Raw genomic sequence first — 71,076 nt, 5'->3', positions numbered from 1 at the left:
TTCACCGGGGGGGTGTATAAGCCAGGAAAGTTCCCCACAATAGCAGGACCATTCCCCTGCTTACATTTAGTTAGAGATTGATCTTACTCTTGAGCAGAAGGGTTTAAATCCCTTCCCAAACTCTTAGTTATTTTTCAGACGTCCTCATTAGCCCAACGCTGGATGTTCTTATTATCGCTATCAATGACTAGGTGTGACATTATTGATATAATCTGGGACCATATAGAACATGGTTGCAACCAAAGTCCTGTAGTGGCACCAAATCTTGTAAAAAGGGGATGAAATGAGGTGTCTAAGACACGGTTATGGTTTGCTGGTTATGATTATGCTGTCTGTATGTCTGTATCAATTTTGTAGTTGAAGTTATGAGTATTGGCTCTATACTATCTTTATTTCAAACTTATACTATGCTTCTGAGAGACATCCCAGACAAGCTGGTGTTAGCTCTGCCTAGCCTGCTTGATGGCCCATTAAGGACCATCAGCTACACAACTGACCCATGGAGAGAAGGCAGATATGCCTTGTCACTCAGCAAAGTATGCAGGGACTTGCCCATGTGACTCCAGACTCCATTTTGCTCCAATTTTCCACAGTAAGAACAAAGAAGTGTTCTTACACCTGGAAAAGACTATAAAAGGCTGATGCCTCATCTCCATCTTGTCTTCAATCCTGCTTCATACCTCTGGAGGGACTTTGCTACAAACTGAAGCTCTGAACAAAGGACTTAATGACCCATCCCAGCAAGGGACGTGCTCCAGAGACTTGATTTTAAACCTGCAGTTTATTCCATCACTGCTACAAACCTGAACCAAGAACTTTGTCATCACTGTATGTAATTGATTCCATTTAACCAATTCTAGCTCTCATCTCGATCTTTTTCCTTTTATGAATAAATCTTTAGATTTTAGATTCTAAAGGATTGGCAACAGCGTGATTTGTGCAGTAGTGTAGCTGGCGGGGTTCAGTGGAAGCAACCGCTTCCCCTCAGGCCAGAAGGCCCAGAAGCGGTGCCTGCCAGCTGGCGCTGCCAACCACAGGGCCGGAGGAGCTGCAGGGCGGCAGCGGAAGCCTGGCGTGGCAGAGGCGCCTGCCAACCGGTGCTGCCACCCATACAGCCAGAGGAGCTGGGGGGCTGCAGGCCAGCACGGAAGCAGTGCCTGCCAACCTGTGCAGCCGAGCGCTGGGACAGGAGCAGGGGACAGGCGGTAGCGCAGGAGGGAAGGTGAGCCGGGGGAGGAAGCCGGTCTGGGGGCGTGGCCAGAGGAGGAGCCAAGGTGGGGCACCTTTTTGATGTTTTTTGCTCCCCCTACACTGAAAAACTGACTACGCCACTCAGAGGCAGCTCTAGACATTACACCGCCTCAGGCACGGCAGCATGCCACGGGGGGCGCTCTGCCGGTCGCCGGTTCCGCGGCTCCAGTGGACCTCCCGCAGGCGTGCCGCCAAAGGCTGCCCACCTGCCACCCTCCCGGTGACCGGCAGAGGGCCCCCCGCGGCATGCTGCCCCAAGCACACGCTTGGCGTGCTGGGGCCTGGAGCCGCCCCTGACGCCACTGGATTTGTGGGTAAGATCTGATTTGTATATTGACCTGGGTCTGGGGCTTGGTCCTTTGGGATCAAGAGAACCTTTTTTCTTTTAATGGGGTATTGGTTTTCATAACCATTTGTCCCTGCAAGAAGGGGTGCTGGTGGTGATACTGGGAAACTGGAGTGTGTAAGGGAATTGCTTGTATGGCTTGTGGTTAGCTAGTGGGGTGAGACCGAAGTCCTCTTTGTCTGGCTGGTTTCGTGTGCCTTAGAGGTGGAAAAACCCCAGCCAAGGGCTGGAACTGTCCTGTTTTAAGCGATTTGTGCTGAATTGGCACTCTCAGTTGTGTCCTGTCAGAACTGCATCATTACACTAGGGCACCTCTCTGCAGCCTGTGGCAGTGAGCCTCCCAGCTAGGGTTGCCAACCCTCCAAGATTGTCCGGGAGTCTCCAGGAATTAAAGATTCATCTTTAATTAACGATTATGTGACGTGGTGAAACCTCCAGGAATATGTCCCACCAAAATTGGCAGCTCTGCTCCCAGCCCGGGCCGACAGATGTGGGCTTGCAGCCTCGCACTACTGTTCTAGGAATAGCTGTGTGCGGATCAGGAGGGAGCTCGGGCTCTGAACCCACCTCTCTCACCAGCCCTCAGAGCCCAAACTCCAGCCGGAGCTGCAGTCTCAGAGCTTCGTTTACACGGCTGTTTTCAGAGTGCCAGCCCCACAACCCCAAGTCTGCCGACCCTGGCTGGGAGCCTCGCTTCCACGGGCTGTGCAGATGAGAGACTTAGGGCCCAGATCCTCAGAGGTAGCTAGGTTGGGTGCTGGGAGTCCAGGCCCCATTTTCTAAAGTGAATTAGCCACTTAAGAGCCTGCCTGTTACTGAGCCAAAGGCCATTAGGCTCCTAGGGGGGCAGAGGGGCCAGCTATCCCATGACAGAAGGTGGCTGTAAATGAGCTTCCTAAAATGCAGGTACCCAAAATGACTCATCTCTCTGGAAATGTCTGACCTGTTTCTTTGTTGTAAAAAGGCCACTTTAAACACCCTGGCTGTGTAAATAGACCTTGATGTGGGTGTAAATCACAGTTACATGGAGCATCACTGACCATTAGTGCTGAAGGCTCCTCTCTTTATTGGCTTCCCACAAAACAGTTTGAATTATAACCCTAACACCCAACACTGTCTGTCGCGTGATCTCAGCATGTGCCTTCAAAGGAATGTAAGGCTGAATTTGTCCCACAGCATCCAATGCTGCATCGTTAGAGCCAGGCCCACCGATAGCAATTCCGGGCCCCAGGGCAGAACAGTGAATGGGCATCTTCCGGCACGGCCAGGGCTTCCACATGCCCTCCCAGCTGCCTTCACCACCGTGGGTACCACCCCACACGCGCCTAGGAGCCCTGTGGCCCACTCGGGTGATTTAAAAGCCTGGGGCTCCCGGCCACTGCCATTGCTACTGTGGCAGCGGTTGAGGTCCCCCAAATCCTTTTAAATCGCCCAGGCCTGTGGGCAATTGCCTCCTCCCCCCCCCACCCTGTCGGCGGGCCTGGTTAGAGTCGAAAACTATATCGGCAACCCTGAGCCCTGCAGATTAATATTGCCTCCTAACGGGTGCTGTAATTACTGTCCATTCTATGCATCTGAAGAAGTGGGCTGTAGCTCACGAAAGCTTATGCTCAAATAAATTTGTTAGTCTCTAAGGTGCCACAAGTCCTCCTGTTCTTGTTGCGGATACAGACTAACATGGCTGCTACTCCGAAACCTTTCAATATTGCTGTCTCTGTAGATAGGCACAACCACAAGGAGGACTTCTGCTAGGAAGCATTCTCTAGACTGCCTCTAATCCAGTGGCTCTGACCTTTTCCAGAAGACTGTACCCCTTCCAGGAGTCAGATTTGTCCTGTGTATCCCCAAGTTTCACCTCACTCAGAAACGACTTGCTTACAAAATCAGACATAAAAATACAAAAGTGTCACAGGGACTAGTACTGAAAAATTGCTGATGTTCTCATATTTACCAGATACACCTCTACCCCGATATAACGCTGTCCTCGGGAGCCAAAAGAATCTTACCGCTTTATAGATGAAACCGCGTTATAGCGAACTTGCTTTGATCTGCTGGAGTGCGCAGCCTCCCCCCCCGAGCACTGCTTTACCGCGTTATATCCGAATTCATGTTATCTCAGGTCGCATTATATCAGGGTAGAGGTGTAATTATAAAATAAATCATTTGGAATATAACTATTGTACTTACATTTCAGTGTATAGAATATAGAGCAGTATAAACAAGTCATTGCCTGTATGACATTTTAGTTTGTACTGACTTTGCTAGTGCTTTTTGTGTAGACGGTTGTAAAACCAGGCAAATATCTAGATGAGTGGATGCACCCCCAGGAAGATCTCTGTGTACCCCCAGGGGTACCCATAGGCTGGTTGAGAATCACTGCGCTAATCACCGTTCACACAGCATGGTTCACTGACCCCTTCTGGTGGCTGGACCACATAGTGCTTATGAGTCTGCTTTGAGCTGAGAGAGCTGCTGGGTTCTTTACCCCGTGCAGTAGAGACTCATTCTTTTATCTGCTTGGGTACCTTGTAATGGGACATCCTTGGGCGGGTCATTACCAGTGGGGATTGGATTTTAACAAAATACATTGCATCAGTCTGAAATGAAAACACATTTAAATGGAATTCAAGTTGAATTCATCTGGCAGCTAATGAAAACCCTCTGAAGACCGTTGGTGGCTGTAAGGTATATACTGCCTGAGCGAAAAGAGTCATAGCTGTTAAATAAAAGTCAGTAACCAATTAATAAATGTTGGTGCTGCCTCGTCTCTTGGAGGCACAAATTCACGCCTCATAAGTGTGATCTGAATCACATCTGCATTTTCTTTGGACTTTATGGTGGACCTCAGCTTTTCTGGCAAAATTTTGTTCCCAGGCACTCCCCACCTCAATCACCTCTCAGTTGGACACAGACCCATCTCTTGAGGAAGGCTGCAGGGACAGAGTCCTGCGGGAGAAGGGATTCCTGTACCAGGAATGGGCTCTCCCAGGGGAAGTAGAACTGGGGGGAATCGGGAGGCAGCTGGTGGTGCCCCAGAAGTATCTCCACAGGCTATTGTACCTGGCCCATGATGTCCCTCTCTCGGGACACCAGGGGAGTCAGTGCCCCAGGCAGCAGCTGCTGCAGAACTTTGACTGGCCCGGAGTCTGTGACGCCGTCCAGCAGTACTGCAGGCCCTGTGGCCCTTGCCAGAGGGTGGGCAAGGCCCAGGATAAGGGTGACACTACCTTGAGACCCCTTTACATCATCAAGGAACCTTTTCAGAAGGTAGCTATGAACATAGTGGGGCCCCTCAGCAAAGCGACCCGGTCGGGAAAGAACTACATCCTGGTGGTGATGGATTTCGTCACTCGCTACCCAGAGTCAGTGGCTCTGTCCTCCACCCGAGGCAGACACCATGGCAGATGTGCTGCTGACCATCTTCAGCAGACTGGGTGTCCCAAGCGAGATCCTTACAGACCAGGGGTCCAATTTCATGTCTAAGCCCTTCTTTGGGGCTTGTGGGAGAAATGTGGGGTCAGGCCCACCTGGGCCTCTGCATATCACCCTCAGTCCAACAGGCTGGTGGAGAGATTTTGTGGGACCCTGAGGATGATGCTGAGGACTTTTATGAATCAGCATCCGCAGGACTGAGACAAGTACCTGCCCCACCTGTCGTACAGGGAAGTGCCCCAGGAATCCACAGGGTTCTTCCCTTTCAAGCTACTGTATGGGAAGAGAGTGAGGGGACCCCTGCCCCTGGAATAGGGATGACTGGGAGGAGAAAGGGGAAGACCCCCAGTGGATCTCTTCCCATCAGGTGTCCCTCATTCAGAGTCACTGGGAAAACAGCATAGATCCTGGAGAGAGAGGTAAGGACATGCTGGCTTTAGAGGTGATCCAGCCGTTCAGCAGCCCATGGGCCTCACCTGTGGGGCTGGTCCCCAGGAAAGACAGGTTGATCTGGTTCTGTGGGGACTATGGGAAGCTTAATGCCATCATCATGTCAGATGCCTAGGCCTGGTGAGATCCTAGATAAGCTGGGGGTCGGGGGAGGCTCATTACCTCTCTACTATGGATCTCACCAAGGGCGACTGGTAGGTGCCTTTGGACCCAGATACCAGGTTTAAATCTGCCTTCACCACCCCTTTGGGGCTCTTTGAGTTCCTGGTCCTGCCTTTCGACCTCAAGGGGTGGTCAGCCACCTCCCAGCGCTGGACGGGTGAGTTACTGAGGGGGCTGGAGAACTTGGCCCTGGCGTGCATTGATGATATCTGTGTCTTTAGCCAGACGTGGGAGAAACACGTGTCCCAGGTGAAGAGGGTGCTGGGCTGCCTCAAGGAGGCAGGACTGCTGGTAAAAGCTGGAAAGTGTAAGGTGGGGATGGCAGAGGTGTCGTACCTGGGCCACAAGGTGGAGAGCGGCTGCCCAAACCCAGAGCTGGCCAAGGTGGAGGCGATCAGAGATTGGCCTGTTCCCCGGACTAAGAAACAGGTCTTTATTGGGATGGTGGGGTACTACCAGGGATTTGTACCTCACCCTAGCTGCCCCCATCACCGAGCTATGTACGAAGGGGAAGCCGGACGAGGTGGTCTGGGCCGAGCAGTGCCAGAGGGCTCTCCCTGCACTGACAGAGGCTCTAATCCAGGGCCCGATAAATCTGGTAAACCCAGACTTTGCCAAGCCCTTTTCAGTGTTCACTGACACCTCAGGCACAGGGCTGGGCGTGGTGCCGATGCTATGGGGGGGGAGACACCCCATCGGGTACCTGAGCAGGAAGCTGCTGCCCCGGGAGCAAATCTATGTGGCCACAGAGGAGAAATGCCTGGCCATGGTGTAGGCCCTGAAAAAGCTGTGGCCCGTATCTCTTTGGGTGGCGCTTTACTGAGTACATTGACCACTCTTCTCTGACGTGGCTGCATCAAATGCAAGGGGCTGATGCTGAGCTGCGGGTGACACAGACACCTGGTCAGACGGTGGCCAAGGTCAAGATGGGGGCTCTTAACCAAGAGAGCCAGAATCACAGCCCTCCAGATGGGAGCGCTGGGAGAAGACCCGATCTCAGTTTCAACCCCAGGGTTTCTGGGGTGGCAAAGGGCCACGGGCTGCATAAATCTTCCCTCATGCAGCCTGTGAGTGCCATCAAGCACACCCGACCTAAGGGAGGACATAAAACTGGAAGGGCCAGGTGTATCTCCCACCAAGGAATGGGAGAGATGCTGGGGCATCCATGGAAACATTGGCGGGTTCGAACTTCCCCAGGTCACTGATGAAAGTTACCCTGCTCAGTTCAGTCTCGAAAGGGGGACAGATGTGACAAAGTGGGAATGTTCTTAATGTTTTATCTGACTACTATGTGTGTGCCTCAGTTTCCCTTTTGCATTTCTTAAGTATCTAGGTGGTGGGGTAAGGATGTGTGATTGTTGCAGAGCCCTAGAGGCCAGTGTGATGGCCAACACCCTGTCTCCTGGCAACAGATGGCCTGGGCCCCTCCCTTGCAAGGTGCCAGCTGAAGGTGTTGGAGAACAAAGAGATAAGGTGGCCTCCTGGCCAGAAGAGGGGCTGGAGGGGGTGTCAGTTTGGAGCTGGCTGGGGAGACAGGGGAAGTCCCAGAACCGGTGTCTGAGCTCCCCACCCCGCAAGATGGACCTGACTGAGGGGTTCGGTTCCCTGTACCTACAAGCTCTGTTTTAAACTGTGTTCCTGTCATCTAATAACTCTTCTGTTTTACCAGACAACTGAGAGTCATGGTGAATCGCGGGAAGTGAAAAGGGTGCAGGGCCCTGATTCCCCCACACTCCGTAACATCAACTACCCCAATCACCCCTCACTGAGACACAGACCCCCCCAGCCACCCCCACCCCAGTCACCCCTCACTGAGACACAGACCCCCCCAGCCACCCCCACCCCAGTCACCCCTCACTGAGACACAGACCCCCCCAGCCACCCCCACCCCAGTCACCCCTCACTGAGACACAGACCCCCCCAGCCACCCCCACCCCAGTCACCCCTCGCTGAGACACAGAACCCCCAGCAACCTCCATCCCATCTGTCACGGAGTGTGGGGAGTCCGGCCCTGCACCCCTCTTCCTGGGACCACAGTGACTCTCGGCCAGCCAGTAAAACAGAAGGTTTATTGGACAACAGGAACACCGGTTACAGCAGAGCTTGCAGGCACAGTCAGGACCCCTCCACCGAGTCCTTCTGGGCTTTCCGGGTGCTTGGATCCTAGCTAGGATACCCTGAATTCCGCCCACACAGCCCCAAGCCCAAACTCAAACTGCTTCCCTCCTGCCACTCCCTTCCTTTGTCCCCTTCCCGGGCAAAGGTATTGACCTTTCCCCTCCCTTACCTAGCTCAGGTTACAGGCCCTGGCATCGACCATCCCCTAAAGTCCTCCCCTGCTCTCCCACTCCCCACACAGACACTCCCTACTGCATCACACCCTCACACCCCTCACTGAGACACAGACTCCCCCAGCTACCCCCATTCGATCATCCTTCACTAAGAAGCAGACCCTCCCCGGCAACACCCATCCCATCATCCCTCACTAGACACAGACCCCCCCAGCCACCCCAACCACCCTTCACTGGGACACCGACTTCCCCAGCCACCCCAATCACCCCTCACTTTGCTACAGATCCCCCCAAACACCAAAACCCCCCATCACCTTCATTGAGAAACAAACCCCCCCAGCAACGCACACCCCAATCACCCCTCATTGAGACACAGACCCCACATTTCACCACCCACCTCAATCACTCCTCATTGAGACACAGACCTCCCCAGATACCCCCCTCACTCCAGTCACCCCTCACTGAGACACAGACTCCCCCAGCCACACCCATTCGATCATCCTTCACTAAGAAGCAGACCCTCCCTGGCAACACCCATCCCATCATCCCTCACTAGACACAGACCCCCCCAGCCACCCCAACCACCCTTCACTGGGACACCGACTTCCCCAGCCACCCCAATCACCCCTCACTTTGCTACAGATCCCCCCAAACACCAAACCCCCCCATCACCTTTATTGAGAAACAGACCCCCCCCAGCAACGCACACCCCAGTCACCCCTCATTGAGACACAGACCCCACATTTCACCACCCACCTCAATCACTACTCATTGAGACACAGACCTCCCCAGGTACCCCCCTCACCCCAGTCACCCCTCACTGAGACACGGACCCTCCAGCAACCTCCATCCCATCACTCTTCATTGAGACACAGACTCCCCTAGACACTCCCACCCCAGTCACCCCTCAATTGGACACAGACCCCCCAGCCACTGTGACCCCAGTCACCCCTCACTGAGACACAACCTACTCCAGCCACCACCCACCCCAACCACTCCTCACTGTGACACAGACCCCCCCAGCAACCCACCCCCCAATAACCCCTCGCTGACACACAGACCCCCTCAGGGACCTCCCAACCACAGTCACCCCTCAGTGAGACAAAGACCCCTCCAGACACCCACCACCCAATCACCTGTGAATTGGACACAGACCCCCCCCAGCCGCCTGCACCCCAATCACCCCTTACTGAGGCACACACTCCCTCGAGCTGCTCCCAGTCTGAATCACCCCTCACTGAGACACAGACCCCGCAGCAACCTGCCACCCCAATAACCCCTCACTGACACACAGACCCCCTCAGGGACCTCCCAGCCACAGTCACCCCTCACTGAGACACAGACCCTCCAGCAACCTCCCTCCCATCACTGTTCATTGAGACACAGATCCCCCCAGCCACCCCCACCCCAATAACCCCTCACTGAGACACAGACCCCGCAGCAACCCGCCACCCCAATGACCCCTCACTGAGAGGCAGACTCCCCAAACCATCCTCACCCCAGTGAGACAGAGGTTACCCTGCTTCCTTTCCCCTGCCTTTTTCATTAATAATTAGATGCAGATTCGACTTGAAAATTGTGTTTATTGTTGCAAAGCAGCAGGAGAAGCTGGGGCAGGGTCTGTGTCAGGCAGCTGGCTGGGGAGGCCCAGATGGACAGGGAGTCACTGTCCTGGCTCCTCTGGGGTGTCTGTACCCCCTTGGTGACAAACGGTGGGGAGATGGGCTCTCGCCCATGGGCTCTGACTGCATGTCATCGGCGTTGCCTTTCCCTGGGGCCGCAAAGGCAGGGATCTCAGTGCCGCAGTGGTGAGGGGCTCCCGCTCCATGGGTCAGCTCTGGGGTGCTGAGTCCAGCGGGCCGGGGACAGTGGCTGGGACAGGTTCTTTCCTCCTCCCATCGTCTCAGCTGGGTTGATTCTGCTCCTGTCACTGAAGGGGTCAGCGCTCATGGTGTGCTCAGGGAGGGGTCTCAGGGTCAGGCAGGGTCTGCAATCAGCGCCCATCATCACCAGGGCAGGGAGTGAATCCTCTTCTAGGGACCAGGTGGGGACCTGGAGCCATTCCTCTGTGTGCAGAGAAGAGGAGCGTTCTCACCCGTTTTCATTGCTACACCATGTCCCTGGCAGTCTTCAGTGATTTGCCAAGGAGGTTAACTTCACAGCACTGAAATTCTGCACCTCATCTCCGTTCAGCAGGATCCTCTTCTCTCCTATGTAGTTTTCACCATCAAAGAAGACCACAGCTCCCTCAGCAACTTTGAGAGAAAAATACCTGCCCTGTAGGTGAGGTGTCTGACTTTGAAATGACTCCGCTCTGCCCTGAGCAAATGGGACCCTGCTCACCCCTTCTGCACCCTCAGCAGATGCCCAGGAGAAGGGGCTCTGGTACAGTCCAGGCCCTGGGGGCTGCTCTGTCCCATGGACCCGTGGTGCCTCCCAGGTCATGGGAGATGAAGGCTCCGAGTCACAGGCCAGGCCCTGCTTGATTTGAAAGGGGGACTCAGGCAGTGCAGCTGAGCCCTTCTCCTGGCCCCTTGGTGGAATGGCTCCAGTGCGGCTCGACTCCCTTCGATCCCCTTACACCTGCTCTCACCCCCCTGAACCCGGCCCATGGGCGCTGAGTGACTCCGCTGCCTGCTGTGGTGCTGGCCGATGGAGCAGGAGCAGGGTGTCTGTACAGCGCCTGGCACAACCCTGATTTCAGTAGGGCAGGGTCTGTTTTTCACTGTGTGATTGCTGCGCCTGGGACAACAGTTCCCTGATCTTTGAGGCCTCTGTGTCCTGTTCAATCCAGCTCATAACACAACCCATTGGTCTGAGCTGTGGGAGCCCAGTGTGTGAGGAGGAGAGGGGTCATGGCTTCCTAAGAAAGAGGAGGGACCGGGTGCCTTCACGCTCTGGAGATTTTTGATCATCACAAGTCATGTCCTTGTACAAACAAACCCGTCCCCGAACTCTCCTCAGGAGGGGGCAGATTTGGGTTCTGTCTGAGCAGCGACCCTGCCAGAGCAGCTGTGTGGCATTGCAGAGAACCACGCCAGGGCGATGCCCCGAGGAATTCTCTAAAACTACCACCCGCCGAGCACCCAGGATCAATCCATTCAGCTCCAGGGATTCCTTCTGCTGCCAGGTGGGTACTACAGGACATCCTGAAATACTGAACTTCACACCATTGTGGATGGAGCACACGCTGGGCTCCCACAGCTCAGACCAAAGGGTTGTGTTGTGAGTTGGATTGGACAGGACACAGAGGGTGCTGAAGGGACGAGCAGGGTCACATTCGCTCAGGAAGTGTCCATGGGAGGCTGTGAAATCCTTGGTGTGAAGGGGGCAGAACGTGTGCCACTCACAGGCTGCGTGCGGATCTGGGTGCCCTTTATGGCCGGGTCACCTGCTGAGCCACCTGCCGAGTTCCCTGGAACTGAGCGAGAGGGAGGGACAGAACCGAGGTGTGTAACAGGCCAAGGGATTTCGCTCCCACCCCCGCCCCCCTGAGAGCTCTGAGGAACTGCACAAGGACACACTGAACAAACCGCTCCCTTTAGGGGAATGCGGAACATTACGCCTTAGGCCCCTCCACCTCCTGGAACCGCAACACTCTGAGCCTTAGCACGCCTGTCTCTCGCCATGGGCCCCCTGAGGGAGTCCCCTCGCTCTGGTCCCTGGGGCCTCCGCTCCCAGAGGGAATAATGCCTCCCTGTTCTCTAGCCCGGAGCGACTCTCAGCCAGCGTAAAACAGGAGGGTTTATTGAGGGTCTAAACACTGTACAGGAAACTCTCAGGGCCTCAGGCCTGGCCTCCCTCAGCACCATACATCTAGGTTTGTCCCACCTCCAGGTGGGCTCTGGCTGTGGTCTCCTCCTAGCCTAGAAAACCTCCTCCCTCCAGCTGGGCAGCCACTATCACCTTCCCCAACCCCCGCCTCTGTCCTTTGTCTTCTGTCCGACATAAACAGGCCACCTGGGCCTCCTTTCCTCTCCTCCATCCTTTGTTCCTCACCGGGGTCTTCTCTCCGCAGCCCATTGTCCTCCCACTGGCCAAAACCAGCTCTGACTCTGGAGCTGGGCCTCCCAGTTACCAGGTCACAAGTCACTTTTATGTCCATTCTCCAGGCCCTTGGTTGGCCCTCTGTAACAACAAACCCTCTTCCACCATCTCGTTAAACCAGTAGCACACAGGGATACTGAGTCCCACCCCTCTGCATACAAACTATTGGAATCAACAAGAAACCCCCCTGCATCATCACACAGCCCCTGAGTCACAGACCGCAGGGCATGCAGGGTCTGGGCTCTAGGGCAGCCCAGAGTCATGGACCACAGGGCATGTAGGGTATGGGCTCAAGGGCAGCTCCAGAGTCAGGGGATTCAGGGCACACAGGGTCTGGGTTTAAGGGGAGCCCAAAAGTCACATACCCCAGGGCACGCAGGTTTGGGATTCTAGGCCAGCTCCAGAGTCACAGACCGCAGGGCATGCAGGGTCTGGGCTCTAGGGCAGCCCCAGAGTCATGGACCCCACAACCTTCCCCCTCATGGCAAATTTCAGCAATTTCAGGTTCTTCCCCAAATGGGAACCCAGCCGGGTTTAGCGCTAGGGACTCCTCCCAGCAGTGGAATCACCGTTCCCCACACAGCTCTGGCAGCCGGGCCTGCTCCTGTTCACAGCTGGGGTGAGACACCGGGAAAGTCAGGCACTGGCAGTGCCAGGGATACGTTTGGACCCCGCAGTGCTGGCAGGGGGCTGGGCTGGCGCCTGGCATTGGCAGTGCTAAGGAAGAGCATTAGGGCAAGAGCAAGAGGCACCGTGAGCACCTGGCCCTGGCACCACCATTGAGCAATGGCTAGACCCAGTCTCCAGAACCTCATCCTGGATTCTAATGACCTGGCCCCTGCAGCCTGGTCTGTGCCGGCCTCTCTTGGGCTGGAGGGCTGAAAGCTGCAGCTCGCTGGCTCTGGCAAGCTCCAGCCTCTGCTGCCCTTCACCCTGTCTGTCTGACCTCACACCTGGGCAGGGCAGGGAGATCGCACTGACCTCGCTGATCACAGAGCTCCTGGCGATGAGCAGAGAGCGGGTGTCTGCCCTCAGCCCACGGAGGAGCCCCTCACTCTCACACACCCCATCTGCCTTGGACCTGGGCAGCCTGGGGAAGGGAACCCGGGTACCTGAGGCTGGCACTGAGTCTGCTACCACTTGCATAACGTTAGTGACAAGAGGAGAGAGGGTTTCTGTGTCTGGGGGGGAGCGGGAATTCTCTGCAATGTTTTTCTGGATGAGATGCCTGGCAGGGACTGACTTGTCTAGGAGTTGATACCCAGCGGGTGCCAAAGAGTTAAACAGCTGGCTATGGGCAGAGCAGGAGACTCAGGGGTTTGTGTTACTGTCTGGGGTGGGAGGACGGGATGTTAAAGGGCTGGCAGAAACCTCAGCCAACCACCCATCCCACTTACCTCCTCAATGATACAGAGACCCCCCCAGCCACCGCACCCCAATCACCCCTCACTGACAGAGACACAGAACCCACCAGCCACCATCAACCTCAATCACCCTGTAACTGGAAAACAGATTTTCCCATTCACCAACCCCTCTGAGAAATATACACTGCCACCCGCCCTCGCTCCCCGCCCCCACAACTGGGCCCTGCCTCATCACACAGTGAGAGACAGTCCCTGCCCATCTGACATCAGGCCCCGTTGTGCCAGGTGCTGTACAGACTCTCCCCAGATCTCTCCTCCCACATACAGCTCCTCCTCCTCACCCCACCTCTGTCTGTTATGGCCCCTGGGCTCCCAGAGTTGCTAGCTCAGGCGATGGCAGCTCTCGCTCCCCCAGACAGCCTCTCTCGGGGTGACACAGGCAGCGGGACTGGGGCTGCTGGGCCCTGTAACATGCCTCGCTGGGTGTCTGGGCAGGGACGGGAGCTGGGGGCTCGGGGTGACGGAGCAGCAGGAGGCTGCATGGCCTGAGCTGATGGAGCAGGCGTGAGGCCTGCAGCAGGAGCTGGCTCCAGTCTCCCGCCATGATGCAGCCCCAGGGGGGCAGCGCCGAGCCGGGTGCTCTGGGGACGAGAGCTCTCAGTGCGTGTGGGGACAGGACAGCGAGGGCAGAGGAGACGTTCAGTGTCGGGCATAAAACCAGCCAGCTTGGGTCAGCGTCACGACGGGCACATCTGCTCCTGCTCCATCGGCCAGCGCCACAGCAGGCAGCGGAGTCACTTAGCGCCCGTGGGCCGGGTTCAGGGGGTGAGAGCAGGTGTAAGGGGATTGGAGGGAGTCAAGTCACACCAGAGCCGTTCCACCAAGGGGCTGGAAAAAGGGCTCAGCTGCACCCCCTGAATCCCCCTGTCACATCATGCAGGCCCTGGCCTGTGACTTGGGACCTGCCCCTCCCATGACCCATGACCTGGGAGACACCACGAGTCCATGGGGCAGAGTAGCCCCCAGGGCTTGGACTGTACCAGAGCCCCTTGCCCCTGGGCCTCTGCTGAGGGTGCAGACGGGGTGAGCAGGGTCCCATTCGCTCAGGATGTGTCCATGGGAGGCTGTGAAATCCTCAGCGTGAAGGGGGCAGAACGTGCGTCACCCACAGGCTGCGTGCAGATCTGGGTTCCCTTCATGGCCGGGTCAGCTGCTGAGCCACCTGCCGAGTTCCCTGGAACTGAGCGAGAATGAGGGACAGAACCGAGCTGTGTAACAGGCCAAGGGATTTCAATCCCACCCCTGCCCCCCTGAGAGCTCTGAGGAACTGCATCCAGACACTTTGCACCGTCTGTGCCCAGGCAAGTATCCAACCGCTCCCTTCTGGGGAATGCCGGGCATTGCGCTTGGAAAGGAGTCGGTCTCACTGCCCCCAGCCATAGGTGATGTTTCCAGGGTGCTGCAGCTCCCAGGGTGCGAGATACCCCTTCCCTCTCTGCTGCTGTGCAGTGGGGCAGGTATAAACTGGGGATTCTCTCACCAGCCCGCCAGGGCCCCAAACCCCTCAACGTGCCCAGAATCCCCCTGGCAGCACTGGCTGTGATATTCCTAGGCTTGCAGTCCTACAGCACCCTGAGCCCACAGGCTCTGGCCTCCAGGGCAGTGGGACAGGTGGGCAGCCCCAGAGTCATGGACCCCACGACCTTCTCCCCATGGCAAATTTCAGCATTTCTGGTTCTGCCCCAAATGGGAACCAAGCTGGGTTTTGAGCTAGCGACTCCTCCCGGCAGTGGAATCACCGTTCCCCACACAGCTCTGGTAGCTGGGCCTGCTCCTGATCACAGCTGGGGTCAGACACCAGGAGAGTCAGACCCTGGCAGTGCCAGGGATACGTTGGACCCTGCAGTGCTGACAGAGGGCTGGGCTGGCACCCAGCATTGGCAGTGCTAAGGGGAAGAGTAAGAGGCATGATGAACACCTGGCACCAGGACTGGCTGTATGCACTGTGGGGCCCAATTCGAAAACCCGGTGGCAGTCAGGGGCTTTGGCAACACTTTGGCAGCGGGGGGTCTACTCCGGGTCTTCCGTGGCACTGAAGGACCTCGCCTCATCCCCGCCGAAATGCTCCCAAAGACCAGGAGAGGACCACCGCTGAGTCAGTAAAAAAATTAAAAAGGCGTGGGATTCTCTTAGTCGCGGGGCCCAGTTCCGGGGAATCAGGGAATCAGCCTAAAGCCGGCCACCATTGAGCAATGGCTAGACCCAGTCTCCAGAACCTCATCCTGGATTCCAATGACCTGGTCCCTGCAGCCCAGTCTGTGACGGCCTCTCTTGGGTGGGGGGCTGAAGGCTGCAGCTCGCTGGCTCTGGCAAGCTCCAGCCTCTGCTGCCCTTCGCCCCGTCCGTCTGACCTCACACCTGGGCAGGGCAGGGAGATCGCACTGACCTCGCCGATCACAGAGCTTCTGGCGATGAGCAGAGAACAGGCATCTGCCCTCAGCCCACGGAGGAGCCCCTCACTTTCAGAGACTGCCTCTGCCTCGGACCTGGACAGCCTGGGGAGAGGAACTCAGGTGTCTGAGTCTGGGGCTGAGTCTGCTCCCACTTGTGTACTGTTAGTGACAAGAGGAGAGAGGGTTTCTGTGTCTGGGGGGGAGCGGGAATTCTCTGCAATGTTTTTCTGGATGAGATGCCTGGCAGGGACTGACTTGTCTAGGAGTTGCTACCCAGCGGGTGCCAAAGGGTTAAACAGCTGCTTCTGGGGAGAGCAGGAGACTGAGGGGTTTGTGTCAGGGTCTAGGATGGGAAGACGGGTTGTTAAAGGACTGGCAGAAACCTCAGCCCCCTCCCTTCCCACTAACCTCCTCAATAATACACAGATCCCCCCAGCGACCCCCACCCCAATCACCCCTCACTGAGACACAAACGCCCAAGCACCTGTACCCGAATTACCCTTTTACTGCAAAACAGATCACCCCATTCACCAGCCCTCCAGTGGAGCTATTGCTGCAGGCTGGTCGCAGATGGAGGCCTCAGTTCATGCTCTGTTCACACTTTCGAGGTTCTCTCAGCAGCCCTGAGGGCAGGCAGGAGGGTTACAATCCCCTGGTGGGGTTCCAGGTTGGGACTCTGTGAGCCAGCCCAGCAGGTCCTACCTCCCTAGGCTGACACACAACGAGATTAGTGCAGAAATGTTGTGAGGCCACATGTTACCCATTCCCTGGCTCAGACCCATCTCCCATCCAGCTCTCCCTGGACTCCCACAGTTCCCCCGGGCAGCAATCAACGGGTCATCCCAACTCCCCACTGCCCTTCCCTGCCATGCAGCAGGCAGCCAGCAAGGGCAGGGGCAGGGACAGCTTGGGGGCTGCAGAGGAGGCAGCAGGAGCAGTGGGCTGGTGGTGCCGAGTGCCTCAGTGTGGATCTGGGACAATGACCCCAGAGACACCACAAGTCTATGGGGCAGAGTAGCCCCTAGGGCCTGGACTGTACCAGAGTCCCTTGCCCCTGGGTATCTACTGAGGGTGCTGAAGGGACGAGCAGGGTCACATTCGCTCAGGATGTGTCCATGGGAGGCTGTGAAATCCTTGGTGTGAAGGGGGCAGAACGTGTGTCACCCACAGGCTGTGTGCGGAACTGGGTTCCCTTAATGGCCGGGTCACCTGCTGAGCCACCTGCCGAGTTCCCTGGAACTGAGCGAGAGGGAGGGACAGAACCGAGCTGTGTAACATGCCAAGGGATTTCGTTCCCACCCCCGCCCCCCTGAGAGCTCTGAGGAACTGCACAAGGACACACTAAACAAACCGCTCCCTTTAGGGGAATGCGGAACATTGTGCTTGGAAAGGAGACGGCCTCATTGCTGCCACAGATGATGTTTCTGGGCTGCTGCAGCTCCCAGGATGCAAGATGCCCCTTCTCGCTCTGCTGCTGTGCCACAGGCGAGGTATAAACTGGGGAAGTCTCTCCCTATCCTCAAAGGGCCCCAAACCCCTCAACGTGCCCAGAATCCCCCTGGCAGCACTGGCTGTGATGTTCCTAGGCTCGCAGCTCCTCAGCACCCTGGGCCCACAGGCTCTGGCCTCCAGAGCAGCAGGACAGGTGGGCAGCCCGAGAGTCATGGACCCCCGGGCAGGTAGGGTCTAGACTCTAGAGCAGCCTGTCACGGACTCGCAGTTCCTGCCCATTTTTGGCTCAGTGTGGTGCCTGGGGGGAACCCCCTTCAGTGCAACAGCCCTCCTCGGGTGTCCACTCTATTTCAGGGGTTACGCCTTAGGCCCCTCCACCTCCTGGAACCGCAACACTCTGAGCCTTAGCACGCCTGTCTCGCGCCATGGGCCCCCTGAGGGAGTCCCCTCGCTCTGGTCCCTGGGGCCTCCGCTCCCAGAGGGAATAATGCCTCCCTGTCCTCTAGCCCGGAGCGACTCTCAGCCAGCGTAAAACAGGAGGGTTTATTGAGGGTCTAAACACTGTACAGGAAACTCTCAGGGCCTCAGGCCTGGCCTCCCTCAGTACTGTACAGCTAGGTTTGTCCCACCTCCAGGTGGGCTCTGTCTGCTCTCTCTTTCTAGCCCAGAAAACCTCCTTCCAGCTGGGCATCTGATATCACCTCCCTCAACTCCCGCCTCTCTCCTTTGTCTTCTGTCCCAGGCAGACAAGGTTGCCTGGGCCTCCTCTCCTCCCAGCCTCTCCTCTCATCCGTCCTTTGTTCTCCACTGGTTGGAAACAGCTGGTCAGGTCACCGGGGTCCTCTCTCTGTAGCCCATTTTCCTCTCACTGGCCAGAACCAGCTGTGACTCACTAGCTGGGCCTCCAGGTCACCAGTCACTGGGGTATCCATTCTCCAGGCCCCCCCAGTCACCTTCCATCCCAACCACACTCAATGAGACACAAACCCTCCCAGACACCCTCAACACCAGTCAACTCTCACCTGGGCACAGAGGTCCCCGAGCCACCCCCATCACAATCTCCCCTCACTGAAATTCAAATCATCCAGCAACCCCCACCCCAATCACTTCTCACTGAGACACAGAAACCCCCCAGCTACCTCTCAACCACAATCACCCCTCAATGACACAAGACCCCCCCCATTCACCACCCATTCCAATCACTCCTCAATGATACACAGACCTCCCCAGACACTACCCACCAAATCACCTCTCAATTGGACGCAACCCCCACCCCCAGCCACCCCACCGCAATTGTTATGCTAATAAGAAGCTCACAGGATCTTTTTTTAGGGGAAAAAGCAATACTCCACATTTATTGAAGATATAACAATTAGAATATGGATTTAATTACACCACACACACACACTGTCCCGCCAGTCAATGTTATAGTTACCAGTTTAGAGTCTGGATTGATTTAGTGGCCAGCCAGGTTGATCACAACTAGGTAGGAACTGGGTTCTGTCGGTCACGACACGGTGCTCTGGGGAAGTCTTGGCAGGACGAACCCAAAGATTCATAGCAAAGCACCCTGTTTATATAGTGATTTTTAAATTGGGATTAATGAGTTTTGCACCATTATGCTGTAATTTATTGTTGATGGATGAGGGCTTGCTTTTTTATTTATTTTTTATTTTGTATTTTTATTAAGCTTTAAGGGAGTTGTTTTATGCAGGTTTTGATTATAGTTATTTCAATTTTATTGACAGGTGTCTGTTTTATTTTTAGAGTTGTTAATTTGCCTTTTTTTGACATTTTAATAGGGGTGTGTTGCAGCCTCCTCGCGCCTTTGCGTTTGTCTCCAGTTCCTCTCCAGAACATGTGGTTCAGCGATGGCCTTTACACTTATTTTTTAACACACATTCCTCAGTCACACACAAAACAGAATCAATTTACACCGAATATTTTGAACAGGAACATCAGGTTGCAATGCAGAAGGAAAACACTCCTGGCATTCTTTTACTTACTTTAAAATGCTAAACCTACAGCAAAGTGGTGACAATCAAAGGTCTGTTCCTGCCTTAAAATGAGCTCAAATACAGAATTATACAAAATACAAACATAAAATCCTTCTACTACACAATCGCCCCTCACTGAGACACAGACCCCCTCCCACTACCCCCCACCACAATCACCCCTCACTTAGATTCAGATCCTCCAGCAACTCCCACCCTCTGGGCAGCAAGCAACGGTCACCACAACTCCCCACTGCCCTTCCCTGTCATGCAGTGGGCAGCCAGCAGGGACAGGGGCAGGGACAGCCCTGATCAGAGCACATCTAAATCAGAGGCTGCAGAGAAGGCAGCAGGAGCCCCCAGGTACAGAAGTCCCCTGCCCCTGGGCATCTGCAGAGGGTGCAGAAGGGGCGAGAAGGGTCCTGTTCTTTCAGGATGTGTCCATGAAATCCTCGGTGTGAAGGGGGCAGAACATGTATCACCCACAGGCTGTGTGCGGATCTGGGTTTTCTTCATGGCCTGGTCACCTGCAGAGTCTACCCAATGGTTCCCTGGAACTGAGCAGGAGGACAGGAAAGAATCAAACTGTGTAATATGCAAAGCTGTGTAATCGCCCCTGAGAGCTCTGAGGAACTGTACCCGGCCACTCTGCACCGTCTGTGTCCAGGCAGTTATCAAACCGCTCTCTTCTGTGGAATGCGGGCGTCATGGAGTCCCCCGGCGATGCTCTGGAACTGTTCCCCACAAAGCCAGTCAGGACTTTGGGGAGCCTCCTCTCCCTTGGAACAGACTTTTTCAGGGCAAGAAGCTCACATGTCTTCACCTCCTGGGTCTCTCCTTGGAGCATTCAGCATCCTCTGCCCCTCCGCGTGCTTCCCACAGCGAATCAGCCCCAGCAAAGTCCTGGGGAAGCCACAGGGTCCTGCACCCCCACTTCACAGTCAGACATGACTCTCAGCCAGCCGTAAAACAGAGGTTTATTCAATAACAGGAACACAGTCTAAAACAGAGCTTCCAGGTACCGCAAACCGGACCCCTTGGCCGGGTCCATTCTGGGGAGCAGTGAGGCAGACCCCACGTCTGCACTTCACTCCACGTTCCCAACCGATTCCAGACTCCAGCCCCTCCTCTCTGGGCTTTGTCTCTTTCCCGGGCCAGGAGGCCACCTGACCTCTTTGTTCTCCCCCACCTTTAGCATCCCCTTGCAAGGGTGGTGGGGAAGGGCCTGGCCATTAGTTGCCAGGCGACAGCTAGTAGGCCAGGAACTGAGGCCCCCCCACAGTATTTAGAGGAATATTAAGAATAGCCCCATTTTGTCACAGCGGGACATTGCTCCAGGGCAGTGGTTCCCAAACTTTAACAACCTGTGAACCCCTTTCACTAAAATTTCAACTCTCGTGAACCCCCTCCTAAAAATAAATATTTCCAGGGATTTTCTCCTTTACCCGAGTAGAAATGATAAAAGCCGTGATCTTGGAAATATAACATTTGTTTTTATGACATACTTCTTACACACTATTTATTATTAATTATTATTTATCATTACAGTATGTTTATTACATTATGAAAATGGCACCACTCTTCCAAGATCTCACTTTCGTAGCTTGTATCACATTGAAGAAACCTGTTATAAGACAAGGCTCCTATGGTTCATCAAGGAGTATCAGATGTCAAACAGCAGGAAGGTATTTAAGAAGCCAACTCGAAGAGTTCCTCCTACACGAGCATTCAGGGCTTGAGCAGTCCAGGCAAACAACAAACGTTACAAAAAAGCTTAAACTTGTTCTTCATAATAATTTTAAAACGATACTGGCTGCCTATTTTATTTTAAAAACAGCAAAAAATAGCCACCTCCCTTTCCATTTCTTGAAGTTTAATCCTTCTCAGTGTGATAGAGATGCTTGCTTTGATCTGCTTAGCTCTTGGAAGTCCAGGGGATCCAGGCTGCTGATCCTGTGCTTCTCAGGGTCTCTAGGGACAGCTCTGTCCCCCATTAGCCCCAAGAACCCCCTATAACATTTCGTGACCCCAGTTTGGGAACCACTGCTTTAGGGGCACAGGTGCCCTCCCCGGGCCCTACATGCTCCCATACACGTTGTTTCCTGGCTGCTGCAGCTCCCAGGGTGGGAGATGCCCCTTTCTGCTCTGCTGTTGTGCAGTGGGGGAGGTATAAACTAGGGAAGTCTCTTCCAAGCCTGCCAGGGCCCCAAATCCCTCGATGTGCCTAGAATGCCCCCGGCAGCACTGGCTGTGATGTTCCTAGGCTTGCAGCCCTACAGCACCCTGGGCCTACAGGATCTGGACTCCAGGGCAACGTGACAGGTGGACAGCCCCAGAGTCACAGACCGCAGGGCAGGCAGGGTCTGGGCTCTAGGGCAGCTCCAGAGTCACGGATCCCACAACCTTCCCCCTCGTGGCAAATTTCAGCATTTCAGCTTCTGCCCCAAATGGGAACCCAGACGAGTTTTGAGCTAGTGACTCCTTCCGGCAGTGGAGGAGTCGCACAAAATTGCCATCCCACAAAATCTCATATAAAGAGTTTGAATTGTAACACTGTCACCCAACGCTGTCTGTCGCGTGTTCTCAGCATCTGCCTTCAAAGGAATGTAAGGCTGAATTTGTCCCATAGCATCCAATGCTGCATCGTTAGTGCCAGGCCCACGGTTAGCAATTCTGGGCCCCAGGGCAGAACAGTCAATGGGCATCTTCTGGCACGGCCAGGGCTTCCACATGCCCTCCCAGCTATCTTTGCTGCCACCAGTACCACCTCGCACGCGCCTAGGAGCCCTGTGGCCCACCCGGGCGATTTAAAAGGCCTGGAGTTCCCGGCCAGTGCCGTTGCTACTGTGGCAGTGACAGTGGCTGGGAGACCCCAGACCTTTTAAATCCCCTGGGCACTTGCCCCCCCCTTCCCGCCCCCTTTTCTGCAGGCCTGATTAGAGCAGAAAACTGAATCAACAACCCTGAGCCTTGCAGATGAATATTGCCTCCTAACAGGCACTGTTTCTGTAGATAGGCACAACCACAAGGAAGACTTCTGCTTTGACGCTTTCTCTAGACTGCCTCTAATCCAATGGCTATGACCTTTTCCAGAAGACTGTACCCCTTCCAGGAGTCGGATTTGTCCTGTGTACCCCCAAGTTTCACCTCCCTCAGAAACGACTTGCTTACAAATCAGATGTAAAAATACAAAGGTGTCACAGCGACTAGTACTGAAAAATTGCTACTTTCTCAGGTTTACCATATAATTATAAAATAAATCATTTGGAATATAACTACTGTACTTACATTTCAGTGTACTGTATATAGAGCAGTATAAACAAGTCATGGCCTGTATGACATTTTAGTTTGTACTGACTTTGCTAGTGCTTTTTGTGTAGCCTGTGGTAAAACCAGGCAAATATCTAGATGAGTTGATGTATCCCCTGGAAAATCTCTGCGTACCCTGGATGAGAACCACTGCTCCATCACCATTCACACAGCATGGCTCTCTGACTCCCTTTGGTGGCTGGACCACATAGCAGCTTTTGAGTCTGCTTTGAGCTAAGGGTACGTCTACACTAGCCGCAAGATCGGCAGGTAGTAATCTATCTATGGGGGATCGATTTATGGTGTCTACGCTACATGCAATAAATTGATCCCCGATCCCTCTCCCGTCGATTGCTGAACTCCAGCTCGGTGAGAGGTGAAAGCAAAGTTGACGAGGGAGCGGAAGCCATCGATCCCACGTCGCGAGGGCGCGAAGTAACTTATTCTAAGTCGATCTAAGATATGTCGACTTCAGCTTCGCTCGTCTCATAGCTGAAGTTGCATTCTTAGATCGATCTTCCTACCCCACCCCCACCCCCAGTGTAGACCAGGCCAAAGAGAGCTGCTGGGTTCTTTATCCCTTGCAGTAGAGATTCATACTTTTATCTGCTCGGGTACCTAGTAATGGGACATCCTTGGACGGGTCATTACCAGTGGGGATTAGATTTTAACAAAATACATTTAAATTCAGATCGATGCAAACACATTTAAATGGAATTCAAGTTGAATTCATCTGGTAGCTAATGATAATCCTCTGAAGATCCTTGGTGGCTGTAAGGTATATACTGCCTGAGCGAAAAGAGTCATAGCTGTTAAATAAAAGTCAGTCACCAACTCATAAATGTCTGTGTTGCCCCACCTCTTGGAGGCACAAAATCACACCTCATAAGTGTGACTAGGGTGACCAGACAGCAAGTGTGAAAAATCGGGGCATAGTGTGGGAAGTAATAGGCACTTATATCAGAAAAATCCCTGAATATCAGGACTGTCCCTATAAAATCGGGACATCTGATCACCCTAAGTGTGAGTCACATCTGCATTTTCTTTAGATTTTATGGCAGATCCCAGCTTTTCTGGTGCAATTTTGTTGTGGCTACCTAAAAAGTAGTATGGGAGCACTGCTTCTGCAATCACAGTCATCTAGCATCCTATGCTTCAGGAAAGGGGATCAGGAAGCAGCTATCACATGTATTTCTGATAGTGTTTGATTTTGCTTCTGCTAAAAGAATCCAAAAGCGCAGCCCTGCACGCATCTGGTTTGCAAAACACATTGTTCTATTGCAGTGATTTTCAAAGGGGCCTGTGAAGTTACGTGTCCAGATCCACTAACTCCTTTTAGAGATTGCAACCTTAATGTCTTTTGGGGAAAAGATTTGGTGTCTCATAGGAAGGATAGAGGGTGATAGTCAAAGGTAGGCCAGACGGTGAGGGTGGCAAACCAGTGGAAGGGGCTGGAACCCAAACTAGCTTAGAATAAATTAAGCCCTCTCATAAATGTGTTAAGCCCTTAACCTGTGTCCTTTGGAGAAGCCAGACTGAGGTGCCATTTATGGGTTGTTCGGATGGGAGCAAATGCCTATGTGATGATCCGGTCAAAAGCATGTCAGTAGTCTGGAAAGAATTCACTTTATAGAGACACCTGCAGATTTCTGGGGATTACATGCTGGAACTTCCTTTAAATTATTGGTTTTGGTAAAGCATTTTGAGATCCTCTGAGGGAAAGCGCTAGAGAATGACCGAGTAACAAGCAAAAAATTTCCTTTTGGGGAAGGATTGGATCTAAACAGGGTTAATGAAAACCTCCCCAGACCCGGTCACGTTTGCACTGCTACCTAGGGGCCGTAGCCTTGTGGGTAGGTGGATCATAACAGCAGAGACAAGCGCTGTCATTGCCAATGGCTTCTGGGTGCACTGGTTAGGGATCATTTCTCAGTCAATGCTGGAACTGAGCAATGAGGCAGACCCCTCGCCCTGTCACATACCAACGTGAAAGAGCCTTAGAGGCAAGAGAACATCTGATATTTACCACAGCTCTTTTGTCTTTAAACCATGATTTGAGGACTTCAGTAACTCAGACATAGGTCAGGGGTTTGTTACAGGAGTGGGTGGGGGAGATTCTGTAGCCTGCATTGTGCAGGAGGTCAGACTAGAAGACCATAATGGTCCCTTCTGACCTTGAAGTCTGTGAGTCCAGCACTTTATCCACTACCCCTTTTGCAGGTTTCTGCAAAATCCAACCAGGAGTTCTTTGTTTCTGCTCTATAACCCATATGATAGCAATAAAGTTGAATTAATTGGCAGAACCATAGTGGGAGGCTCTCGGTGATAGCGGGGAGTATTTATTTCTCCTGGAAACTTTCATGTTTGGAGCAAACATCTCAACCAGAGAGTGCTGCCTTTGGGCAACACTGTTGGTGCCAGGGACATCTTCTGTGGCCAGTGTGGTGTTCTTAGGTGTATTAGGAAGCGCCATGGAAGGGGCTCTAGGCACAGCTATAAAGACCAGAGAAAATGAGGCCACAACGATATGGACTATACACTAGGAACCAAAGCTGCAACCTGCTCAAGATTACACCAGCTCCTTCCACAACACGTTTGTTAATATCCTCTATCAAAATGCTATCTCTGCAGGGAGGACTGTTCTGATCACTAGCAATCAAGTCAGAAAAAAGAAGGGGGATAGAAGAGGCATTTGTGGAAGGTGGGACTAATTCAGTACTCCTGGTTGAGAGAAGGATTAAATGTTCTATTTCTCAAAATTAATCTCAACCATCTCAGATTCCTACCTGAATAATTCCTGCGAAGGTCAGACACAAGAACTAAAACTACAAGGTGCATAGGGACAAAGTGTTATTTTCTGAGATTTACTTCATCTCTTAAGAGGTGCCCGGGTTTCTCCTTCATCTGCTGATTGTCCTTCAGTAGCTGGGGATGATTCCATTGATTTACAGTTGGGGGAGATCACAGTGCATGGAAGCATCTGGGGAGGTCCAGTAATTACAGCTGTGGGCACCCGACATCACTGAGACTCAATGACCCCCGGTTTATAAAACAAGAGTTTACGGGCATTTCCACTCACAACAGACTCACCATGGAGTAGATATGGATATCTCCCCAGCTGGGGCTTTTCTGGGAACAACTCTCCCCAATTAGTGTCATTGCCTTGGGAAGGAGAATTGTTGATGGGTCTGGTGCAAGGACACCTAGGGGGCATGGAGATGGTGCAGTGTACAATTAAAAGTCAAATAGGAGACAGAAGATTCTGAAAGTCCAGCAGGGACCATTGTGATCATCTCGTCTGACTTTCTGCATAACACGAGCCAGAGAACCTCACCCAGTCATTTCTGCCAGACAGCCTGCACAAGGCTCAGCTCCCACTTGGGGCAGGGACTGTTCCTCAACGTGTGTCTGTGCAGCACTCGGCACAGCATCCCATGGACTAGGGGCCGTCTCTCTCTACATGATGATGCTGTGCCAAGTGCAGTGGGGCCCTGATCTTGGTTGGGGCTACCACTGTGAATAATCATGTATTCCGAGTGATTGTGAGGCTGTGGTCACAGTGTGGGGCAATTTTCATTGTGCTGCCGTGGTGGTGGTGAGGTCCCTTTTCAAAAGCTTGGGAAACCGCTGCTCAAAAGCAGTTAAGACACTAGATGAGGATCTGAGTGGAAACAGGTTTATTTGCATTATTGCAGAGGCATCTGAGGGGCAACGGAAGGGTAAGAACTGCGCCCTACAGTCAAATCATCGAACAGGGCAAAAGCAAATTCCACCGGAGCGTGCTGTGTTTTTCATGTTCAGGCTGAGATGGGTGAGAGCACAGGACAGAAAGCGTCAGGGCAGTTGTTGTGGTGGGTTTCTGGGAACCTAGTACTGGGAGATAAGAAAAAAAGAAACAGCCATCAGGACCAAAATACAGTGGGACCCCAATAAATTATCATAGATTTTAAGGCCAAAAGAAACCAATATGAACATCTAGTCTGAGCTCCTGCATTACACAAGCGAGAGAACCTCACCCAAAAATTTCTGCATTAAGCCCGTAACTTCTGTTTGAGCTAGAGCATATATTTTAGAAAGATATCCAGTCTTGACTTAAAGACTTTAATCCACCACTTACCTAAGGAACTTGTTCAAATAGCTAATTCCCCTCCCTGTTAAAAAATGCACCTTATTTCTAGTCTGAATTTATCTTGCTTTAGCTTCCATCCATTAGGACTTCTTATGCCTCTGCTAGATTAAAGAGCTGTCTACTACCAGAAGTCTCTTCCCCAATATAGGTAATTATATGCCAGGATCAAGTAATCTTTTAACCTTCTCTTGGATAAGCTAAATAGATGAAACACCCTGAGATGCTTTTTTCCAGGCTTTGAATCCATCCCAGGGCTCTTCTCCAAACCCTCTCCTATTATCTCAACATCCTTTCTAAAGTATGAACACCCTAATTAGACATACTGGGGCCAATTCTCTACTGATGTAACTTCATTTAAAGTTAATGGAAAGTTTGGTCCCATATTCCATTACTGGCATCATCAACTTCAGATCCCTGCTACTATAACATTGCAGTTGCTAGGCTCCGGTGAGAGAACATCAGAGCAAAGGTAGTTTCTGATTCATAGATATCTGGGGCTCCTTTGTTATCATGGAAGAAAAAAAATGATGTGTTATTCCCACTCAGATGACCTGATGCACATTTAATGTAATAGCAAAGGACTCAGCCAAAGCATCCTTCATAGGAAATAATTTACCCTGACTGCATTCTGGGTGATTTTAGAGGACCCTCTTGCAAGAGATTTAATGGATACCCAAAAGAAATTATGGGGCACTTTCATGCTTCTCTAGTGGACTTGTGGGAGAAGAGGTCATCCTCTGATAAGGCCATGGGAAATTGTCATGAGGCCCCTGCTGCCAGTTCATTGTATATTCTAGAATTCCTGGGACATCTCCCAGCTGCAGTAAATTCCAGGAAATTTAAGAGGAACTTTTTGCAAGATGTTCCATGAGTACTGAAGGGAACTGTAGAGATGTCAACATCCCATCGCCCCTGGCAATCTCCCATAACCTCCCTGGAGCTACTGTGGGTTCAGTAGGAGACTGTTTGAGATAACTCCCAGCAGCAATGCCTTCTGGATGCTATAGAAAGCTTTTTGTTTTCTGCATTGTGGATACCGGGCAGTGGGAGAAGTTAACCTGTCATAAACCCTCTGGAGCAACTGGTGTTTCCAAAACATCTTTGCAACCCTGGAAAATGCAGCCAATACTCCTTACTTGGCAAATGTTACCAGACAACAAACCAGTGAAAACATGGATGATTCACTGGATCTGTGGGAAGACAAATGACATGGAGAGGTAATCGCTGCCACTTCCACTGTTGCCTTTAAAGTTGTTGTCACTTACGGTATTGCTGTTGAAACTACCGAAGCCCAGCAAGCTGTGGAATATTTATGATGTGCATTCTGTGTATTTATAATTATGTATCATTGAGTCATTTGATTATCAGATGACTCAGGGAAGCTATGGACTATTTAAACCTGCTGGGGATCTGGCCCCAACATTATTCTCATCCACTGCAGGAAAGGAATATAATCCTTGCAAAAGTTCATACTTCCAAAGGCTGCATAAATTATTTCAACACACCGAATTAATGAGATACAGGGCAACAGAAGTTGCCTAGAGCATTTTGCAAGCAAAGGGTTAGGCTGATAGTCAGCAGCGATGCAGGATACTTTTGAGGCAAAATATGATAGTCAGAAAGCAAAGATAACTGCTTATACTCACCGCTGATTAGAATTGGTTGTTTTGCTGCAACAGAAAGAGAAGTTAGGAATGCACACTGTTCAACTCCTCACCAGGGTAGCAGAGCTTGTAGCATCTAGTAACTTCAGAATAGGCCAAAGGAACTGTGGGACTCTTCACCCTTGTCCAGTGGACTTGTAGGAGAAGAGATCATCCTCCCATGAGGCCATGGGAAATTCTCATGAGACCCCCAGTGGGGATGGGGCTGTATCCCAAAACTCTTGGGATATCTGCTAGGTGCAGTGCATTGTGGGTGTTTGTCAAAGACCCTCTTGCAAGATATTTCATGGGTGCCCAAAGGAATTGTTGAGAGGACATCCTCCCATCAACCCAGGGAATCTCATATAAGCCGACCAATTATGTGCTCACCTGGGGACCCCCAGTAGAAGTGCCTTCTGAGTGATAACAAACGGCCTCCTCTGGTATGTCTCATTGCTACCCCGGGGACTGTGGGAGAGGAGGTCAACCTGCTATAAGCCTCTGGAGATTATCATAAGTCCTGTGAAGTAGAAGGACTTTCCATGCTGCCTTCACAACATGGGCAAATGCACTCAATGCTCCTTGCAGGCAAACATTACCAGACGTTAAGGTAGCTGAAACGGGGTCCATTCACTGATCTGTATGAAGCTGCATAGCATGGGGAGGGAATCTCTGCTACTTACGCTGTTGTCGTCAAAGCTGCCGTCGCCCACGTTGCCGGTGTCTACGCTACCAGACCCCTGCAAGATGGGGAATGTTTATTATGTGTAATGTGTTAATAGCTGTAGGGCTCCAACGGATATTCTATCAACCCTGTGGGGCGACGGACAATTTATAGGATGTGGGGATGTGACGTATTGATTCCAGTGCTTCTCTGGACAATTTACACCAGTAGGAACCTGACTTTGTTGATTTCTCTGAAGCTACGATAAATTTACATCAACTGCGGATCTGCCCCAACATCATTCTCATCCACTGATGGAAACCAAGAGATATTCCTTGGTAAAGCTCCAACATCCCAAACCTGCACATCAGTTATACTAAGTCCACCTGATGAGGACGGCAGTAGCCTAGAGGGTTTTGCTAACAAAGTGCTGGGCTGTTAGTGAGCAGTGAGACAGAATACTATTGAGGCAAAGCATGATAGTCCAATAGCAAAGATAACTGCTGATACTCACCACTGACCAGAATTGGTTGTTTTGCTACAACAGAAAGAGAAGTTAGGAATGCACACTGTTCAACTCCACCTCAGGGTAGCAGAGGTTGTACCATGTTGTATTTTCACAATAGCCACATCAGATCTAACCAACAGGCCAGTCTACCCTGATGATCCTCCCAGGGGTAGACCAGAGGAACGAGCACCCATAGTCCTCTCTCCTAAAAGGCCCAGTATTCCAGTGCTGGCCTCATTAATGACATAGACATAGGCACTATCTCCTTGTTGCTGTTCTGAAAGTACTATATGGTACTCATAGTAACATTTTAACTCTTATGCTATGGTGAGATGCCCTCCCATCTAAGTAGGTTTCTTATTCACAGATATCTGGGTCTCCTCTATTATTCCGCAAGAAAAACGCCAGATTATTCCCACTCAGATGACATGAGGCAAATTTAATCTAATGGCAAAGGAGGCAGCCAAGATACCCTTGATAGGATACAATTGACCCTCCCTTCCTAGGGACTGTTGCCAAGAGCAGTGCTCCCAGTGCCATCTGGTTGATGTCAAAAAGTGTCTTCTGGCCTGTCTCATTGCTACTCCACGGACTGTGGGAGAGTGGGGTCAACCTGCTATAAGCCTCTGGAGATGTTCCTAAGCCCTATGGAGTGGGAAGACTCTCCATGTTGCCTTCGCAACATGGGCAAGTGCAGCCAATGCTCCTCGCAGGCAAATGTTACCGGACATCAAACTAGCTGAAACATGGTCCATTCGCTGATGTGTGTGGAGCTACATGGCATGGGGAGGGAATCTCTGCTACTTACGCTGTTGTCATCAAAGCTGCCGTCTCCCACGTTGCCAGTGTCTACGCTACCGGAGCCCTGCAAGATGGGGAATGTTTATTATGTGTATTGTGGTAACACCTGTAGGGGTCCACGGATATTCCATCGACCCAGTGAGGCCTTGGATAATTTATAGCATCTGGGGATGTGACATAGTGATTCCAGTGTTTCTCTGGACAATTTACACCAGTGGGAACCTGGCCCTGTTATTTCCACTGAAGCTACGGCAAATTTACATCAACTGGGAATCTCGCCACAACATCATTCTCATCCACTTGTGGAAACCAAGGAATAATCCTTGGTAAAGCTCCAACATGCCAAGGCTGAAAATTTGTTATTCCAAGCCTGACTGATGGGATAAAAGGGGTTTGGACAGCAGTAACCTAGAGGGTTTTGCCAACAAAGGGTTGGGCTGTTAATGAGCAGCGATACAGAATACTATTGAGGCAAAGCATGATTGTCTGATAGCAGAGATAGCTGCTGATACTCACCACTGACCAGAATTGGTTGTTTTGCTACAAGAGAAAGAGAAGTTAGGAATGCACACTGTTCAACTCCCCCTCAGGGTAGCAGAGGTTGTACCATGTTGTATTTTCAGAAGAGCCACACCAGATCAGACCAATAGGCCAATCTACCCTGATGATCCTCCCAGGGGTGGAGCAGAGGAATGAGCGCCCATAGTCCTCTCTCCTAAAAGGCCAAGTATTCCAGTGCTGGCCTCATTAATGACATAGACATGGGTACTATCTCCTTGTTGCTATTCTGAAAGTACTATATGGTACTCATAGTAACATTTTAACTCTTATGCTATGGTGAGATGCCCTCCCATCTAAGTCAGTTTCTTATTCACAGATCTCTGGGTGTCCTTTATTATTCCGCAAGAATCAAGCCACATGTAATTCCCACTCACATGGCACAATTTACCCTCAGTTCCTAGGTCTGTTGTCAAGAGCAGTGTATTCCGTGTGATTTCAGTAGGATCTCTTGTGAGAGATTTAGTGGGTGCCCAAAGGAACTGTGAGATACTTCATTCCTGTCTAGTGGACTTGTCGGAGAAGAGATCATTGTCCCATGAGGCCATGGGAAATTCTCATGAGGCCCCCAGTTTGGATGAGCACGTATCCCAAAACTCTTCGGATATCTCCCACATGCAATGCCTTGTGGGTGATGTCAAAGACACTTTTGCAACATAATTCATAGGTGCCCAAAGGAATTGTGGAGAGGACAACCTGCCATCAACCCTGGCATTCTCATTTAAGCTTCCCAAATATGTGTTCACCTGGAGACCCTCTGAGGTAGCTCCCAGTAGAAGTGCCTTCTGAGTGATATCAAAAGCCTTCTTCTGGCATACCTCATTGCTGTGGGAGAAGAGGTCAAAGTGCTATAAACCTCTAAAGATTTTCATAGTCCCTGTGGAGTGGGAGGACTTTCCATTCTGCCTTCGCAACATAGGGAAATGCAGCCAATGCGCCTCACAGGTAAATGTTACCAGACATCAAACTAGCTGAAACAGGGTCCATTCACTGATGTGTGTGAAGCTACATGGCATGGAGAGCGAATCTCTGCTACTTACGCTGTTGTCATCAAAGCTGCCGTCGGCCACGTTGCCGGTGTCTACGCTACCGGAGCCCTGCAAGATGGGGAACATTTCTTATGTGTATTGTGGTAACACTTGTAGGGCTCCAGCAGATATTCCGTCTACCCGGTGGGGCCACAGATAATTTAATGCATTTGGGGATGTGGTGTATTGATTCCAGTGCTTCTTTAGACAATTTACACCAGTGGGAACCTGGCCCCGTTGGCCGTGCCGTCCCTAGGAATTCTGCTGCCCTATGCAGCCCCCCCTTGGGGAAGCGGGATTTTGGGACCCCAGTCCTCCGTGGGGGGTGGGGGTCCCAGGCTTTTAATGGGGAGGCTGGCTTGGGGGGCAGAGGGGAACCCCACTCCAGCACTCAGCAGTGGCACAGCTGAGACCGGATAGCTGCACTCCTGCTACTGGTGAATACAGGCCCAGCCCGGCTTCAAAATTCAGGGGAGTGGGGGCAGGGCTGGTCAGGAGAGAGAAGAGGTGGGGCTGGGACAGAGCAGGGGCAGGGACCCTGGGGAAGAGCCAGAGTAGGGCCTGGAGCAGCACGCAGCTGCATAGAGCACCAGGAAATGTGTTGCCCTATATTTCCTAGTGCTCTACGCAGATGTATACTTTGCGTATGGGTAAGGACGGCCCTGCCCGTTGATTCCAGTGCAGCTAAGGGAAATTTACATCAAGTGGAGATCTGGCCACAAAATCATTCTCATCCACTGGTGGAAACCAAGAGATAATCCTTGGTAAAGCATCAACGTCTGAAGCCTGCAAATTTGTAATACCAAGCCTGACCTCTGGGATAAAAGAGGTCAGGACAGCTATAGCCTAGAGACTTTTGCTAACAAAGGGCAGAGCTGTTAGTGAGCAGCAACACAGAATACTATTGAGGCAAAGCATGATAGTCCGATAGCAAAGAGAACTGCTGATACTCACCACTGACCAGAATTGGTTGTTTTGCTGCAACAGAAAGAGAAGTTAGGAATGCACACTGTTCATCTCCACACGAGGGTAGCAGAGATTGTACCATGTATTACTTTCAGAACAGGCAAACCAGATCTGACCAATGTTTCTCGGGATTCTTGCAACCTATAGCTCTTGGTAACTTTTACTCTGTGCTAGGTAGTGTTAGGAAATAAATCAGGGGAGACACGGCCGGCCGACCGATCGATGGCTGGCACAAACAGGACAACATGGGAGTGCTTTCACTTAAAGCTAAACTTTACTTAGTCTCAAGCATGTACACACATCCACAAGAGGTTAGTAACACACCCCCAACCCTCGATAATTGCTGACACTGAGTGTCTCTTGAGTGGCACAGTGGCAGCCCGCGTGCCCATGAGGAACACAAGATGCATCCAGAGGGAGGGACCAGTCCTGAAAAGTCCTCCCCATCTCAAGTTTTTCCTCCTTATTTATACATTAGTAATAGAATGACATGTCCCTTAAAGAAACCTTGTTAAGTAAGCAGTTTCAATGATCAAGCAAGAGGTTTCTTCTGATTATTGTGGTTTCAGGCACTTTACTGGTTTGCCAAAGTCTCCCCATACAACCAATAGGCCAATCTACCCTGATGATCCTCTCAGGGGTGGAGCAGAGGAATGAGTGACACTAGTCCTCTCTCCTAAAATGCCCAGTAGTTCAGTGCTGGCGCATTAATGACATAGATATGGGTACTATCTCCTTGTTGCTATTCTGAAAGTACTACATTGTATTCATGGTAACATTTTAACTCTTATTTTATGCTGAGATGCCCTCCCATCTAAAGAGGTTTCTTATTCACAGATATCTGGGTCTCCTCTATTATTCCACATGAAACAAGCCACATATTATTATCTCTCAGATGTCATGAGGCAAATTTAATAGCAAAAGAGAAAGCCAAGATACAGTTGATAGAACACAATTCATCCTCCCTTCCTAGAACTGTTGCCAAAAGGAATGCATGCCATGTGATTTCGGGAGGATCTCTTGTGAGAGATTTAGTGGGTGCTCAAAGGAACTGTGGGACATGCCATGCCTGTCCCATGGACTTCTAGAAGAAGAGATCATCCTCCTCTGAGGCCATGGGAAATTCTCATGAGGCCCCCAGTTGGGATGGGCATATATCCCAAAACTCTTAGGATATCACCAAGGTGCAATGCTTTGTGGGTGATGTCAAAGACCCTCTTGCAAGATAATTCATGGGTGCCCAAAGAAATTGTGGAGATGACAACCTCTCATCAACCCTGAGAATCTCATTTAAGCCTCCCAAATAAGTGTTCACCTGGAAACCCTCTGAGGTAGCTCCCATTAGAAGTGCTTTCTGAGAGATATCAAAAAGCCTCATGTGGCATGTCTCATTGCTACGCCACGGACTGTGGGAGAGGAGGTCAATCTGCTATAACCCTATGGAGATTTTCATAGGCCCTGTGGAGTGGGAGGACTTTCCATGCTGCCTTCACACTATGGGCAAATGCAGCCAATGCTCCTCGCAGGCAAATGTTACCAGACATCAAACTAGTTGAAATGGGGTCCATGCACTGATGTGTGTAAGGCTACATGGCATGGGGAGGGAATTTCTGCTACTTACACTGTTGTCGTCAAAGCTGCCGTCGGCCACATTGCCGGTGTCAACGCTACCGGAGTCCTGCAAGATGGGGAATGTTTATATGTGTATTATGGTTACACCTATAGGGCTCCAACAGATATTCTATTGACTAGTGGGGCTATGGATAATTTATAGCATGTGGGGATTACAGTGCTTCTCTAAACAATTTACCCCAGCGGGAACATGGCCCTGTTGGCAGATCCATCACTAGCAATTCTGCAGCAGTACGCAGCCCCCCGACTGGGGAGTGGGGAGTTGTGGGGCTCCAGTCCTCTGGGGAAGGGAGCGGGACCCAGGCCTCCATGGGGAGCCAGGGGTTGCTTGGAGGACCGAGAAGAATCAAACCCCAGTGCTCACCAGCATCATGGCTGGGACTGGATCGCTGCATTCCCACCGTTGTTGAGTGCAGATCCAGCCTGGCTGCAAAACTCAGAGGAGTTGGGGCAAGGCTGGTCAGGGGAGAGAAGTGGTGGGGCTGGGGCAGAGCAGGGGCAGGGGCCGCGGGGAAGAGCCAGAGCAGGGTCTAGAGCAGCACGCAGCTGCTCAGAGCACCAAGAAATTAGTTGCCCCATATTTCCTGGTACCCTACGCAGCTGCTTAATTGGCTTATGGGTAACCACAGCCCTGCCCATTTATTCCACTAAAGCTATGGGAAATTTACATAACTGGGGATCTGGCCACAAAACCATTCTCATCCAAGGGTGGAAACCAAGAGATAATCCTTGGTAAAGCACCGACATCCAAAGGCTGCAAATTTGTAATACCAAGCCTGACCTCTCGGATAAAAGGGGTCAGGACGGCTGTAGCCTAGAGGGTTTTGCTAACAAAGGGTTGAGCTGTTAGTGAGCAGCGATACAGAATACTATTGAGGCAAAGCATGATAGTCTGATAGCAAAGATAACTGCTAATACTCACCACTGACCAGAATTGGTTGCTTTGCTACAAGAGAAAGAGAAGTTAGGAATGCACACTGTCCAAATCCTCACCAGGGTAGCAGAGGTTGTACCATCTGGTAACTTCAGAACAGCCACAACAGATCACACCAATAGGCCAATCTACCCTGATGATCCTCCCAGGGGTGGAGCAGAGGAATAAGCGCCCCTAGTCCTCTCTCCTAAAAGGTCCAGTATTCCCGAGCTGGCCTCATTAATGACGTAGACATGGGTACTATCTCCTTGTTGCTATTCTGAAAGTACTACATGGTACTCATGGTAACATTTTAAGTCTTATGCTATGCTGAGATGCCGTCCCCATCTAAGTAGGTTTCTTATTCACAGATATCCGGGTCTCCTCTATTATTCAGCAAGAAAGAAACCACATATTATTCCCACTGAAATGACATGAGGCAAATTTAATCTAATAGCAAAGGAGGGAGCCAAGATACCCTTGATAGGACACAAGTGACCGTCACTTCCAAGGACTGCTGCCAAGAGCAGTGCATTCCGTGTGATTTCGGAAGGCTCTTTTGTGAGAGATTTAGCGGGTGCCCAATGGAATTGTGGGATATTTCATGCCTGTCCAGTGGACTTGTAGAAGAAGAGATCATCCTCCCATAAGGCCATGGGAATTCTCATGAGGCCCCCAGTTGGGATGGGGATGTATCCCAAAACTATTGGGATATCTCTCAAGTGCAATGCCTTGTGGGTGATGTCAAAGACACTCTTGCAAGATATTTTATGGGTGCCCAAAGGATTTGTGGAGAGGACAACCTCCCATCAACCTTGGCAATCTCATTTATGCCTCCCAAACATGTGTGCACCTGGAGACCCTCTGAGGTAGCTCCCAGTAAAAGTGCCTGCTGAGTGTTATCATAAAATCTCTTCTGGCCTGCCTCGTTGCTACCCCGGGGACTGTGGCAGAGGAGGTCAACCTGCTGTAAGCCTCTGGAGATTTTCATAGTTCCTGTGGAGTGGGAGGACTTTCCATGCTGCCTTCGTAACACGGGCAAACTCAGCCAATGCTCCTCCCAGGCAAATGTTACCAAACATCAAACTAGCTGAAACGGGGTTAATTCACTAATGTGTGTGAAGCTACATAGCATGGGGAGGTAATGTCTGCTACTTACACTGTTGTCATCAAAGCTGCCATCACCCACGTTGCCAGTGTCTACGCTACCAGAGCCCTGCAAGATGGGGAATGTTTATTATGTGTATTGTGGTAACACCTGTAGGGCTCCAGCAGATATTCCATCTACCCGATGTGGCCACGGAGAATTTAATGCATTTCGGGATGTGGTGTATTGATTCCAATGCTTCTCTAGACAATTTACACCAGTGGGAACCTGGCCCATTGGCAGGGCTGTCACTAGCAATTCTGCGGCCCTACGCAACCCCTTTACGGGGGGTGGGGTTGTAGGGCCCCTGGTCTCCATGAGGGGGAGTGAGTCCCAGGCCTCCATGGGGGGAGTGGCTTGGGGGGCAGAGGGGAACCACCAGTGGGATGGCTGGGACCTGATCGTTGCACTCCTGCTACTGGGGAATTCAGACCCAGCTGGCTGCAAAACTCAGGGGAGTGGGGGCAGGGCTGGTCAGGGGAGAGAAGAGGTAGGGTGGGGCAGAGCAGGGGTGGGGGCCCTGGGGAAGAGCCAGAGCAGAGGCTGGAGCAGCATGCAGCTGTGTAGCCCCAAATTTCCTAGTGCCCTAGGCAGCTGTGTACTTTGCGTATGGATAAGGACGACTCTGCCCATTGATTCTAGTAAAGTTATGGGAAATTTGACTGCTGATACTCACCACTGACCAGAATTGGTTGTTTTGCTACAACAGAAAGAGAAGTTAGGAATGCACACTGTTCAACTCCCCACAAGGCTAGCAGAGGTTATACCAGCTAGCAACTTCAGAATAGTCACACCAGATCAGACCAATAGGCCAATCTACCCTGATGATCCTCCCAGGGGTGGAGCAGAGGGACAGTGACACTAGTCCGCTCTCTAGAAGACCCAGTATTCCAGTGCTGGACTCATCAATGCCATAGACATAGGTCATAGCTTCCTTGTTGCTACTCTGACATTTTAGCTCTTATGCTATGCTGAGATCCCCACACAGTTAAGTAGGTTTCTTATTCACAAATATCTGGGTGTCCTTTATTACTGTGCAAGAAAAAACCCACATGTTGCTCCCACTTGGATGACATGATGCATATTTAATCAAATAGCCAAGGAGTTGGCCAAAGTACCCTGGGTAGGACACAATTTACCCTCAATTCTTAGAACTATTGCCAAAAGCAGAGCATTTTGGAAGGATCTCTTGTGAGAGATTCAGTGGGTGCCCAAAGGAATTGTGGGACACTTCATGCCTGTCCAGGGGACTTGTAGGAGAAGAGATCATCCTCCCATAAGGCCATGGAAAATTCTCATAAGGCCCCGAGTTTGGATGGGGATGTATCTCAAAACTCCTGGGATATCTCCCAGGTGCAGTGCCCTGTGGATGATGTGAAAAACCTTTTGCAAGATAATTTATAGGTGCCCAAAGGAATTGTGCAGAGGACAACCTCCCATCAACCCTGGCAATCTCATATAACCTCCCAAATATGGGTTCACCTGGACACGGGGTCCATTCACTGATGTGTGTGAAGCTACACAGCATGGGGAGGTAATCTCTGCTACTTACACTGTTGTCGTCAAAGCTGCCGTCTCCCACGTTGCCAGTGTCTACGCTACCGGAGCCCTGCAAAATGGGGAATGTTTATTATGTGTATTGTGGTAACACCTGTAAGGGAATGTCTGCACTACAGGATTATTACAATTTTACAGAAACCGGTTTTTGGAAACAGATTGTATAAAGTCAAGTGCACGCAGCCACACTAAGCACATTAATTCGGCGGTTTGCATCCACGTACCGAGGCTAACGTTGATTTCCAGAGCATTGCACTGTGGGTAGCTAACCCATAGCTATCCCATAGTTCTCGCAGTCTCCCCCACCCATTGGAATTCCGGGTTGAGATCACAATACATGATGGGGCAAAAACAGTGTCGCGGGTGATTCTGGGTAAATGTCGTCAGTCACTCCTCCCCCCGTGAAAGCAACGGCAGACAATCATTTCACGCCCTTTTCCCTGGATTGCCCTGGCAGACGCCATAGCATGGCAACCATGGAGCCTGTTTAGCCTTTTTTCACTCTCACCGTATGTGGACTGGATGCTGCTGACAGACACGGTACTGCAATGCTACACAGCAGCATCCTCTGACCATTGCAAGTTAGCAGAGACGGTTACCAGTCATATTGTACCGTCTGCTGCTGTCATGGATGCTCCTGGCCGGCCTTGGGGAGGTTGGCTGGGGGCGCATGGAGAAAAATGGATATGACTCCCCAAGTGATTCCCTTCTTTAAGTTTTTTCTAGTGAAGAGTCAGTCCTGCCTAGAATATCAGGCAAGCCTACTAAAGAACCAGAGAGGCAAACGGCCGCTCCAGGTGAGAGCCCCAGACATCCCGCAGAAATGATGAACAGCATGCCATTCTAGGGGGTGCCCCTACAATAACCCCACCCATTTCTTCCCTCCTGGGCTACCGTGGCAGTGTCCCCCCATTTGTGTGATGAAGTAATAAAGAATGCAGGAAGAAACAGCCCTGACTTTATTGCCTCTTCAAGCAAAGATAAAAGGAGGGAGAGGAGGCAGCCTCCAGCTGCTACAATATTCCAAGCAGGACTGATCTCCAGGAGACAAAGCTTAAAGAAGGGAATGACCAGGAGTCATTCCTGTTTTTACCCAGGCACCCTTAGCCAATGTTACTGTGGCCAGCCAGGAGCGCTCACGGGATTATGATGACAGACACCCATCATATTGTACTGTCTTCTATCAGGAAGGGAAGGGGATGCTGCTGTGTAGCGCTGCAGAACCGCGTCTGCCAGCAGCATCCAGTAGACATACGATGACATTGAAAAAAGACGAGAAAAGGTTTTTTCTCTTTTCTGTCACGGTGGGGACGGGGAAGGGAAGGGGGCTGACGACATATACTCTAAACCCCCCACGGCAATGTTTTTGACCCTTCAGGCATTGGGAGCTCAGACAAGAATGCAAATGGTTTTCGGAGAATGCGGGAACTGTGGGATAGCTACAGTCGTCAGTCGCCCCTCCCTCCGTGAGTGTCTATTTGATTCTTTGGCTTTCCGTTATGCTTGTCTCAGGTCCTTAAGTTTCACACAGCACTGTTTTGAGTCCCTATCGTGGCCTCTGTCTATCACAGCCTTAGAGATTTTTTTCAAATGCTTTGGCATTTCGTCTTGTGGAATGGAGTTCTGATAGAACAGATTCATCTCCCCATACAGAAATCAGCTTCAGTATCTCCGTACGGTCCATGCTGGAGCTCTTTTTGGATTCTGGGACTGCACGGATCAGAGCTGATCAGAGCTCCACGCTGGGCCAATAGGAAATGAAATTCAAAAGTTCGCAGGGCTTTTCCTGTCTACCTGGCCAGTGCATCCAAGTTCAGATTGCTGTCCAGAGCGGTCACAATGGTGCACTGTGGGACAGCGCCCAGAGGCCAATACCGTTGAATTGCGACCACACTAACCCTAATCCAAAATGGCAATACTGATTTTAGCGCTACTCCCCTCGTCGGGGAAGAATACAGATATGGATATTAAGAGTCCTTTATATCAATATAGAAGGCTTCATTGTGTGGACGGGTGCAGTGTTAATGCGATTTAACGCTGCTAAATTCGATACAAACTCATAGTGTAGACCAGGCCTATATCTCCAACGGATATTCCATCGACCCTGTGGGGCCTTAGATAATTTATAGCATCTGGGCATGTGGCTACTGATTCCAGTGCTTCTCTGGACAATTTACACCAGTGAGAACCTAGCCCTATTGATTCCACTGAAGCTACGGCAAATTTACGTCAAGTGGGGATCTGGCCACAACATCATTCTCATCCACTGGTGGAAACCAAGAGATAATCCGTGGTAAAGCATTGACATCCGAAGGCAGCAAATTTGTAATACCAAGCCTGACCTCTGGGATAAAAGGGTTCAGAATGGCTGTAGCCTAGAGAGTTTTGCTAACAAAGGGTTGGGCTGTTTGTGAGCAGCGATTACAGAATACTATTGAGGCAAAACATAACAGTCCGATAGGAAAAATAACTGCTGATACTCACCACTGACCAGAATTGGTTGTTTTGCTACAAGAGAAAGAGAAGTTAGGAATGCACACTGTTCAACTCCCCACCAGGGTAGCAGAGGTTGTACCATGTAGTATTTTCAGAATAGCCACATCAGATCAGACCAATAGACCAATCTACCCTGATGTCCCTTCCAGGGGTGGAGCAGAGGAATGGGCTCCCCTAGTCCTCTCTCCTAAAAGACCCAGTATTCCAGTGCTGGCCTCACGAATGACATAGACATAGGTAACAGCTCTCTGTTGCTATTCTGAAAGTACTACATGGTGATAATGGTAATATTTAAACTCTTATACTATGCTGAAATCCCCTCACCTCTAAGTCAGTTTCTTATTCACAGATCTCTGGGTGTCCTTTATTATTCCATAAGAAACAAGCCACATGTGATCCCCACTCCATGACTCTCCCTTCCTAGGACTGTTGCCAAGAGCAGTGCATTCCATGTGATTTCAGAAGGATCTCTTGTGAGAGATTTAGTGGGTGCCCAAAGGAATTGTGGGATATTTCCTGCCTGTCCAATGGACTTGTAGGAGAAGAGATCATCCTCCCATGAGGCCATGGGAAATTCTCATGAGGCCCCCAGTTGGGATGGGGATGTATCCCAAAATTCTTGCGATATCTCCCAGGTGCAATGCCTTGTGGGTGATGTCAAAGACACTTTTGCAAGATATTTCTTGGGTGCCCAGAGGAATTGTGGAGATGACAACCTCTCATCAACCCTGAGAATCTCATTTAAGCCTCCCAAATAAGTGTTCACCTGGAGACCTCTGAGGTAGCTCCCATTAGAAGTGCCTTCTGAGAGATATCAAAAAGCCTCATGTGGCATGTCTCATTGCTACCCAATGGACTGTGGGAGAGGAGGTCAATCTGCTATAACCCTATGGAGATTTTCATAGGCCCTGTGGAGTGGGAGGACTTTCCATGCTGCCTTCACACTATGGGCAAATGCAGCCAATGCTCCTCACAGGCAAATGTTACCAGACATCAAACTAGTTGAAATGGGGTCCATGCACTGATGTGTGTAAGGCTACATGGCATGGGGAGGGAATCTCTGCTACTTACGCTGTTGTCGTCAAAGCTGCCGTCACCCACGTTGCCGGTGTCTACACTACCGGAGCCCTGCAAGGTGGGGAATGTTTATTGTGTGTATTGTGGTAACACCTTTCAGTCTCCAGCGGAAATGCCATGTACTCAGTGGGGCCATGGCTAATTTAATGCATTTGGGGCTGTGGCATATTGATTCCAGTGCTTCTTTAGACAAGTTACACAAGTGGGAACCCGGCCCCTTTGGCAAGACTGCACATAGAAATTCTGCGACCCTACACAGCCCCCCCATCGGGGGGGCAGGTTGTGGGGCCCCAGTCCTCTGTGAGGGGGAGTGGGGCCCAGGCCTCCATGGGCAGAGACTGTCTTGGGGAGCAGAGGAGAACCCCACCCCAAAACTCACCAGCATCGCAGCTGGGACTGGATCATTGCACTCCTGCTGCAGGTGAATGCAGGCCCAGCTGGCTTCAAAACTCAAGGGAGTGATGGCAGGACTGGTCAGGGGAAAGAAGAGGTGGGGCTGGGGCAGAGCAGGGGCGAGGGCCCTGAGGAAGAACCAGAGCAGGACCTGGAGCAGCACACAGTTGCTTAGAGCATCAAGAAATTTGTTGCCCCAAATTTCCTGGTGCCCTACGCAGCTGAGTACATTGCGTATGGGTAAGGACGGCCCTGCCCATTGATTCCAGTCAAGCCTCAGGAAATTTATATCAAATTTATATCTGGCCACAAAATCATTCTCATTTGCTGATGGAAACCAAGAGATAATCCTTGGTAAAGCATCGACGTACAAAAGCTGCAAATTTTTAATACCAAACCTAATCCTTGGGATAAAAGGGTTCAGAACGGCTATAGCCGAGAGAGTTTTGCTGACAAAGGGTTGGGCTGTTAGTGAGCCGCAATACACAATGTTCTTGAGGCAAAGCATGATAGTCTGATAGCAAAGATAACTGCTGATACTCACCACTGACCAGAATTGGTTGTTTTGCTACAAGAGAAAGAGAAGTTAGGAATGCACACTGTTCAACTCCCCACCAGGGTAGCAGAGGTTGTACCATGTAGTACGTTCAGAATAGCCACACCAGATCTGACCAATAGGCCAATCTACCCTGATGATCCTCCCAGGGGTGGAGCAGAGGAATGAGTGACACTAGTCCTCTCTCTTAAAAGGCCCAGTATTCTAATGCTGGCCTCATCAGTGCCCTAGACATAGTAATATCTCCTTATTGCTACTCTAACATTTTAGCTCTTATGCTATGCAAGATCCCCTCACAGCTAAGTAGGTTTCTTATTCACAGATATCTAGGTCGCCTTTATTATTCTGTCAGAAAAAATCCACATGTTGCTCCCACTTGGATGACAATATGCAAATTTAATCTAAAAGCTAAGGAGTTTACCAAGGTACCCTGGAAAATACTCAGTTGGGATGGGGCTGTATCCTAAAACCCTTTGGATATCTCCCAGGTGCAACGCCCTGTGGATGATGTGAAAGACCTTCTTGCAAGATAATTCATAGGTGCCCAAAGGAATTGTGGAGAGAAAAAGCTCCCAATTAACCCTGGCAATCTCATATGACCCTCCCAAATCTGGCCACAGGGTCCGTTCATTGATGTGTGTGAAGCTACATGGCATGGGGAGGGAATCTCTGCTACTTACACTGTTGTCATCAAAGCTGCCATCTCCCACGTTGCCAGTGTCTACGCTACCGGAGCCCTGCAAGATGGGGAATATTTATTATGTGTATTGTGGTAACACCTGTAGGTCTCCAGTGGATATTCCATCTACGCAGTGAGGCCACGGATAATTTAATGCATTTGGAGATGTGGCGTATTGATTCCAAGCTTCTCTAGACACTCTACACCACTGGGAATCTGGCCCCATTGCTCCCACTGAAGCTACAGCAAATTTACATGAACTGGGGGTCTGGCTGCAACATCATTCTCATCCACATGTGGAAACCAAGGAATAATCCTTGGTAAAGTGCCCGCATGCCAAAGCTGCAAATTTTTAATACCAAGCCTAACCTCTGGGATAAACGGATTCAGGACGGCTGTACCCTAGAGGGGTTTGCTAACAAAGGGTCGGGTTGTTAGTGAGTAGCAGTACAGAATACTATTGAGGCAAAGCATGATAGTCCAATAGGAAAAATAACTGCTGATACTCACCACTGACCAGAATTGGTTGTTTTGCTACAACAGAAAGAGAAGTTAGGAATGCAAACTGTTCAACTCCCCACAACGGTATCAGAGGTTGTACTATGTAGTACTTTCAGAACAACCATACCAGATCTGACCAATAGGCCAATCTACCCTGATGATCCTCCCAGGGGTTGAGCAGAGGAATGACTGCCCGTAGTCCTCTCTCCAAAAAGGCCCAGTATTCCAGTGCTGACCTCATTAATGACATAGACATGGATACTATCTCCTTGTTGCTATTCTGAATGTACTACATGGTACTCATGGTAACATTTTAACTCTTATGCTATGCTGAGATGCCCTCCCATCTACATAGGTTTCTTATTCACATATCTCTGGGTCTCCTCTATTATTCCGCAAGAAAGATGACAGATATTATTCCCACTGAAATGACATGAGGCAAATTAAATTTAATATCAAAGGAGGTAACCAAGATAGCCTTGATAGGATACAATTGACGATCAGTTCCTAGGACTGTTGCCAAGAGCAGTGCATTCTGTGTGATTTTGGAAGGCTCTTTTGTGAGAGATTTAGTGGGTACCCAAAGGAACTGTGGGACACTTCATGCCTGTTCAGGGGACTTTTAGGAGAAGAGATCATCCTCCCATGAGGCCATGGGAAATTCTCATGAGGCCCCCAGTTGGGATGGGGATGTATCCCAAAACTCTTGGGTTAGCTCCAATGTTCAGTGCCTTGTGGGTGATGTCTAAGACCCTCTTGCAACATAATTCATGGGTGCCCAAAGGAATTGTGGAGAGGACAACCTCCCATCAACCCTCGCAATCTCATATAAGCCTCCCAAATATGTGTTCACCTGGAGACCCTCTGAGGCAGCTCCAAGTAGAAATGCCTTCTTAGTGTTATCATAAAAAGTCTTCTGGCATGCCTCATTGCGACCCCGGGGACTGTGCAAAAGGAGGTCAACATGCTATAAGCCTCTAGAGATTTTCATAAGCCCGGTGAAGTGGGAGGACTTTCCATGCTGCCTTCGCAACATGGGCAAATACAGCCAATGCTCCTCGCAGGCAAATGTTACCAGATGTTAAAATAGCTGAATGGGGTCCATTCATTGATGTGTGTAAGGCTACATAGCATGGGGAAGGAATCTCTGTTACTTACGCTGTTGTCGTCAAAGCTGCCATCGCCCACGTTGCCGGTGTCTACGCTACCAGAGCCCTGCAAGATGGGGAATGTTTATTATGCGTATTGTGGTTACATCTATATGGCTCCAACGGATAGTCTATAGACCAATGGGACTAGGGATTATTTATAGCATTTGGGGATGTGGTGTATTGATTACAATGCTGTTCTGAACAATTTACACCAGTGAAAACCCTGCCCCATTAGCAGAGCCGTCCCTAGCAATTCTGCAGCCCTACACAACCCTCCCATGGGGAGGCAGGAAATTGTGGGGGTCCAGTCCTCTATGGAAGGGAGCAGGATCCAGGCCTCCACAGGCGGGGTGTTGCTTGGGGGGCAGGGGAGAACCGCACCCCAGCACTCACCAGTTGGTGGCTGGGATTGGATCGTTGCACTCATGCTACTGGTGAATGCAGACCCAGCTGTCTGCAAAACTCAGGGGAGTGGGGGCAGGGCTGGTCATGGGAGAGAAGAGGTGAGGCTGGGGCAGAGTAGGGGCAGTGGCCCTGGAGAAGAGCCAGAGCAGGGCCTGGAGCAGCATGCAGCTGCATAGCCCCAAATTTCCTGGTGCCCTACGCAACTGTGTACTTTGCGTATGAATAAGGAGGGCCCTTCCCATTGATTGCAGTGAAGCTCAGGAAATTTATGTCAACTGGGGATCTGGCCACAAAATCATTCTCATCCACTGGTGGAAACCAAGAGATAATTCTTGGTAAAGCACCGACATGCCAAGGCTGCAAAATTTAAATACCAAGCCTAACCTCTGGGATAAAAGGCTTCAGAACGACTATAGCCTAGAGAGTTTTGATAACAAAGGGTTGGGCTGTTAGCAGTGATACAGAATGCATGATAGTCTGATAGCAAAGATAACTGCTGAAACTCACCACTGACCAGAATTGGTTGTTTTGCTACAAGAGAAAGAGAAGTTAGGAATGCACACTGTTCAACTCCCCACCAGGGTAGCAGAGGTTGTACCATGTAGTACTTTCAGAATAGCCACACCAGATCTGACCAGTATTACCCGGGGTTCTTGCAACCTAAAGCTCTTGGTAACTTTTACTCTGTGTGAAACGGTGTCAGGAAATAAATCAGGGGAGACACATCCGTCCAACCAATAGATGGCTGGCACAAACAGGACCACGCGAGAGTACTTTCACTTAGAGCTAAACTTTACTTAGCCTCAAGCACTTACACACGTCCGCAACAGATTAATAAAATACCCCCAACCCTCGATAATTACCAACGCCAAGTGTGTCTCGAGTGGCTCACAGTGGCAGCCCATCTGCCACGGGGAACACAAGATGCATCCAGAGGGAGGGACCAGTCCTGAAGAGTCCCCCCCATCTCAAGCTTTTCCCTCTTGTTTACACATTAGTAATAGAATGACATGTCTCTTAAAGAAACCTTGTGAAGTAAGCAGTTTCAGTGATCAAGCAAGAGGTTCCTTCTAATTATTTGTTAACCAGGTGTGAGTTTTTCCAGAGTTTGCATCCTTGAGTCGCCAATAGACATTCCTGGAGCATATCCTACTCTTTTGAAATGCATGTATCAGGAATTGTAACACAATTCTTATCAGGAAGGATGCAGGGTCAAGCTGCCCTTGCTGTGGCACCCAAAACTCCCCCCCCGCCTTGGTCAAGCTGAGACTGCTGAATGGCCAATTTACAGCTTGCTGACTAGGTTGCCTCTAACAATAAGCCAGAGTGGTTTCAGGCACTTTACTGGTTTGCCAAAGTTGCCCCATACAATATATAGGCTAATCTACCTTGATGATCCTCCCCAGGCTCGAGTAGATGAATGGGCACCCCTAGTCCTCTCTCCTAAAAAGGCCCAGTATTCCAGTGCCTGCCTCATCAGTGCCATAGACATAGGTAATAGCTCCTTGTGGCTATTCTAACATTTTAACCCTTATGCTATGCTGAGATCCCCTCACAGCTAAGTAGGTTTCTTATTCACAGATATCTGGGTCCCCTTTATTATTCTTCAAGCAAACATGCACGTGTTGCTCCCACTCGGTTGACATGATGCAAATTTAACCTAAAAGCTAAGGGGTTTGCCAAGGTACCCTGGATAGGACACAATTTACCCTCATTTCTTAGGACTGTTGCCAAAAGCAGTGCATTTTGGAAGGATCTCTTGTTAGGGATTTAGTGGGTGCCCAAAGGAACTGTGGGACACTTCATGCCTGTCCAGGGGACTTGTAGGAGAAGGGATCATCCTCCCATTAGGCCACTGAAAATTCTCATGAGGCCCCCAGTTGGGATGGGGCTGTATACTAAAACCCTTCGGATATCTCCCAGGTGCAATGCCCTGTGGATGATGTGAAAGATCTTCTTGCAAGATAATGCATAGGTGTCCAAAGGAATTGTGGAGAAGTCAACCTCCCATCAATCCTGACAATCTCATATAACCCTCCCATATATGGGTTCTCCTGGCCACGGTGTCCATTCACTGATGTGTGTGAAGCTGCATAGCGTGGGGAGGGAATCTCTGCTACTTACGCTGTTGTCATCAAAGCTGCCATCTCCCACGTTGCCGGTGTCTACTCTACCGGAGCCCTGCAAGATGGGGAATGTTTATTATGTGTATTGTGGTAACACCTTTAAGTCTCCAGTGGATATTCCATCTACTCAGTGGGGCCACGGATAATTTAATGAATTTGGAGATGAAGCGTATTGATTTCAAGCTTCTCTAGACGCTTTACACCAGTGGCAACCTGGCCCCATTGATTCCACTGAAGCTACGGCAAATTTACATGAACTGGGGGTCAGGCCGCAACATCATTCTCATTCACTCATGGAATTCAAGGAATAATCCTTGGTAAAGCGCCTACATGCCAAGGCTCCAAGTTTTTAATGCCAAGCCTAACCTCTGGGATAAAAGAGTTCAGGACGGCTGTAGCTAGAGGGTTTTGCTAACAAAAGGTTGAGCTGTTAGTGAGCAGTGATACAGAATACTATTGAGGCAAAGCATGATAGTTCGATAGCAAAGATAACTGCTGATACTCACCACTGACCAGAATTGGTTGTTTTGCTACAAGAGAAAGAGAAGTTAGGAATGCACACTGTTCAACTCCCCACCAGGGTAGCAGAGGTTGTACCATGTAGTACTTTCAGAATAGCCACACCAGATCTGACCAATAGGCCAATCTACCCTGATGATCCTCCCAGGAGTGGAGCAGAGGAACGAACGCCCGTAGTCCTCTCTCCAAAAAGTCCCAGTATTCCAGTGCTGACCTCATTAATGACATAGACATGGGTATTATCTCCTTTTTGCTATTCTGAATGGACTCATGGTAACATTTTAACCCTTATGCTATGCTGAGATGCCCTCCCATCTAAATAGGTTTCTTATTTACAGATATCTGGGTCTCCTCTATAATTCCCAGTCAGATGACAAGAGGCAAATTTAATCTGATAGCAAAGGAAGCAACCAAGATACCCTTGATAGGATACAATTGACCATTAGTTCCTAGGACTGCTGCTAAGAGCAATGAATTCCGTATGATTTTGGAAGGCTCTCTTGTGAGAGATTTAGTGGGTGCCCAAAGGAACTGTGGGACACTTCATGCTTGTCCAGGGAATTTTTAGGAGACAAGTTCATCCTCCCATGAGGCCATGGGAAATTCTCATGAGGCCCCCAGTTGGGATGGGATTGTAACCCAAAATTCTTGCAATATCTCCCAGGTGCAATGCCTTGTGGGTGATGTCAAAGACCCTCTTGCAACATAATTCATGGGTGCCCAAAGGATTTGTGGAGAGGACAACCTCCCATCAACCCTGGCAATCTCATTTATGCCTCCCAAACATGTGTTCGCCTGGAGACCCTCTGAGGCAGCTCCCAGTAGAAATGCCTTCTGAGTGTTACCATAAAAAGTCTTCTGGCCTGTCTCAATGCGACCCCGGGGACTGTGGGAGAGGAGGTCAACCTGCTATAAGGCTCTGGAGATGTTCATAAGCCCTGTGGAGTGGGAGGACTTTCTATGCTGCCTTCGCAACATGGGCAAACGCAGCCAATGCTCCTCCCAGGCAAATGTTACCAGACATCAAACTAGCTGAAATAGGGTCCATTCACTGATGTGTGTGAAGCTGCATAGCATGGAGAGGGAATCTCTGCTACTTACGCTGTTGTCATCAAAGCTGCCATCTCCCACGTTGCCGGTGTCGACGCTACCGGAGCCCTGCAAGATGGGGAATGTTTATTATGTGAATTATGGTAACACCTGTAAGTCTCCAGCGGATATTCCATTGGCCCTGTTAGGCCTTAGATAATTAATAGCATCTGCGGATGTGGCTACTGATTCCAGTGCTTCTCTGGACAATTTACACCAGTGAGAACCTGGCCCCATTGATTCCACTGAAGCTATGGCAAATTTACATGAACTGGGGATCTGGCACAACGTCATTCTCATCCACTGGTGGAACCCAAGGAATAATCCTTGGTAAAGCATCAACATGCGAAGGCTGCAAATTTGTTATACGAAGCCTGACCTCTGGAATAAAAGGGTTCAGAACGGCTATAGCCTAGAGGGTTTTGCTAAGAAAGGGTTGAGCTGTTAGTGAGCAGCGATACAGAATACTATTGAGGCAAAGCATGATAGTTCGATAGCAAAGATAACTGCTGATACTCACCACTGACCAGAATTGGTTGTTTTGCTACAACAGAAAGAGAAGTTAGGAATGCACACTGTTCATCTCCACACGAGGGTAGCAGAGGTTGTACCATGTAGTACTTTCAGAATAGCCACACCAGATCTGACCAATAGACCAATCTACCCTGATGATCCTCCCAGGAGTGGAGCAGAGGAACGACTGCCCATAATCCTCTCTCCTAAAAGGCCCAGTATTCCAGTGCTGGCCTCATTAATGACGTAGACATTGGTACTATCTCCTTGTTGCTATTCTGAAAGTACTATATGGTACTCATGGTAACATTTTAGCTCTTATGCTATGCTGAGATCCCCTCACACCTGTGTAGGTTCCTTATTCACAGATATCTGGGTCTCCTCTATTATTCCACAAGTAAGAAGCCAGATATTATTCCCACTCAGATAAAATGAGGCAAATTTAATCTAATAGCAAAGGAGGCAACCAAAATGCCCTTGATAGAGCACAATTGACCATCAGTTCCTAGGACTATTGCCAAGAGCAGTGTATTCCGTGTGATTTCGGAAGGATCTCTTGTGAGAGATTTAGTGGGTGCCCAAAGGAACTGTGGGATATTTCATGCCTCTCCAGTGGACTTGTAGGAGAAGAGATCATCCTCCCATGAGGTCATGGGAAATTCTCATGAGGCCCCTAGTTGGGATAGGCATGTATCCCAAAACTCTTGGGATAGCTCCCATGTTCAGTGCCTTGTGGGTGAATTGAAAGATGCTCTTGCAAGATAAATTCATGGGTGCCCAAAGGAATTGTGGAGAGGACAACCTCCCATCAACCCTGGCAATCTCATCTAAGCTTCCCAAATATGTGTTCGCCTGGAGACCCTCTGAGGCAGCTCCCAGTAGAAGTGCCTTCTGAGTGATACCAAAAGGCCTCTTCTGGCCTGTCTCATTGCTACCCCAGGAACTGTGGGAGATGAGGTCAACCTGTTATAAGCCTCTGGAGATTTTCATAAGCCTGGTGGAGTGGGAGGACTTTCCATGCTGCCTTCGCAATATGTGAAAAAGCAACTAATGCTTCTTGCAGGGAAATGTTACCAGGCATCAAACTAGCTGAGACGCGATCCATTCGCTGATGTGTGTGAAGCTACATGGCATGGGGAGGGAATCTCTGCTACTTACGCTGTTGTCGTCAAAGCTGCCGTCACCCACGTTGCCGGTGTCTACGCTACCGGAGCCCTGCAAGATGGGGAATGTTTATTGTGTGTATTGTGGTAACACCTGTAGGGCTCCAGTGGATATTTCATCTACTCAGTGGGGCCACGGATAATATAATGCATTTGGAGATGTGGAGTATTGATTCCAAGCTTCTCTAGACACTTTACACCAGTGGGAACCTGGCCCTATTGGCAGGGCTGTCCCTAGCAATTTTGCGGCCCTAAGCAGCCCTCTCATGGGGGGGAAGGGTTGTGGGGCCCCATCCTCTTTGGGGGGTAGCAGGGCCCAGGTCTCCATCGGGGGGTTGGCCTTAGGGGGCAGCGGGGAACCACACCCCAGCACTCACCAGTGGAATGGCTGGGACCAGACTGTTGCACTCCTGCTGCTGGTGAAAGCAGGCCCAGCCCGGCTGCAAAACTCAGGGCAGTGGGGGCAGGGCTGGTCAGGGGAGAGAAGAGGTGGGGCTGGGGCAGAGCAGGGGCGGGGACTCTAGGGAAGAGCCAGAGCAGAGCCTGGAGCAGCATGTTGCCCCAAATTTCCTGGTGCCCTACGCAGCTGTGTAGTTTGTGTATGGGTAAGGATGGCCCTGCCAGTTGATTCCAGTGAAGCTACGGGAAATTTAGATAAACTGGGGATCTGGCCACAACATCATTCTCATCCACTGGTGGAAACCAAGAGATAATCCGTGGTAAAGCCCTGACATGCCAAAACTGCTAATTTTTAATACCAAGCCTAACCTCTGGGATAAAAGGGTTCAGAATGGCTATAGCCGAGAGAATTTTGCTAACAAAGAGTTGGACGGTTAGTGAGCAGCGATACACAATATTCTTGAGGCAAAGCATGATAGTCTGATAGTAAAGATAACTGCTGATACTCACCACTGACCAGAATTGGTTGTTTTGCTACAAGAGAAAGAGAAGTTAGGAATGCACACTGTTCAACTCCACCTCAGGGTAGCAGAGGTTGTACCATGTAGTACTTTCAGAATAGCCACACCAGATCTGACCAATAGGCCAGTCTACCCTGATGTCCCTCCCGGGGCTGCAGGACAGGAATGGGCGCCTCTAGTCCTCTCTCCCAAAAAGGCCCAGTATTCCAGTGCTGGCCTCAATAGCATAGACAAGGTAATATCTCCTTGTTGCTACTCTAACATTTTAGCTCTTATGCTATGCTGAGATCCCCTCACAGCTAAGTAGGTTCCTCATTCACAAATAGCTGGGTCGCCTTTATTATTCTGCAAGAAAAAACCCACATGTTGCTCCCACTCTGTTGACATGATGCAAATTTAATCTAATAGCTAAGGAGTAGGCCAAAGTACCCTGGATAGGACACAATTTACCCTCAGTTCCTAGGACTGTTGCCAAAAGCAGTGCATTTTGGAAGGGTCTCTTTTTAGGGATTTAGTGGGTGCTGAAAGAAACTGTGGGACACTTCATGGCTGTCTAGGGGACTTGTAGGAGAAGAGATCATCCTCCCATAAGGCCATGGAAAATTCTCAGTTGGGATGAGACTGTATCCTGAAACCCTTGGGTCATCATCCCATGAAGCCATGGGAAATTCTCATGAGGCCCCCAGCTGGGATGAGGATGTAACCTAAAGCTTTTGGGATATCTCCCAGGTGCAATGCATTGTGGATGATATGAAAGACCTTCTTGCAAGATAATTCACAGGTTCCCAAAGGAAATGTGGAGAGGACAACCTCCCATCAACCCTGGCAATCTCATAAAAGCCTCCGAAATATAGGTTCACCTGGATACTGGATCCATTCGCTGATGTGTTTGAAGCTACATGGCATGGGGAGGGAATCTCTGCTACTTACGCTGTTGTCGTCAAAGCTGCCGTCTCCCACGTTGCCGGTATCTACGCTACCGGAGCCCTGCAAGATGGGGAATGTTTGTATGTGTATTGTGGTAACACCTGTAGGTCTCCAACAGATATTCCATTGATCCCGTGGGGCCTTAGATAATTTAAAGCATCTGGGGGTGTGGCGTATTGATTCTAGTGCTTCTCTGGACAATTTACACCAGTGGGAACCTGGCCCCATTGATTCCACTGAAGCTACAGCAAATTTACATAAACTGGGCCTCTGGCCGCAACATCGTTCTCATCCACTCATGGAACCCAAGGAATAATCCTTGGTAAAGCGCTGACATGCGAAGGCTGCAAATTCATTATAGCAAGCCCGGCTGATGGAATAAAAGGGATCTGGATGGCTGTAGCCTAGAGAATTTTGCTAACAAAGGGTTGGAATGTTAGTGAGCAGCAATACAGAATACTATTGAGGCAAAGCATGAAGGTCTAATAGCAAAGATAATAGCTGATACTCACCACTGACCAGAACTGGTTGTTTTGCTACAACAGAAAGAGAAGTTAGGAATGCACACTGTTCAACACCCCACCCGGGTAGCAGAGGTTGTACCAAGCAGTAGTTTCAGAATAGTCACACCACCTCTGACCAATAGGCCAATCTACCCTGATGATCCTCCCCTGACTGAAGCAGAGGAATGGGTTCCCCTAGTCCTCTCTCCAAAAAAGGCCCAGTATTCCGGTGCTGGCCTCACTAATGCCATAGATATAGGTAACAGCTCTCCGTTCCTATTCTGAAAATACTACATGGTGCTCATGGTAACATGTTAGCTCTTATTCTATGCCTAGATCCCCTCACAGCTATGTCGGTTTCTTATTCACAGATCTCTGGGTATCCTTTATTATTCCACAAGAAACAAGCCACATGCAGTTCCCACTCACATGACACAACTGAGTCTCCCTTCCTAGGACTGTTGCCAAGAGCAGTGCACTCCGTGTGATTTCGGAAGGATCTCTTGTGAGAGATTAAGTGGGTGCCCAAAGGAACTGTGAGATACTTCATGCCTGTCTGGTGGACTTGTAGGAGAAGAGATCAACATCCCATGAGGCCATGGGAAATTCTCATGAGGCCCCCCAGTTGGGATGGGGCTGTATCCCAAAATTCTTGTGATATCTTCCAGATGCAATGCCTTGTGGGTGATGTCAAAGACCCTCTTGTAACATAACTCATGGGTGTCCAAAGTAATTGTGGAGAGGACAACCTCCCATCAACCTTGGCAATCTCATATAAGCCTCCCAAATATCTGTTCACCTGGAGACCCTCTGAGGCAGCTCCCAGGAGAAGCTTCTTCTGGCCTGTCTCATTGCTACCCCGGGGACTGTGGGAGAGGAGGTCAACCTGCTATAAGCCTCTGGAGATTTTCATAAGCCCTGTGGAGTGGGAGGACTTTCCATGCTGCCTTCACACTATGGGCAAATGCAGCCAATGCTCCTCGCAGGCAAATGTTACCAGACATCAAACTAGCTGAAACGGGGTCCATTCACTGATGTATGTGAAGCTACATGGCATGGGGAGGGAATCTCTGCTACTCACGCTGTTGTCGTCAAAGCTGCCATCTCCCACGTTGCCGGTGTCGACGCTACCGGAGCCCTGCAAGGTGGGGAATGTTTATTATGTGTATTGTGGTAACACCTGTAGGTCTCCAACGGATTTTCCATCGATTCTGTGCGGCCTTGGATAATTTATAGCATCTGTGGATGTGACATAGTGATTCCAGTGTTTCTCTGGACAATTTACTACAATGGGAACCTGTCCCAGTTGATTACACTGAAGCTACAGCAAATTTACATCAACTGGGGATCTAGCTGAAACATCATTCTCATCCACTGGTGGAAACTAAGGAATAATCCTTAGTAAAGCTCTGATATGCTGTTGATTCCAATTATGCTATGGGAAATTTACATCAACTGGAGATATGGCTCCAACGTGCTGGAAACCAAGACATAATCCTTGGTAAAGCTGTGACTTCCCAATACTGCAAAGAAGTCCCTTGCATAGATAATTTTTCCAGAAAAGGATTCAGCTCTTAGTGAAAAGTGGTGCAGAGAACCATTGAGGCAAAGTATGATAGTCCGATAGCAAGGATGACTGAGTCACCATTGACCACAACTGGTTGTTCTCCTCCAACAGAAGGGAAAGTTAGCAAAGCGTACTGTTCAACTCCCCACCTGGGTATCAGGGGTTGTATCACTGAGTAACTAAAGAATTTCCACACCTGATCAGAACAATGGGCCAGTCTATCTTTATATCCCTGGATAAGCTGGGGCAGAGAAATGAGTTCATCTAGCCTGGTTTCTAGGTGCAGTGCAGTGTGTGTGATTACAGAAATTCCCCCTCTTGAGATATTTGATGGATTCCCAAGGGAACTGGGGGTTGTCAACCTCCCATCAGCCCCTAGCAATCTCCCATAAGCCTCCTGTAACCTACTCTGTGTTCACATGGGTTGGGGACCTTCTAAAGTAGCTCCAAGCAGCAGTGTCTTCTGGGTGATATTGGAAATCCTCTTGTGGGGTATTTATAGTAGAGCAGGGGAATTGTGGCAAAGGTGGTCAACCTGCCATACGCCTGTGGAGATTTTCATAAGCCCCCTGCAGCAGGTGGCATTTCTAAATTGCCTTTGTACCATGGAAAAACTGCAGGAAATGCTCCTTGCTTGGTAACTGTTATTAGACAAAAAACCAGTTGGAGCAGGGTTGATTGACCTGATATGTATAAAGCTACATGATGGGAGGAGGGAATCGCTGATATTTATGCTGTTGTCATTAAAGCTGCTATCACCCACTTTGTCATTATTGAGGCTACCAGAGCCCTGTAAGATGAGGGGTATTTGTTATGTGTGTTTTAGTAACTTCTAGAGGCCCCTTCCTGATTATTCATTGACCAAATGGAGCTACAGACAATTTACATCATCTGGGGGAGCTGGCCTCCTTGAGTCCAGTAGATCTATGGGACATTTACAACAGCTTGGCCCTGCTCCCAATATCATTCTACCCGATCTTGGAAACCTATAGATAATCCTAAGAATAAACCCAGACATCCCAAGGCTGCATGATTTGTTTCACCAAAGCAGATTAATGGCTAAAGCAGGGCAGGAGGGCAGTTTCCAGAAGGTTTTCCCAGAATATGGTTGTGCTGTGAGCAGCGATGTAGGATACTGCCGAGGCAAAGCATGAAAGTCTGACAGCAAAGAGGACCAGCTGGTACTCACCACCGACCACAACTGGTTTTTCTGCAACAAGAGAAAGAAAAGTTAGGAGTGCATGCTGGTCAGCCCCCACCAGGCTACCAGAGGTCTCGTCATGCAGTAACTTCAGAACTGCTGCTCCCGATGAGACCGATGGGTCAGCTTAGCCTGATATCCTGCCGGGGCTGAAACAGAGGAATGAGCCCCTCTAGTCTGGTATCCTGCCTCCTACATGGGCCAGTTTTGCAGTGCTGCCCTCATGGCGTGTCTGTGCAGCACCTGGCATAAGGGCCGCTGATTCCAGTTGGGTCCAGGTCTGTCCCTCGCTGTGTGTGTGTTGAACAATGAATCCTCACCAGAGTGTTGGCAGGGACTGTCTCTCCTGTGTCAGGGCAGCACCCAACAAAAAGGGGTCCTGATTTCAGATGGACCCTCTAAGTGCTGCTGTAATACAAATAATAAGTACATCATCTCACCAGTGGAGCTGCTCTGGTGCTCTCCAGGGAGAGGAGCCCGACGAGGAAAGCAGCCACGTACAACACCTTCATCTTTGCGCCTTTACTCTCTTTGGAGCAGAGTTGTTTCTGGTCTGGCACGCTCTGTGGGAGATGGCAAGGCTGAGCACTGTATTTATACTGTATGCTGGGCTGGGCACTGCACACTTCGTTGTTCCAACCCCGATAACATGATTGCAGCGAGAGCCAATTGCTTCCTTCTCCTTCCCTAGACCCTCCCATTCCTCCTTCCCCCATCACACCCTCATTCCCTCTTAATCTTTCCTCCACCACACCCTGCTGTAGCCCAGACTTTCATACTCACTTTCTCATTCTGCAGCAGTCCCAGGTTTTTGAGACTCAAAAGATGCTGAGCGAGGTCAGACCGCAGGAAACAGGTCACAGCTCCAGTGTTTGTTGGCCTGGAGCAGACATCTGAAAAGGGGAAGTAGGTTCCTAAGTCACCCAGGCACTTTGTGTTGATATAATTGAAGTGGTACAACTCCCCTAATGGCATTGCTTATTACCATATGGAATTATTATGTAAGTGATGTCTACATTACTGCCTATGTCAGCAAAATGTATGTCGCTCAAGGGTGTGAATATTCCACTCCCCGAGTGGCATAAATTACACTGACATAAGTGCTAGTGTGCACAGTGCTGTGTCAGTGGGAGAGTATTTCCTCCCGACACAGCTTATGCTGCTCATGGAAGTGGTGTTTTTTATGCTGACTGGAGAGCCCTCTCCTGTCGGCACAGAGTGTCTTCACCACACTCAAGTGTAGACATGGCCTAATCTTCCTTCTCACTCCTGGGGTCAAGTGGTTTTATAAGACTCTCCTCTTTTGTTTTCTAGGAAAGGTTACAGACGTGACCCTTGTGCAGTGTAAAATGTTCAAACCCCAGAAACAAAGAAAAAGGTCCCAATGGGGGTTTTTTAAATCTCATGATTTATACACCAATCTAATGATTTTGGGGGCCTGGGTGGCTGGATTCCAGCTGAGCATCAAACGTTTCATACTTCCATAGATTTTAAAGCCAGAAGGGACTGTTATGATCATCTAGTCTGAGCGCCTACAAAACCCAACCCAGAGAAACTCATCCAATAATTTCTTCATCAAGGCCATGACTTCTTTTGAGCTATGATGTGTCTTTTAGAAAGACATCCAGGATAATAGCCTGAGTCTGAGCTCTCATTGCAACACTGTGGCTTAAAGGACCAATTTGATCCCTGGGTGTATGAAAAAGGGAACATCAAGCAGAAGGAGGGAAGAGATCTCATCTCTGTATATGGTTTAGGTAAGACCACTACTGAAATACTGTGTCCACTTTTGGTGTCTTTACTTCAAGAAAGATGTGGAAATACTGGAACCGGTTCAAAGGAGGGGCTGCAAAATGATCCAGGGGCTAGAAAACAAGGCCTGCAGTGGGAGAAGGTTGAGCAGACACTTACTTGATCATTAACTATAGCTACTTACACACTCATAGCAGGAGGTTTTTCAGCCTTGTTGGTAAAGGCGTAACAGTATCTAATGGCTGGTAGCTGAAGCTGGACAAATTCAGCCTTGAAATAAGATGCAGTTTCTTAGCCACGAGGGGGATTACATTTTGAAACACCTTCCTGTGGAGTTGGTGGCCTCTCCATCCCTGAGGGTGTGGCTACACTGCAGCTGGGAACAATCTCCTCAGCCGAGTCCACAGGCTTGGGACGATGGGGCTTATGCCGGGGCACTACGAATAGCTGTACAGACGTTGCTTGGACATGGTGACTCAGGCTGGAGCTCAAACCTCGAGAGCCTGAGCTCCAGTCCGAGTGGCAACATCTACCCCAGTGGTTTTCAGCCGGTGGCCTGGGGTTCCCTGGGTCCCACAGACTATGTCTAAGGCAGCGGTCCCCAAATTATTGAGGGTCAAGCCCCGCCTTACCCCATCCGCTCCCGCTGGAGCTGGGAGTGGGGCTGTGGCTTGGGTTGGGGAGGGGTACACGGACACGGGAAATGGGAGCTGAGGCTGGGGGTGGGGCTGGGGCCAGGAGCAGGGCCAGAGCCGCTGAAGCTGGGGCAGGACCGGAGCTCGAGCCAGGCCACAGTGGGGACCTGCAGCTGGGCCCCTGGCCAGGTGCAGCTCCGCTACCAGCCCACCCCCACTCTCAGTCTCAGCCTCAGCCCCAAGCCAGGAAAGGAGCCACAGCGAGAGACCCAGGCTAGGCAGGGGAGTGGGACCGGGAGCAGAGCTGCAGCCGGGCCATTATGGGGGCCGGAAGCCAGGCCTCCAGCCATGTGCAGAGCCACATCTAGGTTGGGGGCGGGGCAGAGCCGGGCAGCTCTCCCTTCCCAGCCCCACTGCACCTCCTTGAATGTTCCTCTGTGCCCCCCAGGAGGACGTGTGCCACAGTTTGGGGACTTCTAGTCTAAGGGGTCCACAAAAGGTTGACGTTACCATAGAACAGTGGTTTTCAACTGGTGGTCTGCAGACCCCATGGGGGCTCACAGATGATGTCTATGATTTCCAAAGGGTTGTGCACCTCCATTTGAAATTTTTTAGGAGTCCACAAATGAAAAAAATATGAAAAGCTCTGATCTACACAGCTATTTTTAGTGCAGTCCCACACGTCCCACCAGCACAAGTGTTTTGACCCAGGCTGGAAGGCTTTCTCTCACATGCAGTGTAGATGTACCCTGAGAGTCTTTAAGATCAATGGTATGCTGCCTGAAAGGTATGCTTTAATCCCGCTTCTGGGAGAAATTTTGTGGCCTGTTAATGTGAGGGTCGGGTTGAATAGTCCCTGAGGTCCCTTCTGACCTTGGAATCTGTGAATGTATAAATCATGTTCCACCCCTTCCTTCCTGGGCCTTAGTGCCAGCAGGATTGCCCAACAGGTTCATAACACTTTTTGCTCTGCATTTGATAATGTCTGTCATCTAGTCCCATGCTTCAGGGCTGCAGCCAGTCACCTGCAGGGGTCAGGAAGGATGTTTATCCTCCATGAACAATTGTAATTTGAAGGGGGTGGGAGGGTTATCCACCTTCCTCTGATGTATCAGAAGGAAAATTCTGACATTTGGGTTGAAATGAAACATTTTGATGGATTGAAGTGGAATTTTTCATTTCAAGCCCACATTTCGAAAGAAAATGAAATTTTGATTCAAAAATGAAAACGTTGATTTAAAATGATATTTTTGTTTTGAAATCAGCCTTTGGCCATGGAAAAAAATTGAAGTAGATGAAATCAGGTTTTTCAACAGGAAAATCTTTGGTGCAAAATTTCTAGGTAGCCCCGCCTGGGATGGCCTGACATCTGCATTCCCACTGTCTCCCGGTCTGAGGGTTGGACGGGAGCTCCCCTTACTCCTATGATAGGCACAGGCCAGAGCGATGGAGCCCAACTGTCCTAGCGGTTTCACAAACAAGTTGGGTGTGTCCGTTAATCCACAAATCCGAGGGAAGCCTCTGGCACTGACTCAGCGAGCAGAAGGGAAGGTGAAATGTTCAATATTTACACTAAATGTTTATCTTTGATAGGCAGAAATTGTTGGTTTTGGACAGATACCAGACCAGGCCCCCAGCAACTTGCATTGAAGTCACAGAGCCAGGTAGCCAGGCAGTGGAAATCAATGTAGCATTTGAGGCAGTAGGGACAGATCCCAGATGGTGTAAATCAGTGTCACTCCATTAGCGTCAGTAGGCAAGATTTCAACTGGTGTAAGTTGACTGTAGCACCTTTAAAATGAACAGGTCAGAGCCCAGCTGGTGAGAATCAGCCACATTCCCCTGGGGTCAGTGGGGTGATATCCCAGCTGGGGTGAGTCAGCCACAGTCCCCTGGGGTCAGTGGGGTGATATCCCAGCTGGGGTGAGTCAGCCACAGTCCTCTGGGGTCCGTGGGGTGATATCCCAGCTGATGAGAACCAACCATAGTCCCCTGGGGTCAGTGGGATGATATCCCATCTGGGATGAATCAGCCACAGTCCACTGGTGTCAATGGAGTGATATCTCAGCTGGGGTGAGTCAGCCACAGTCCCCTGGGGTCAGTGGGGTGATATCCCAGATGGGGTGAGTCAGCCACAGTCCTCTGGGGTCCGTGGGGTGATATCCCAGCTGATGAGAACCAACCATAGTGCCCTGGGGTCAGTGGGGTGATGTCCCAGCTGGTGAGAATCAGCCACAGTCCCACTGGGGTCAGTGGGGTGATGTCCCAGCTGGTGAGAATCAGCCACATTCCCCTGGGGTCAGTGGGGTGATATCTCAGCTGGGGTGAATCAGCCACAGTCCCCTGGGTCAGCGGGGTGATATCCCATCTGGGGTGAATCAGCCCCAGCTCTATTGACATCAACACCTATTTGCACCCACTGAGGATCTGGTCCAGTAGGTTTTATGGGTGCTTATCTGCAGGCAGGATTTGGCCTGTCATATAGATAAAGACCTTATCAACTACTAGGTGGCGAGAGAACTGGAGCAGTGAACAGGGGCAGGACGGCTCTGCCGGATGGTTCTCCCAAGAAGTCAGCAAACCAGCTAGTAAAGGACAGCTGGTGCCGAACGGCGCCTGCACTTTGATAAAGCTTCTCACAAGAGGCGTCTAACAAACCATAAGCACTTGCCGGTTGAGTGGTAGGGCCCAGCTTCTCAGCGGCTGCTGTAAATCAGGGTCGCCCCACTGGACTCAATGCCAATTGGCCTCAGGTGAGGGTCTGTCCCCTACATTTCTGGGGTCGGTTGGAACCAGGGCATCAAACCCATTCTGGGAGGAAAGCTGAATTCAGGCAAGATGCCCAAGAGACGCACCTTGGCATGGGTCCATTAAATTCAGAGGCCCAGCTTCCCGGCTGGTGTCAGTACGCGCCTTTCGCAACGAGCAAGAGCTTTCAGGCTCAAAAACCAGGACAGGCAAAGGGCTGCAAACAGTGGGACAGAGAGGGAAATAACATATTTCTTACCCACATGGAAGCTCAGTGCTAGGGTGACCAGACAGCAAATGAGAAAAATCGGGACGGAGGTGGGGGTTAATAGGAGCCTATATAAGAAAAAGACCCAAAAATCAGGACTGTCCCTATAAAATCGGGACATCTGATCACCCTACTCAGTGCGTAGCAAGCTGGGGTGTAATCTGCAGAGCACTGTCTTGTCTGTGTGGACCCTGCTGCCCTGGGCTCTCTGACATTGGAAACACCAGGAAATCAAAGCGCCCTGCAGAAGTGTTAGAGCACAGTAGCAGGGTCCGCACGGCCACTTTGTGCCCAGCAAGCTAGTGTGCTCTAGATGCTTACGCCGGCTTGCCATGCACTCAGGCTCCGTGTGGACAAGCCCTTCTCAAAGTCACGTCGCAGAGCTGCGCTAGAGCCAGCAGGAGAACGTAGCTCTCCAGCCTGTGAAGCCAATGGGCTGTTGCCTAGATCAAACTGTTACTTCGGTAAATAAATGTTCAGGCCTGGATTCCCAGCTGGTGTAAACCAGCTGTCACTCCACTGGAGTGAGTGAGCCAGCTCTCCAGGGAGTGTGTATCCTTCAGCGGAGTCAAGGAGGGCAGAGCAGAGCTGGCGTAATTCCAGGCCATAGAGTTTCTGGCCCAGTGAGTTAACTTGGGAATTCACACAGGCAAGTGTAATGCCAGTGTTTAGGGTTGGCACAGAGACCTTTGCTCCATCTAATAAATCTCACCCAGAGTAATTGTCACACCCTCATTGCACGTTGTAAAAGACAGCCATGTCTGGTGATTAGACCAATTTACAACAGCTGCAGATCCGGCCTGTTGATACCAGTGAAGTGACATCAATTTATATCATACACAAAGGGGCCCTGATCTCAGCTGGGGCAGGGCCTGTTTCTCGCTGTGTCTGGGCGGCATCTGGCACAACAGGGCTCTTGTCTCAGCTGGGGCAGGGACTGTCTCTCGCTGTGTGTCTGGGCAGCGCCTGGAACAAGGGGGCCCTGATCTCAGCTGAGGCAGGGACCGTTTCTGGCTGTGTCTGGGCAGTGCCTGGCACAATGGGGCCCTGATCTCAGCTGGGGCAGGGCCTGGTTCTGGCTGTGTGTCTGGACAGCACCTGGCAGAACAAGATTTGAATGGCAGAAGGCACCCTTATGAGCATGCAGTCTGACCTCCTGCATGACAGAGGCCACAGAACCTCACCCAATAATTCCTGCATCAAGCCAGTCAGTTCTCTTTGCACTAGAGCAGATTGTTTGCAAAGGGACCCAGTCTTGATTTAAAGACTTTCACGTGCTGGAGAATCCACCAGGTCTCTGGAGAGATTGCAAGTCCACCACTTCTTGACCAATCACATAGCTTTGTTAGCTCCTTCTGAAGTTCCTCACAATCTTCTCTACACCCAGCAAACCAATGTGTATTGTTGGTAAATCCTGTCATCTCATTGTCCACGCCTCCCTCCTCCAGACCGGTCTGACAAATGATACTTAGCTCTTAAATGGGGCATTTCATCCCTGTCACTTTACAAAAGCAGGTCACTATTTTACAGGTGTGCCAAGAGAGAGGGCAGAAGACATACAGTCAATCAGTGGCAGAGCTTGGAATGAAACCCAGGAGTCCTGACTCCCAGGCCTGCTGCTGTAGCCACTGGCCCCACTTCCCTTCCCGGAGCTGGGAATAAAACCCAACAGTCCTGATTGTTACTCCTTGTGCTCTAACCTACTAGGCCCCGCTGCCCACCCAGAGCTGTGGCTAGAACCCAGGGGTCCTGCCTGATTCCCATTTGCCTGGTCTAACAATCAGATGTCACTCTCTTCCCATAGGAGAACCATGGAGTCCTTACTCCTGCCCTCACCACTAGTTCATACTGCCTTAGCGGGGGGGGTTGAGCTGGACCCCCACTGCTGAACTCCTTCCGTGTTAAAAACTGACCATCTCCCTATATGCTGATTCCTGTTAATACAGATCCATGGTACCTCTCACCCAAAGACTAGGCTCCTCAGTCGCCCGTAGGGTGGGGCTTTATCGCAGGAGTTGTGGGAGCCCAAACAAATCATATCTTCTGGACTCCTCCCTTTCATATTTGTCAACTCCCTTGAAAAATTCTAACAAGGTGGGGTGGCTCAGCACTTGGCATCTGTCAGCAGCCAAGCCTATAGGGGCACAATAGTGTAGTGGGGCTCCTTATCTTTATGCTTCCCTTAATAAATATGGACAGTCAGTGCTAGTCTATAACTTTCAATATTAATTCCTTAACAGCCCCAAGCCCCACCCTGTTATTAGTAGGAGCACTGTTTTTATGTGAGTAGTGCTTCGAGGCTCCACCTGAAATCAGGTCCCAGTTGTGCCAGTGTGACGAAGTGGGAATATTCTTCATGTTTTCTCTGAATACTGTGTGGGTGCCTCAGTTTCCCCTATGCATTTCTTAAGTATCTAGGTGGTGGGATAAGGGTGTGTGATTGTTGCAGAGCTCTAGGCAGGTATGATGCTGTCTGCACAGAGAATGACTGACACCCTGTCTCCTGGCAACTGATGGCCTGGGCCCCTGCCCTGCAAGGTGCCAGCTGAAGGTGTTGGAGAACAAAAAGATCAGGTGGCCTCCTTGCCTGGGAAAGAGACAAAGGCCAGAAGAGAGGCTGGAGGGGGTGTCAGTTTGGAGCTGGCTCGGGAGACAGGGGTAGGCCCAGAACCTGGATCTGGGCTCCCCATCCCCAAGATGGACCTGACTGAAGGGTCTTGTTTTCTGTACCTACAAGCTCTGTTTTAGACCATGTTCCTGTCATCTCATAAACCTTCTGTTTTACTGGCTGGCTGAGAGTCACGGTGAATTGCAGGAAGTGGGGGGTGCAGGACCTTGACTCCCCCACACTCCTTGACAGCTGATGGCAGTGGTGGGATGTACTGCACCCCGTGGATGGCGCTTTCTACAGTAAGTGGCTGGGGAGCAGTAAAACGAAGGGGGATTAATGAGAGCCAGGCATGCTAAAGGCTCAGAGAGGAGCGGTTTCAGGAGGCAAAGGAGCTACGCTTAACCCCCAGGAGTGTGTGACCAGCGAGAAGGACTGTTGCAGTAATGGGGTCCCCCAAGGGACTGCGGTGAGCAGTTCCAGAGCCGAAGGAGTCTGTGGCTTGACCCTGGGAGAGAGAAGGACTGTTGCAGTAACAGGGTCCCCCTGGAGACTGTGTCAAGTGGTCCAAGGGATGGAGGACAGGAGTCTATGGCTGGCACAGTAAGGCTTCTTCCAGGAAACTGTGGGGAGCTGAGAGCAAACAAGCCAGAGAGTCCACAACAACTTGGAAACAGCAAAGTGATGGCCTGTCACCATCTCCTTAAGAAGGAAATCGCAAACCTGTGCAAAAAGAGAGGGTTACGCATTGGAAACTTCACCAAAGCAGTTATTCGTGCAGCTGGAGGATGATGACTTCTCTAAGGAGCAGATTCCTGACCCAAATGGGGCTACAAGAGGATCCTGGAGCAGCTGGAGCAGTAGCCAGGCATCCCCAAGACTCCTCTCCCCAACCAGATGGGGGTCTTCACAATTGAGTTCTCCATCAGGGGACCGGAGACAGATGGGATTGGAGCTGAGTCCAAGAGAGTTGGAGGACAGTGAGAAGGAGCAAGAGGACTATGAGAGACATCGAGAGCCCAAGGAAAAGCTGCAGCAGCATGAACTGGCAATGGTGGAGTGAAGAGGCATAGGGGACTTCCCAGAGGTGAGTGGGGATAGACCCCGGGCAGCCAGTTCCACAGGGAACCTTGATACTAAATTGCTGCCCCTGGTTAAGGGGCAGGGTGTGTGGATGCCCACCTCACTGCCTTTGAGCAGGCAGGGGATTTGAACCAGGGAGACCGTGCGGAAAAGCCCCAGTATCTAGCTCCCTTGCTGGGTCCCAAGGCCATAGACGCTGTCAGCCAGATGAGTAGGGTGGTGGACAGGCTCCCACTCCTGGCCCTGCCTATATGTCTACGTGGAGTCTCCTGGGCTCAGACCCCTCGGACCCCCAGTGGGAGCAGAAGGTGGTGGTCAATGGGGAGACCTGCCTGGGGTGGTGAGACCCTGGGACAGAGAGAACTGTTGTCAGGCCCTCGGTGGTGCAGCTGCATCAGATGCTGAGGGGCTGTGTGACCTGGGTGAAGGTCCCAGGGATGAAACCATTCACCTTGCCTATGGCCCATATCCCTGTGCAGACACAGGAGGGGTCGGGCTGGCTGGTAGTTGGGATTCTCCAAGATATGGGCTGTGAGGTCCTGTTAGGGGATGACTGTCTCTCTTTGGGACAGAATCTAGGCCCTGCTCCTGTAATGGCCAAGGATCTGAATTTGAATCCAGGGAACCAATTGGCTGAGACTGAAATTGTCAGTGAAAATACAAATGACGTGGCTGACAGGGGGGAGGAGCTGCTAAGCTTGGGATACCTGCTGTCTGTAACCAGACCCCTGGGGTTGAGTAGGAGGGAGAGATGCTCCCCGCCCCCCTGCACACCGGAGAGGGGGATCACGCAGGTTCTGATGCTGTTACCAAAGCAGAGAGCTCGCTGCCTACCCCACTGGGGCAGCCAAGGCAGCGCTGAGCACGGAGGGAGCTGAGATCCCAGCTGAGTGGGGGGACACCCAGGCAGGGCAGGTCTGCTGCCAACCAGGTTTGCCTGGTCCAGACGTGCTGCTTGGAAGTGATTCCACGTCAGGGAGGGAGCTACCAGGGAACTGGGTTCAGGGGGGCTGTGACCCCAGGCCCAGCCAGCGAGAGGGAACAGGTCCCACTCCCTGCCCCAGCAGCTGAATCCCAGACCGAGCTGCAGAGGGATCCCTCCTTGGAGAAGCTGAGAGAACTTGCTGGCCACAGCACTGCAAACCCGCTTGGGGAAGGCTGCAGGGACAGAGTCCTGCAGGAGGAGGGATTCCTGTACCGGGAATGGGCTCCCCAAGGGGAAGTAGAACTGGGGGGAATCGGGAGACAGCTGGTGGTGCCCCAGGAATCCACAGGGTTCTTCCCTTTCAAGCTGCTGTATGGGAGGAGAGTGAGGGGACTGCTGGGCCTGGTAAGGGACAATTGGGAGGAGAAGTGGGGAGACCCCCCGTGGATCTCTTCAGGGCCGAATTAACTTTTTGTGGGGTCCTCTGGGGAATGAAGGGGCCAGGGGCAAGAGCACAGCAGGCAGAGTGGATTTGATTTAAATCATTAATCAGGAAGACTCGATTTAATCATGGTTTTCTACATAAAAGTGTGTTCTTGTTGGTTGTTATAACCTTAATACATGTCCTTCACAACTCAGAGATAGATGTAGGTTTCATTTTTAGAAGGCACACACTCTACATTTTTAAACGGTGATTTATTTTGAAAAATTTTCAGATGAGTTTCACAGCTATATCAGAAAATGAATCATTGTTTGGTTGTTTCATTTACCAAAGGTATTTGAAGCAGATATTTATGAAGTCACTGGGAGGTGAACTATCTCCAGTTTAATGGGTTAATCATTAATATTCGGAGGATTTTCTTGCCAGGCTGTATTAGGAGGAGAACATCATCAGACAGACATATAAGTTGTTTTTTTGAACTAAAACAACAACGTTAAGTGTTCTGGATCTTTTTCTTCAACAGCAAACATCATATTTTAACAAAAAAGCATATGTCCCTCACTTTCTCACATTTATCGCTAGACTTCTCCTTGTCCAGATGTATTCCGCCCCCAACCATCTTCTGTTCATTGAACTTTTTGAAACTTTTCACTTTTAGAGAGAGGTAAGGGATTGACTCTGTGTACACAAATTTACGGAGGAACAGTAGAGTTGAGGTCTGTTATTTCTCACCTCTATACATTATTTATTTATTTTAAAACATTTTTGCTATTAACAAGCTGTGACGATGTGGATCTGGCGGGACCCAACTGAGAGTGCCAATCCAGGGCTAATTGCTTAAGCAGGGCAGTTACAGCCCTGGGCTGGGGTTTTTCCACCTCTAAGGCAAACAAAACCAGTCAGACAAAGAGGACTTTGGTTTCACCCCACTGGCTAACCACAAGTCACACAAGCAATTTCCTTAGACACTCCAGTCTCCCAGTATCACCACCAGTGCAACTCGTCCTGGGGATGAATGGTTATGAAAACCAACACCCCAGTAAAAGAAAACGGTTCTCTCAATCCCAAAGGACCAAGCCCCAGACCCAGGTCAATATACACATCAGATCTTACCCACAAATCACGCTGTTGCCAATCCTTTAAAATCTAAAGGTTTATTCATAAAGGGAAAAAGGTAGAGATGAGAGCTAGAATTGGTTAAATGGAATCAATTACATACAGTAATGGCAAAGTTCTTCGTTCAGGCTTGTAGCAGTGATGGAGTAAACTGCAGGTTTAAATCAAGTCTCTGGAGTACATCTCCCACTGGCAGGGCCGGCTCTAGCCATTTCGCCGCCCCAAGCACGGTGGCACGCCGTGGGGGGCGCTCTGCCGCTCACCGGTCCCGCCACTCCGGTGGACCTCCCGGAGGCCTCACTGCGAAGGGTCCACCAGAGCTGCGGGACCAGCAGACTCTCCGCAGGGACGACTCCGGGAGGTCCACCGGAGCTGCGGGACAAGTGGACCCTTGCAGGCACGCCTGCCGCCCTCCCGTCAACCGGCCAAGCGCACCCCACGGCATGCCACCCCAAGCACGGGCTTGGCGCTCTGAGGCCTGGAGCCGGCCCTGCCTGCTGGGATGGGTCATCAGTCCTTTGTTCAGAGCTTCAGTTTGTAGCAAAGTTCCTCCAGAGATAAGAAGCAGAATTGAAGACCAGATGGAGATGAGGCATCAGCCTTTTATAGTATTTTCCAGGTGTAAGAACCTCTTTGTCCTTACTGTGGAAAATTACAGCAAAATGGAGTCTGGAGTCACATGGGCAAGTCCCTGCATACTTTGCTGAGTTACAAGGTGTATCTGCCTTCTCTCAATGGGTCAATTGTGTAGCTGATGGTCCTTAATGGGCCATCAAGCAGGCTAGGCAGAGCTAACACCAACTTGTCTGGGATGTTTCCCAGAAGCACAGCACCAATTTGAAATACAGACAGTATAGAGCCAATACTGATAACTTCAACTACAAAATGATACAGACCTACAGACAGCATAATCATAACCAGTAACCCATAATCTGGTCTTAGACACCTTATATGATCCCTTTACATTAGATTTGGTGCCACTACAGGACCTTGGTTGCAAACCATGTTCTGTATGATCCCAGATTATATCAATAACGTCACACAAGCATGTTACCTCTGGAGACACAAATCCACAGTTTGAGAACTGCAAAACTGAGCGTCTCTGATGGCATCTTCTGGACTGAGCACTGAGTCCCATTGGGTAGACAGAAAGAGTAACCTAAATAATCTATACAGAATCCTGTGGAACCCCATAAAATTGGGTCCCTAATCCATGAACTGTTAGAACTCATTTACAAAACTTTTCTTAAACATGACATGATTTTATTGTCTCATACTATAGAATTAGAATTTGTAATCCCTATTCCATGATGAGATATAACGTATCTTAATTAAAACTATCTTTAGATAGGTTTTCTACTAAAAAAAATCCAATCTAAATTTTAAAAAATCCTATTTTTTTATTTTTTTTGTTAAAAAGTCATTGATTTTTATCCACCCTGAGAGCTGGGCATGGTGAGGGGGAAGGTTTGGAGCAAGGCAGGGGCTGGGGGCAAAAGCACAGTGGGGAGGGAGCTAGGGTTGGTCCCTGGAGCAAGGGAGGGGCCGTGGGTAAACTGCAAATGCAGCAGAGCTGGGGAGGGGGTAAACAGGATCCTCCCCTTTCCACCTTCTCCCTGGTTCTAGCCCATTCTCTTCGTCTCTCTCTGCACAAGCTGAGGGTGGGGGTGCACTTAGCACAGGGCTGGGGGTGCAGGGTCTGGGAGGGAGTTAAGCTGCAGGAGCAGGCTGGAGGTTGGGGTGTGGGGTCTGGCCAGGAGCTAGGGTGAGGGAGAGGCCTCAGGGTTTGGGGTGCAGGGTCTGGGAGGGAGTTAGGCTGCAGGAGCAGGCTGGAGGTTGGGGTGTGGGGTCTGGCCAGGAGCTAGGGTGAGGGAGAGGGGCTCAGGGTTGGGGCAGGAGGTTGAGGTGTGGAGTGCTTATCTGCAGCAGCTCCCATTTGGTGTGAGGGGTGCAGGTGGGAATGTGGAGGGGGGGAAAGGAGCTCCTGTTTGGTGCTCAGGGTGGGGGTGGGGATGTGGAGGTATGCAGGAGTTCAGGGCATGGCTGTGGTGGGGCTGGGTATGTGGGTGGTGCAGGAGTCAGGGCATGGGGTGTGGAGGGGCTGGGGGAGTGTCAGGTGGTGGTGCAGGAGTCAAGGCTGGGGGTGCAGGGGGAGTGCAGGGGGCTGGGTGTGTAGGGGGGAGTGCAAGAGTCAGGGCAAAGGATTGGAAGTGTGGGGAGTGAAGGAGTTTTGGCAGGGGGCTGGAGGTGTGGAGGGGATGCAGGAGTCAGGGCAGAGGGATGGGGTATAGAGGAGTGCAGGGGCTGGGTGTGGGGGGGTGCAGGAGTCAGGGCAGGGGGCTGGGGTGTGGGCGGTGTAGGGGGTGCAGGGGGCTGGATGTGGGGGGGGAGTGCAGAAGTCAGGGTAGAGGCCTGGGAGTGTGAGGGGTTGCAGGTGGGAATGTGGGGGGGGGAGTGCAGGAGCTCCCGTTTGGTGCTCAGGGTGGGGGTGTGAGGGGATGCAGGAGTCAGGGCAGAGGGATGGGGTATAGAGGAGTGCAGGGGCTGGGTGTGGGGGGGTGCAGGAGTCAGGGCAGGGGGCTGGGGTGTGGGCGGTGTAGGGGGTGCAGGGGGCCGTGTGTGTGAGGGGAGTGCAGAAGTCAGGGCAGAGGCCTGGGGGTGTGAGGGGTTGCAGGTGGGAATGTGGTGGGGGGAGTGCAGGAGCTCCCGTTTGGTGCTCAGGGTGGGGGTGTGAGGGGGTGCAGGAGTCAGGGCAGGGGGCTGGGGTCATGGGGTTCTCCCAGCCCCCTGCCATGGGTGGCTCACAGCAGGGAGCTGGAGGGTGTTTGCCCTGATTCCACCCCCTTGCCCAAGGCCCCGTCCCTGCCTCATCTCCACCCCCTCCCCTGAGTGGCAAGCGTGCTATGGCTCCGCTCCTCCCCCGGCCCCTCCCGCAGGCAGGTGATCAGCTGTTCAGCAGCTGGGGGAAGCACCAGGAGGGAGAGGGGCGGGAACCCGGCACGCTCTGGGGAAGAGGTTGGGGAGGGGGGAACTTGGCTGCCGGCAGAGCCTGTCCTGCTACAGGAGCAGGCAGGACCCAGCTTCTGTCCCTGCAGGAGAGAGCGGTGGGCGGGGGGTGGAGAAGAGTGGGCTGGGCTGGGGGCCCTTTGGAGCATGGGCCCTGCTCTTCCCTGAGATGGGAGCCAATTCTCCCATCAGTTGTTCCCCTTTCAGAGTCACTGGGAAAACAGCCCAGAGTCTGGAGAGAGAGGTCAAGGACATGCTGGCTTTAGAGGTGATCCAGCTGTTCAACAGCCCATGGGCCTCACCCGTGGGGCTGCTCCCCAAGAAAGACGGGTTGATCCAGTTCTGTGGGGACTATAGAAGCTTTATGCCATCACCGTGTCCGATGCCTACCCCATGCCTAGGCCTGGTGAGATTCTAGACAAGCTGTGGGGGACACATTACCTCTCTGCTATGGATCTCATCAAGAGCAACTGGCAGGTGCTTTTGGACTCAGATGAGAGGGTGCAATCTGCCTTCACCATCCCTTTGGGGCTCTTTGAATTCCTGTCCCTGCCTTTTGACCTCAAGGGGGTGTCAGCCACCTCCCAGCGCCGGGTGGATCAATTACTGA

At 50.8% G+C, this 71,076-nt stretch overlaps 1 protein-coding gene across 1 annotated transcript; it reads right to left on the bottom strand.

Annotated features, from left to right (window-relative positions):
- Positions 1–26,205: 26,205 nt before the first annotated feature.
- On the bottom strand, positions 26,206–56,756 carry LOC115640480 (uncharacterized PPE family protein PPE12-like). The gene is made up of 32 exons (XM_030543269.1): positions 56,667–56,756; positions 56,324–56,446; positions 55,872–55,892; positions 54,197–54,253; positions 53,125–53,148; positions 52,616–52,672; positions 51,675–51,698; positions 50,761–50,817; positions 49,610–49,633; positions 49,102–49,158; positions 47,988–48,011; positions 47,480–47,536; positions 45,863–45,886; positions 44,958–45,014; positions 43,809–43,832; positions 43,300–43,356; positions 42,608–42,631; positions 41,665–41,721; positions 40,582–40,605; positions 38,093–38,149; positions 37,217–37,240; positions 36,553–36,609; positions 35,403–35,426; positions 34,470–34,526; positions 32,837–32,860; positions 31,895–31,951; positions 30,813–30,836; positions 30,304–30,360; positions 29,502–29,525; positions 29,007–29,063; positions 28,327–28,350; positions 26,206–26,424 (listed from the first exon to the last, which is right to left on the bottom strand). Exons 2-31 carry the CDS (start codon positions 56,393–56,395, stop codon positions 28,333–28,335), a joined length of 1,221 nt encoding a protein of 406 aa, XP_030399129.1. The 5' UTR covers positions 56,396–56,446; positions 56,667–56,756; the 3' UTR covers positions 26,206–26,424; positions 28,327–28,332.
- Positions 56,757–71,076: the final 14,320 nt, after the last annotated feature.

The sequence above is a fragment of the Gopherus evgoodei genome, unplaced genomic scaffold (genome assembly GCF_007399415.2).
Source record: "Gopherus evgoodei ecotype Sinaloan lineage unplaced genomic scaffold, rGopEvg1_v1.p scaffold_31_arrow_ctg1, whole genome shotgun sequence".
Lineage (NCBI taxonomy): Eukaryota > Metazoa > Chordata > Testudines > Testudinidae > Gopherus > Gopherus evgoodei.
Note: the sequence above shows the minus strand (reverse complement) of the source record. Positions and strands in the feature narration are given on the sequence as shown.

Excerpts from the sequence above, each read along its gene's own strand:
- LOC115640480 (XM_030543269.1), bottom strand. The coding sequence starts at position 56,395 with ATGAAGGTGTTGTACGTGGCTGCTTTCCTCGTCGGGCTCCTCTCCCTG. Across the intron at positions 49,159-49,609 it reads ACAACCAATTCTGGTCAGTG|GGCTCCGGTAGCGTCGACAC; the intron begins GTGAGTATCAGC and ends CCCATCTTGCAG. Across the intron at positions 30,837-31,894 it reads GCAGCTTTGATGACAACAGC|CAAAACAACCAATTCTGGTC; the intron begins GTAAGTAGCAGA and ends TTTCTCTTGTAG.